The sequence below is a fragment of the Staurois parvus genome, unplaced genomic scaffold (assembly GCF_062004578.1).
Source record: "Staurois parvus isolate SC_StPar_1 unplaced genomic scaffold, SC_StPar_1.0 ptg000078l, whole genome shotgun sequence".
NCBI lineage: Eukaryota > Metazoa > Chordata > Amphibia > Anura > Ranidae > Staurois > Staurois parvus.
The window spans coordinates 11,011,451-11,083,539 of NW_028317874.1; positions in this window are offsets into that span (position 1 = coordinate 11,011,451).

The following is a 72,089-nucleotide window of genomic DNA, read 5'->3' on the forward strand; positions in this document are numbered from 1 at the left end:
AAACCATTTCACATACATTTTGTCCCTAGTGCTTTGTCCTGTGCCCTGCCTTCATTTTTACTGTTCTCTCTACCTGGAAACTGAGAAATGTCCATGGCGTCCAAAAAGCATCCCTTTAGGTCAAAAGCAGTTTTAGACCAGCTAGAGAATAGCAATAGTAAATTAGAACTACTTGCAGAATTGAGTGATAATGATTCGTGGGGAAATTCACCATCAGACACTGAAAACGATTTTGCGACTTTGCTCAGTGATGTGCGGACTTGGCACTATATTTCAAATTTCAGTGTTTTTGGTTTGATTACATTATTGAATTAAATTTATTATTATTATATTATTATTTTTTATGATTATTTATTAAATTATAATTTAGGATTTCGTGTTTCAAGTTTTATCTTACCCGGGATGTTTACTAGACTCTTGTTCGGACAGATTTCAGTGAGTTATTCCTAAGAATTACAGGCCTACAATATAAAACGCCAAATTTCCATGCAAAATTTTAATGGGGCCTAGCTAGGTTATCGCCTTGAAAAGCATACTGCGCTCTGGTGATCTTTGACCTCTTTCATGTTGTTCAGGTTGATCTCCACCTTTCCAGGTTGCCTACCCATTTCAAAGTACACAAACTGGGACAGAATTCTCAGGTGTGGCTCTTCTTCTTTCTTTTCCAGTCTCATATAGAGCACCAGAATACTGGAAATTATTTTTCCATTCCTATCTTCCAGTTTACTGGCAGAGCAATGAGTCAGGCTACAAAGAAGGTAGTGACATAGGGGTCTGTGAGAGGGGCCATGCAGCAGGGGACCAGGAGATCGACACTGCAAGATGTGGCAGTTTCTCAACAGACTTCAGAGGCAGACTATTCTTTAACCTAAAGACATTTGGCTGTGCCAGCAATATGAAAGGTGAATATTTACGCTCTTTTCTTGCAGGGAGAATAATTTAGCTAATTGTAGTTTCCTAACATTCTCACATTTCTTCACTTTTCCAACATATTTGTACATTCATATTGCCACAGTATTTACAAATCCACAGAGCCAATGAGGTTCCACTCTTACTACTTAATCCCTTTATTTTTTTTTTCAGTGCTCCCAAACAGGAGTGGAGGTAAAAGTATTTTTTGTATCATAAGACTGTTTTAAGTGGCTTCCACAACCTTTCTCATAGCAGTATCTAAAAATGGGAATTAATGAGAATTTCAGTTAAGGGCAGGGGCGGACTGACCATTTGGAAACTCGGGCACTGCCCGAGGGCCAGGGTCAGTAGGGTGCCCCATGAGATGCCCCTGGTACCTTTTTTCATAGGCTTTTTTGAGTTTGGGCAAAGACACAGGGGCCCCATGATCCCCTATTGCCCGGGGGCCCCATGAGTTGTCAGTTCGCCCCTGGTTAAGGGTAAACATAACAATTACATCAGGCTCTCCTCACCTTGTGAAGTGACTGTTTGTACACATGCTGTATGTGCTAAACAACTAACAAGCTTGACATCTACAGTATAGGCTGACTCTTTCCAGGGTACTCTAATACAGCTTTCCTTGTGTAGCTTGTTTGTGCAAAGGGTGCTTTGAGATACATGGCTACTGATCTATATAATGTTTAAAGTGATATGAAACTGCCAGGAATGGACTTGCCAATAGTGGTGGGACTCACCTGCCTTGTGGGCTGCAGTACCAGGGCTGGCCAGCGGGTGCTCTCAACAACCAGAGGATCACTTCGGCAATTAGCCACCACCTGGGGCTGATTGCAGGTGGTGTATTTAAGGGATGGCCAGACCTGCAGTCTGTGCCTTGGTGTCTGTTTTTCCATGGGCCCCTGTACCTTGTAACCTGCATTCCTGTTCCTGTTCCTGTCCCTGCCTGACTTGTTGCTGACCCTGCCTGATCCTGACCTCTGCTGACTTCTCCTGTTTGATCCCTGGCTTGTGACCCTGACCATTCTCTCTGCCTGCTCCTCCTGTACCTACCTGCCCGATAGTTATCGACCCTGCCTGCCTGACTACGTTGTGCTCTATATGTGTATGTACCTGTGTATCTTTATCAGTTTAGGTTTGGGTTTGTTTCACCTTGTTGTATGTATTTGTGTTAGCTTGGGGTTTGGTGCACTGCGTTTATGTTTGTATTGTTAGTCTTAATAAATTGTCTTATTTATAACATATCTGAGGCCTGCATTTCCCTGTGTCAGTCCACACACTTCTGGTCACACCCGCATCCCTGACAGAAACCCTTTTATTTATTTTTTTTTTTTTGGGGGGGGGGTCCACACTTACATTATATGATGTTTTTACTTCTTTATTGTTGCTTTTTTTGATCATCTCCAGCCCCTCCTTCAGTTTGCTGGTCTCTCCCTAGCTAAGTGTAGTTCACTCAAGCACTCCCAGCCAGTGCTATGTACATCAATAGACAAACACACTGCTTATGTTTCATTTTTCAGACCAGCACGTCTTTTGTGTCAGTTGTGTCTTTATTTTCATTCCAGATCCAATTGCTGCTTTTTTTCTGCTGAAATAAAAAAGATTTTGATTGTTTGTTGATGTTTGTGACCCCTGTACTACCATCTTCTTCAGATGGATATTAGTACATAGAGCTACAACCCCCTAGATTCCCACTTCTACAGGCAAAATCTTGATCCTCAAAACATTTTATCAGCTTTAGTTGGCAGTTTTGAGTATTTTGTCATTTTTCTCTCATAAGCTTCTTCAAAACCACATAGAAGAGTTTTTGCCCAAAAAAAATATTTTAAGCAATAGACAGCATGGATACACTAAAGTAGTCAAAAACTCAGACAAAGGAGTGGCTGTCGATATAGTATACTTGGATTCTGCAAAGGCATTCCCACAGTTCCCCCAACAATGGCTAAGGTGTAGGTTAAAGTCTACAGGCTTAAAAAAATCAGTTTGTAAATGGATAGATGTGGCAAATGAGGTTTAATGTTGATAAAAGTTATGTACTTGAAGATTAAAAACATACATGCATTATACATTCTAGCAGGGGAACAGCTGGGGAAGTCAAGGATATGGTTGTTCTGGTATTAGTAAGACCTAACCTGGAAAATGCAGTTCAGTTTTGGCATTAGTTCCCACAAAAAAGATACTGGAGAACTGTATAAAGTGCAGAGAAGGGAAAACAAACTGATAAGAGGCATGGAGGAGCTCAGCTACAAGGAAAGATTAGGTGATCTGAATGTATTCTCTCATTCCAAGAGTTAATTAAGGGGCAATGTTATCACCATGTATAATACAAAAGAGCTGTAAATATGTGGAATAGACTCCCTGTAAAACTAGTTCTGGACAGCTAAGTTAATTGTTTTAAAAAAAAGAGCTGTAAGCATTGCTAAATGCACACAATATAACAGGATGTTATCATGCATAGGTAATAACACCAGGGATTGTTGATCTAGTGACTATCTTATTGACTCCTGGAAGATCAGAAAGGATTTCCCTTGCTGGAGCAAATTGGATCATGGCTTTTTTTTCTACTGGTTGAACTAGATGGGCTTGTAACTTTTTTCAGCCTATGTAACTATGTAACACCATCTGTACATGGTATTGTCAATTCCACAATATATGCCAGTTTAGTTACTGTAGACCACAGTCTACCATGTCTGTCCAAAGTTGTAACCACAATATCTGGGGGAAACACATCCATCCATTTTCCAGTCCTAAGCAATCTGCATAATGCTTTGATGTTACAGTATTTGGTGCACTGCAGGTTGGCTTGCCATTACAATTAATTTAATAGAGATATTATGTAACAATGTTTATGGAAGAGCATTTATAATAGTTTTTTTATGTTCCAAGATAGATACCAGCTGTTTGAGAACCTAGTTGTGCTGCAATGTTTAATGCCCTTGAGTAAGGCTCATAGATCATCCTCTTAGAATGTGTGTGGCTTTGATGACATAACTTAGCCAAGATCCTTTCATCTTTCAGATAACTTGCCATCTGGATTTCCTCTTTTCCAGGCTCTTCTAGTTAGTCCATTGGCCCTGCCTGGCTATTGACTAACTAATTTTACCTCCTTTTGTTTTCTTACTTCCTCCACCAAGGGTCGTCTCTTCTGCACTGATGTTTCCTTATGCCACTAAGGAGCTATTGGGACAAGCCAGAGTACAGCTCTTCCACATTGATCATGGCCAATCATATTCCCAAAATAAAGAGACTTAGCACTCTGATATGCTTCAGATGAAGACAGCATCCTCCCTGTTACCATATTAGAGAGTGCTATTCAAAAAATTACAGTATCTTCAGATTTAGAGAGGGTCATGACTAACCATTCTTTAGTGCATTTGAATTCTTATGCAAGACTTCTCCAATCTGCCAGTCCTGTACAATCCAAAAAAAACACTGTTTAACTCTTTCCAGCTTTTCAACTCATGGAAATTTCATACACTGTTAGAGGCCACATGAATCTTGTGAGTATGTCAAACTAAAGCACCACAGAGTGAGTTTTCCTTGCAGCAAGGTCTTATTGATGCAAACTATATACAGGCTGGTTTCCCTTTTCTAAAATAGTTTAGACAGGTGTTTTGTCATAATCAAATATTTGCTCTATAACTTGACCTGTCAAGTACAGAAGCATCTCCATTGCCACAATGGAGATGCTTCTCAACTTACAGGGTTTGATCTGCATTCTCACCCCTTTGAATATTTTGATGAAGCTTTTCTAAATGTCTAGGTGCAGGCGACAGTTGTCCTCAGTATTGTTATACCATTTATTTAACCACTGACCTACTTGTAGTCTATCCCCTCTTAACAACTGATAATAATTCCATTGCCATAGTGAAGGACTACAGGGATATGGTTCACTCTGCCATAATGTCTATCTACAGCAGTTGCTAAACTGTAATAAAGTCTAATCTTGCAAAATAAGACTTTTATGTGCTCAAAGAGTTTTTCACCAGAATTACTACAGGCTTCTGAAAGAATTTAAAGCACCTGGGGGCATCTGGGGTGTCCACAAATGCTAATAAGAAACTGATCCATAGGCACTGGCAAAGTTGAGGACTTTCTTAGCAGTCTGGATTTAATGCCCTATATTTATGGTATGTTCAAGACATCCCAAGAAGCCAGTCTTCTGAGTTGATGAAATTATTTTCTTTCACCTAGTTTTTATGTCTTTGTTCCAACACACTAAAAATATATTGTCTTGTGTTTTCAAAAGGTTTATTTGGTGAAAAGGTTTAATCACAACCAAGTTGTTTCTTATGCAATAAGTACTCCCCCTGCTCTTTGCTAGGCTTTAGGCTTGCTTTTGCCACAAAATCCTCATGTTTTGCCACAGGATGTTAGAGGATAATTTTATGTATTACCTTGAAAATGTAATAGGGCTATAAATAGCTTTTTAATGCTATAAACATCTAAACTAATATCTCTTTATATTTGAGGTGGTTGTATGCAGCGCTATGGTTTTCTTCTTTCCAGGGAATATGCACAACCTGTTGTGGGCTAATAAATGACGGTTATAAGACTGATGAAAATAGCTTTTATGTTGAGGGGATACTCTGAAACACCTCTGGTGGTATGTAAGTACATCAGGGTACACTGGGTCCCCCCACAAAAAAAAAAAAAATATATATATATTTCCTATTGACTAATTTGTTCTCCTCTTAACTTGCTATGATGGTGATCCCCAGGTTCCTGTTTCTATGGGCTTTAAAACTAAACAGATCTATGTCATATATATAGTAAAATATATGAATTGTTATAATATAAGTTATTTATTGTATGTAGACTCATAGTGGTTTTATTTATGCTGTTTCACAGAGCTTGAGGAAGTGAGACATTTGGATCCCACGAAACGAGTTGTATAAGGATCGTAGAGATCCCCCCTACAATTGGCATTCAAAACTTTGGAAGTCTTCTGGCATGAGTACAGTGGAAATAAGTATGTCATAGTAGGGTGGGAAAGTCAATGACTCACTGTGAAACAATGTATATTTTATTGCTAAATATATTGTGAACTTATGATTAAGCCATGCTTGGCTAGAATGTGATGCAATTTTAATGTTTTTAAAAACCTTTTTTAAACACATTTATTAATATATCAATATATACTGTATAGTGGATTCCTTTGATGCTTCTCCAGAGGAATTTTACGGGGGGCATCTGGGGTGTTCTTGTATACACAAAATACAGAACAGTATTAGGGGCCGGTGCTGATATTGATCTTGTTTTCTTCACTACCTTTTCTCTTCACTTAACTTGGGAGGACTGCTATTAAATTGACATTGTGGTGGTGAAATAGGTGTGATGTCAGCTGGAATAAGTATTGGTTCTTCTTTTATGTACAGCACTGTGACTGGTTCTGAGGTGTTTTTTTTAACTTCCTCTTTTGACACTTTCAAAGATCCACTTTTCTCTTTTGTGAAAATGTTTTTCACAAATATAAAGGGATTGTTGTGGCTTTTTCCTTTTTGCCATTGTTTCCTTACATTCTCTGTTATTTGCAAAGTTATCTGTTTTAGGTCCGTTTAAAGCAGGTTGATGCCCTCCCTTTCCTCAGCTGTAGTTTTTTCCCATAACTTCCATGGGCCTTTTATTTCTATAGTGAGTATTTCCTGCTGACAATGGGATCTAAAAGGAGAAGTTGTTTTGCCTGAAAACTTGCTCCTTTAATCCAAATATCTCATGTCTGTAGTTGTAGACTAAATCACCCATCTCCAACTTCTTTTTTGCTGATCCCTAATGCCACTTCAGACCAAACTCACTTCTGTTTTGACAGGTTAGCTACTCCTTGCTGTTAGTCTTTGGCAACTAAGTCTATGCATGCTCTCCTCTCTATGATGAATCTGGTTGTTTCTTGGACCTTTGCTTGTGCCTGAAACTTCTTTCACATCCCATAGGGTGCTGATACTTTGTAGACCATAAATTTCTTCCTGCTGCTGAGTTTCAACCTGGTTCATAACAGACAATCAAACAACAAAATCTTTGGCTATTTTGTGACAGGCTTCCTTTAAGAGAACAGAAATGAAAAGTAATGACCATTATAAGATTTAAGTTGATCAATAGTTAACATGATGTCAGAGTAAAGCTAATATCCCATTTTTATCTTACAGTAAATACACTATACAGAAATTGCATAAAATGTAAGTCTGTTAAATTCTACAATGTACAGTAAACTTTTGTATGTTAAAAAGTGAGCTAATTCCCCATTTTTATCTCACAGTAAATAAACTATACAGAAATTGCAAAAAGTATATGTCTGTTAAATTCTACAATGTAAGCTTTCGTATGTTCATAATTAATGTGTCTGAGACATGTGAAAATAATATACAGTGGTGTGTCTGTATAACATAATCGCCATGAAAGTCTTCACTGTTCTATTTTGCAGTTTTTTTCCTCCTGAAAATGCGCCTTATTGTTGATATAAAAGTTTTTAGTGCATGCTGTAATTTCACAATATGCCCTAAGAATAAAATTATGTTTCAGACCTTAGGGATCTACCTAAAACATAGAAAGACTAGCAAGACTTATAAAACTTCCACAGTAAGTTCATTTAGCACAGCTGGCAGTCTATGAAGACATCATCTAGTTTGTGGGCACTTAACTGTGTAATTCTCTTCTCAAAAACTGTGCCCCTGATTGAAGAATCTGTACTATAAATTATAAGTAAAATGTTTCTCCTTGTTATACAATATTACAAGAAAGCTCTGCTCAGGATAAAAACTACCAAATCTCATATTTATTCAGGTTGTGTTTATCTGGATTTTCATTTCTAAAATTGAGCTACCAATTGCTGATTTCAGCAGCCTTCACATGAATTACTTGGATAGAAGGGTCACCACACTTCAGCAACTGCCAGTTAAAAAATATAATATACGTGTGTGCCCTTGCGTTTGGCACTTCAATATTGAAATTTGAAAACAACTGCAAAAATAGATATTATACCATTAATGAAGAAGCAGCACACTACAAAGTGTCCAAATACATCAAACACCAAAATGTCTACAAATACAAAATTAAGGTTCACTATCCCTTTAAAAGGTTACTAAAAATATCCAAATTACTTCATGATTGTACAAAAAATGATTATATAAATATCAACCTCAAGTGCATATATATATATATATATATATATATATATATATATATATATATATATATATATATATAAAATTTTCCATCACAAAGTGCCTTAATAAAATTTTACTTTCAGCTATTTGCATCCACTCCCGTGCAAACAGCAGCTAAGTGCAAGAAACATAAAGTGCACATGCAATAAATATAGTTAAGAGTCTGAGACTTACATTTTGTGTAAGTTCAAAAAAAATGTGCTGACATGAACTTGTATGGATCCACTGTGAAACACATGACCTGCTTACCAAATTTTCATTATATATAGACTTCTAATCTTTATGAGGTCATGTGCACTTGTTTGACTTGAAGTGGCTGTCAATATCAGGCAGACAACAACTGTTTTGTAACAGTTAAAATATAGGTAGTGCCCCCTTTCATTTCAGTGTGTTATCACATGCATGTTAACGTGTTTTTTGTTAATGTGCATTCTGCTAAGGTGGTATATTCATTTTGAATGGACTGCCAAGGAAGAGCAATAGAATGAAAAATTGACCCACACTTTCTTTTAATGCAGTGCTTAACAATGCATTGAATACTGTATGTGTTAAAGCGTGTTGCAGTGTGGGTCCATTGACACCTACTGTACTGTCCACTGGGGTGTTAGTGTTAATGAATGGCACCATACAGAAGGTTGTGCATTACCATGCAATGCGGTAACCCAAAGTAAAATGTGTGCTTTACCATACATTACCACAATGCATAAGAGGGCCTTCAAGAAAGGACCACAACTGAAAGTCAGCTGAGCATTTTTCCAGTTCAGTACTTTAAGAATGTACCCGTTATGTAGAGTGTCATTGCTGGTGTCTCCTTTTGAAGTTTTTAGTTACTTGGCTTATACTGACCAATACGTTTTGGATCAGTGATCCTAAATAAGTATGCAGGTCAGCTGTTCTAACTTTCTCAATTCTCTAGCTTTAAGCTTGTTTCAGGTCTGTAAGTCAAAAAAGTTTTGTGGCCATAAACAGCAAAGTACTAGACAGTTAAAGAAGTAGATCAACAACGGCAGACTCTATATTTCTCATAATCAGAGATTCCCTGACTTTAGTTCTTTGTTATATTTAACTTCTTAATAAATAATATGCATCCAGGCTTTAATTGGTTTTAACCTATGTGCCTTCACGTTCATGCCTAGTATTGTAATCAGTTCTCAGTAGGTATTCAGATTTCCAGTCAAACCATTGGTTAGACTTAGAGATGAGCGAATTATTCAAAAATTCGATTCGGCTGATTCGCCGAATTTGCGGGAGAAATTTGATTCGATGCGAATTTATTCGCCGCGAATTTAACTTATTTAAAGGGTTTCTAGGCTTCAGAGAGCCTTTATATTAGTGCAGAACACTGTACCTTTAATTTAAATGCCCTTGAAGTCTGCTGGGGAAGAGAAATAATACTGTCAGTCAGTATGACATGCAGATGAGTGCCGTCGATCTTAGAATCACCGCACACTTCACTCATTTGGGCAGTCACGGGGCACGACGAAGAAGAAGAAGAAGAATGAAAAGAAGAAGAAGAAGAATGAAAAGAAGAAGAAGAAGAATGAAAAGAAGAATGAAAAGAAGAAGAAGAAGAATGAAAAGAAGAAGAAGAATGAAAAGAAGAAGAAGAAGAATGAAAAGAAGAAGAATGAAAAGAAGAATGAAAAGAAGAATGAGAAGAATGAAAAGAAGAAGAAGAATGAAAAGAAGAATGAAAAGAAGAAGAAGAAGAATGAAAAGAAGAATGAAAAGAAGAATGAGAAGAATGAAAAGAAGAATGAAAAGAAGAAGAAGAATGAAAAGAAGAATGAGAAGAAGAATGAAAAGAAGAATGAGAAGAATGAAAAGAAGAATGAAAAGAAGAATGAAAAGAAGAAGAAGAAGAATGAAAAGAAGAAGAAGAATGAAAAGAAGAAGAAGAAGAATGAAAAGAAGAAGAAGAATGAAAAGAAGAATGAAAAGAAGAAGAAGAAGAATGAAAAGAAGAATGAAAAGAAGAATGAACTATATTACTATATCAGTCTCTAATGGATGCTGGAGAGTTAAACCCCCTAACACCTGCTGTGCCCATTATGAGGGGTTCCCACCATCCCTGTGCTGAGGTTCTGGGTATGCACACCTGCTGTGCCCATTATGAGGGGTTCCCACCATCCCTGTGCTGAGGTTCCAGGTCTGCACACCCGCTGCGCCCATTATGAGAAGTTCCCACCATCCCTGTGCTGAGTTCCTGGGTCTGTACACCTGCTCTGCCCATTAGGAGGAGTTCCCACCATCCCTGTGCTAAATTCCTGGGTCTGTACACCTGCTGTTCCCATTATGAGGGGTTTCTACCATCCCTGTGCTGAGGTCCCAGGTCTGCACACCTGCTGCGCCCATTACTAGGGGTTCCCACCATCCCTGTGCTGAGGTTCTGGGTATGCACACCTGCTGTGCCCATTATGAGGGGTTCCCACCATCCCTGTGCTGAATTCCTGGGTCTGTATATACACCTGCTGTGTCCATTGTGAGGGATTCCCACCATTCCTGCACTGAGTACCTGAGTCTGTACACCTGCCAAAAGAAAGTTTCAGGATTTTGAAGGAGCAAAATACAGTAATACTGGAACAAAAATGAGCTGCGTGGTGGAGTTGCCAGAAGAAGAAGAAGAAGAAGAAAAAAAGAAGAAAAAGAAGAAGAAGAAAAAAAGAAGAAGAAGAAGAAAAAAAGAAGAAGAAGAAGAAGAAGAATGAAAAGAAGAAGAAGAAGAAGAAGAAGAATGAAAAGAAGAAGAAGAAGAAGAAGAATGAAAAGAAGAAGAAGAAGAAGAATGAAAAGAAGAAGAAGAAGAAGAATGAAAAGAAGAAGAAGAATGAAAAGAAGAAGAAGAAGAAGAATAAGAATGAAAAGAAGAAGAAGAAGAAGAAGAATGAAAAGAAGAAGAAGAAGAAGAATGAAAAGAAGAAGAAGAAGAAGAAGAAGAATGAAAAGAAGAAGAAGAAGAAGAAGAATGAAAAGAAGAATGAAAAGAAGAAGAAGAAGAAGAAGAATGAAAAGAAGAATGAAAAGAAGAAGAAGAAGAAGAATGAAAAGAAGAAGAAGAAGAAGAAGAAGAATGAAAAGAAGAATGAAAAGAAGAAGAAGAAGAAGAAGAAGAATGAAAAGAAGAAGAAGAAGAATGAAAAGAAGAAGAAGAAGAAGAAGAAGAAGAATGAAAAGAAGAAGAAGAAGAATGAAAAGAAGAAGAAGAAGAAGAAGAAGAATGAAAAGAAGAAGAAGAATGAAAAGAAGAAGAAGAAGAATGAAAAGAAGAAGAAGAATGAAAAGAAGAAGAAGAAGAATGAAAAGAAGAAGAAGAAGAAGAAGAATGAAAAGAAGAAGAAGAAGAATGAAAAGAAGAATGAAAAGAAGAAGAAGAATGAAAAGAAGAAGAAGAAGGAGAAGAATGAAAAGAAGTAAAATAAGAATGAAAAGAAGAAGAAGAAGAATGAAAAGAAGAAGAAGAAGAATGAAAAGAAGAAGAATGAAAAGAAGAAGAAGAAGAATGAAAAGAAGAAGAAGAATGAAAAGAAGAATGAAAAGAAGAAGAAGAAGAATGAAAAGAAGAAGAAGAAGAAGAAGAAGAAGAATGAAAAGAAGAAGAAGAAGAAGAATGAAAAGAAGAAGAAGAATGAAAAGAAGAAGAAGAAGAAGAAGAATGAAAAGAAGTAAAAGAAGAATGAAAAGAAGAAGAAGAAGAAGAATGAAAAGAAGAAGAAGAAGAAGAATGAAAAGAAGAAGAATGAAAAGAAGAAGAAGAAGAAGAATGAAAAGAAGAAGAAGAATGAAAAGAAGAATGAAAAGAAGAAGAAGAATGAAAAGAAGAAGAAGAAGAATGAAAAGAAGAAGAAGAAGAATGAAAAGAAGAAGAAGAAGAATGAAAAGAAGAATGAAAAGAAGAAGAAGAAGAAGAAGAATGAAAAGAAGAAGAAGAAGAATGAAAAGAAGAAGAAGAAGAATGAAAAGAAGAAGAAGAATGAAAAGAAGAATGAAAAGAAGAAGAAGAAGAATGAAAAGAAGAAAAAGAAGAAGAAGAATGAAAAGAAGAAGAAGAAGAAGAATGAAAAGAAGAATGAAAAGAAGAAGAAGAAGAAGAAGAATGAAAAGAAGAAGAATGAAAAGAAGAAGAAGAATGAAAAGAAGAAGAAGAATGAAAAGAAGAATGAAAAGAAGAAGAATGAAAAGAAGAAGAAGAAGAAGAATGAAAAGAAGAATGAAAAGAAGAATGAAGAAGAAGAATGAAAAGAAGAATGAAAAGAAGAAGAAGAAGAATGAAAAGAAGAAGAAGAATGAAAAGAAGAAGAAGAATGAAAAGAAGAATGAAAAGAAGAAGAAGAATGAAAAGAAGAAGAAGAAGAATGAAAAGAAGAAGAAGAAGAATGAAAAGAAGAAGAAGAAGAATGAAAAGAAAAATGAAAAGAAGAAAAAGAAGAATGAAAAGAAGAATGAAAAGAAGAAGAAGAAGAAGAATGAAAAGAAGAAGAAGAAGAATGAAAAGAAGAAGAAGAAGAATGAAAAGAAGAAGAAGAATGAAAAGAAGAATGAAAAGAAGAAGAAGAAGAATGAAAAGAAGAAGAAGAAGAATGAAAAGAAGAATGAAAAGAAGAAGAAAAAGAATGAAAAGAAGAATGAAAAGAAGAAGAAGAAGAAGAATGAAAAGAAGAAGAAGAAGAATGAAAAGAAGAAGAAGAATGAAAAGAAGAAGCAGAAGAATGAAAAGAAGAATGAAAAGAAGAATGAAAAGAAGAAGAAGAAGAAGAAGAAGAATGAAAAGAAGAAAAAGAAGAATGAAAAGAAGAAGAAGAAGAATGAAAAGAAGAAGAAGAAGAAGAATGAAAAGAAGAAGAAGAAGAATGAAAAGAAGAATGAAAAGAAGAAGAAGAAGAAGAAGAATGAAAAGAAGAAGAAGAAGAATGAAAAGAAGAAGAAGAAGAAGAATGAAAAGAAGAAAAAGAAGAATGAAAAGAAGAATGAAAAGAAGAAGAAGAAGAAGAATGAAAAGAAGAAGAATGAAAAGAAGAAGAAGAAGAAGAATGAAAAGAAGAAGAAGAAGAAGAATGAAAAGAAGAATGAAAAGAAGAAGAAGAAGAATGAAAAGAAGAAGAAGAAGAAGAAGAAGAATGAAAAGAAGAAGAAGAAGAATGAAAAGAAGAATGAAAAGAAGAAGAAGAAGAATGAAAAGAAGAATGAAAAGAAGAAGAAGAATGAAAAGAAGAAGAAGAATGAAAAGAAGAAGAAGAAGAATGAAAAGAAGAATGAAAAGAAGAAGAAGAAGAAGAATGAAAAGAAGAATGAAAAGAAGAATGAAAAGAAGAAGAAGAATGAAAAGAAGAAGAAGAAGAATGAAAAGAAGAAGAAGAATGAAAAGAAGAATGAAAAGAAGAAGAAGAATGAAAAGAGGAATGAAAAGAAGAAGAAGAAGAATGAAAAGAAGAAGAAGAAGAATGAAAAGAAAAATGAAAAGAAGAAAAAGAAGAATGAAAAGAAGAATGAAAAGAAGAAGAAGAAGAAGAATGAAAAGAAGAAGAAGAAGAATGAAAAGAAGAAGAAGAAGAAGAATGAAAAGAAGAAGAAGAAGAAGAATGAAAAGAAGAAGAAGAAGAATGAAAAGAAGAAGAAGAATGAAAAGAAGAAGAAGAAGAATGAAAAGAAGAAGAAGAAGAAGAATGAAAAGAAGAAAAAGAAGAATGAAAAGAAGAAGAAGAAGAATGAAAAGAAGAATGAAAAGAAGAAGAAGAATGAAAAGAAGAAGAATGAAAAGAAGAAGAAGAAGAATGAAAAGAAGAAGAAGAATGAAAAGAAGAAGAAGAAGAGTGAAAAGAAGAAGAATAATGAAAAGAAGAATGAAAAGAAGAAGAAGAAGAATAATGAAAAGAAGAATGAAAAGAAGAAGAAGAAGAATAATGAAAAGAAGAATGAAAAGAAGAAGAAGAATGAAAAGAAGAATGAAAAGAAGAAGAAGAAGAATGAAAAGAAGAAGAAGAATGAAAAGAAGAATGAAAAGAAGAAGAATGAAAAGAAGAAGAAGAAGAAGAAGAATGAAAAGAAGAAGAAGAAGAAGAAGAAGAATGAAAAGAAGAAGAAGAAGAAGAAGAATGAAAAGAAGAATGAAAAGAAGAAGAAGAAGAATGAAAAGAAGAAGAATGAAAAGAAGAAGAAGAATGAAAAGAAGAATGAAAAGAAGAAGAAGAAGAATGAAAAGAAGAATGAAAAGAAGAAGAAGAATGAAAAGAAGAATGAAAAGAAGAAGAAGAAGAAGAAGAATGAAAAGAAGAAGAAGAAGAAGAATGAAAAGAAAAATGAAAAGAAGAAAAAGAAGAATGAAAAGAAGAATGAAAAGAAGAAGAAGAAGAATGAAAAGAAGAAGAAGAAGAAGAATGAAAAGAAGAATGAAAAGAAGAATGAAAAGAAGAAGAAGAAGAATGAAAAGAAGAAGAAGAAGAATGAAAAGAAGAATGAAAAGAAGAAGAATGAAAAGAAGAAGAAGAAGAAGAATGAAAAGAAGAATGAAAAGAAGAAGAAGAAGAATGAAAAGAAGAATGAAAAGAAGAAGAAGAAGAATGAAAAGAAGAAGAAGAAGAATGAAAAGAAGTAGAAGAAGAATGAAAAGAAGAAGAAGAAGAATGAAAAGAAGAATGAAAAGAAGAAGAATGAAAAGAAGAAGAATGAAAAGAAGAAGAAGAAGAATGAAAAGAAGAAGAAGAAGAAGAATGAAAAGAAGAAGAAGAAGAATGAAAAGAAGAAGAAGAAGAATGAAAAGAAGAAGAAGAATGAAAAGAAGAATGAAAAGAAGAAGAAGAAGAATGAAAAGAAGAAGAAGAATGAAAAGAAGAAGAAGAAGAATGAAAAGAAGAAGAAGAATGAAAAGAAGAAGAAGAATGAAAAGAAGAGGTATTCCAGTACAGCAAAAAGTGTATCTGCAGAGAGCTCCGCTATTTCTGACAGTTCTCTGACAGTTCCTTCACATTTACAGCGGTTGAAACATTGTATCTATTTATTTCCGAATAAAAACATCTGTATCCTAAATGGAAACAAATAGATACAATGTTTCAACCGCTGTAAATGAACTGTCAGAACTGTCAGAAATAGCGGAGCTCTCTGCAGTGACACTTTTGCCGGCTGATCGGGAAAAATTCGATTCGTGCACCCGAAGTTGGCTAAAATTCGGATTCGATGCGAATCGAATTTTTCCCGATATTCGAAACGAATTCCACTTCGCCTGGTTCGATTCGCTCATCTCTAGTTAGACTACAAGATAAATCTAGGTTGTTTTTAAAACACAGAAACAGCACAATCCTGAAGATAGGCGTATTTGCTTGTGTATACATAAACTCAAAGCTTTATTAATTATGATAGACATATTGTAGGTACATGTTGCATTTCTGAATTGTGTTTTGTTTGAACATTCTTAGTCTGTACTATAATAACTATCTCCAAAAATATAAGTGGTTTCTGAGTGCTATTTATATGATGTTGCTGTTCGATGCTTTAAGGGTTATGTGCATGGTTAGTGCATTCATTGTCCTTAGTTGCATATCAGTTCCTGTTCTGCACATATTTCTAATAGATGCTTCCCTATACCACATCTCTGTGGAGCTATTTTCTGTTCTGAGCATATTTCTGATAAGTTACACTTCTCTAAACCACATCTCCAAGGAGATTGTTGCTGGTCTGACCATATTTACAAAACCATACCTCTGTGGAAATCCCCCCTATACTGTCGGTTTGGCTCCATTCAGTCTTGCTTGAAAATATTTCCAGCACTTCACTGTGGCCTTTCTTGCATGAATTAACTGCACTTGTGCTTCATAAGAATGTCTACACCATTGATGAACTTGCGTTAAAATTTGTGGAGTCTGGACCGTGAACTTTAGGACAGAGAGACAGGGCGCAGAATGCAGGAGTGCAAAGATTTTGAAGAAAAAAAAAAACAAATTCCAGACCAGCTGCACAGTAAAGGTCCCCACAGAGCAGCAGTTACCTAAAGAGGAATTTCACCATTCTGTGATTATTTTTTTTATCTCCTATTAGCTGGTTTTCTGAATTATCCTCAGTTCACACACTCACATGCCCAGAAAATCCAGCGGTGCCCTACTGTAAGCCACCTTTCTGCTACTGCTGCTATTTTCCTCTCTTGTAGTCCCATGCTGCTATACTCTGAGTTCTTGCAGCCAACCCTGATGATGCAGCATTATGTACACCCTCCAGCACTTGCTCCTCCATATCCTTGCTCCTGCAGTCTCCTGGGAAATGTGACGTGCATAGGCCAGGAGGTTCCAGGTGCAGGGACAAGTCATTCTTACTCGCAGAGGAATAGGGTAGCTAAAGAGAGCGCAAAAAAAGTACACTTATTTTTTAAAAACATTTACAGTTGCTAGTTTATCTATTATGTATTATTATAATATCTTTATAATATCAGTATTATTGGCCTAAAGATATCCTACAATATATGTATTCTGTATTTCAGCTTCACATGCTAAAAACGACAAAGAGGCTCAGAGCCTGAATGTGCGCTGTCTTTGGGTGGGAGTACTGGTTTATTAAAATCTATGTAATGCCTTATACAGCTAGTAGATGAGACAATCCATTAGAGGCCTGCCATTTAAAAATGCCATTTATCTAGTCCGTTCTTCTGGAGATGATTATTTGCATATTTTTCTTCTTTGAGGTGCATTTTTAATTATTAATGTCATCTAGCTTTCTCATTCTAATTTTTCCTGCCCACTCCTTAGTATCGCAGGGAAAAAAAATTCTCTTAACTCTGCATCCCCTGATGTTTCCATTTTCCCCTTGATGTTTACACTGACTCAAGCTGAATTCCAGACAAATAGAAAATGAATAGACAATTGCATTTCCATTAAAAGATAAAATTTGTTTTTTAAATGCAACCAGTCCAAGTACCTGAATCAAATTACCCGTAGAGCAGAATGGAAGAGGAAGGGCCAGCCCTAGAAGCTCTTAAGGTTATGCTGTATACACATCTTTGAAATATAAACAGGCTAGAAAATAGAGAGAGCAGAGTGATGTCTTATCACTATGCTGCTGCTCTTTCATTGACCAATCAGTTGAACAGTTCCTATATGCTGTATATTTACTTGTGTATTTAGCTGCTTGTCTAGGTCACTGATTGCAAGAAAAGAAGCAACAAGATATTTTCCCAGGTACTGAAAGTGAACTATAATAGAAATTCAATTAAAGGTTGCCTCCTTCAGTCTATGGCTCATTTTTCTACAGTCAAACTGGTGAGGATTTTTTTGCCTAAAAAGAAACACAGCTATGGTGTTTGAGAAATAACCTTTCTGACAACTTATGAGCTAATTTTCACTGGGATATGCAGTTTTATGAAATAATGCTTTAATACCTATCAACTTTTGGAGGTGTGAAAGAGGGACACATTATAACACAAAGTGTGTAGTCAAAGGACACATGCCTGCCATGGCCCTATTTATGCAAACTACGAAAAATTTAAAAAAATATTTATTAAATTGACAGACAGCATAAAATATATAAATGTCCATATAGAAAAAAGTACAAAAATATCATTTAGATATCTCAGTCTCCAAGAAAGTCCCAAAACCCAAGAATCCATGCAGCACCAATAGTGAAAGAGCCAAACTGCTTACCAGACAGTGTTGACCCTCGAATTATAGAGCTGTCAACCGTGCTTTAAGATGATTCACTGGGGCTCCCACACTCTCCAGCCTTGGCACACACAGGCACACAGTTTGACTTTCTAAGACTCCTTTGATAAATCTGGAAGGAGGAAGATGCCTAGGTACCGTTTGGCTAGGAAGTGCTTGAGATCCGATTATTTTCACAATGCAAGACTATTTTTAGTTGTTTTGGAGCCACACATGGGACTGTCTATTGTTTTTTTTAGAATTCATGTGTGCTGTAAAGCTATGTTGTGAATAAGAAGGCATGAAAGACTTTAGATATCACTTGTAGCAATGCTTACTTATTACAATTTATTATTATACATTACAATCTTTTACACATCATATGTTTTTTTCACACTGAGCACATTTGAAACATACAGTATATTAATTATTCATCTCCATTTTCTACTTTTTATTTGCATAAAAGTCCTAATCAATATAACTTTAATAACTTGATTGTCGTTATCTATTTCCATGTGAAATTCAAACACATATGTTAAGGCACAGCTTGTGGCACGTTTGCTACCCCAATAAAGAAAATGAATTGTTTTTTGTATATATTATTTGCACCAGGAAACCACTTATGCCGTGTCAAATGCTGTCACCAGTCATCAGTCACCACTGATGAGGCATAACCTCTCTACCTTTGGCTAACACATTTTGATGACAAAATCACAAGCACAGCATGGGATCCCAAGTAAACATATCTTGTTGTCTCTGCTTACACTGATGACACCTGAAGTTAGTGATTGGTCGTTCTCATTTGAAGCAATAAGGAAGTATATGGAAAAGCAAATAGAGTTCGACATGAGTTCAGAACATTACACATAATGCATGCATACATTGAAGTTTGTCTCAAAGTCAATGCTAGAACAAGTCAAAAGGCCTGACATTCTACCACAACACAATAACCTCTTGTATTCTTAAATGTTTTCTTCTCTAAAAGATGAAGCTTATAAAACATTGCTAATACATGCCGTACAGTGCCTTTCCCTCAGGCTTTCTGTATTATTCTAGTCAGCCACAGCAAAACAAGTACAATTACAGCTAAATGGGACAAAATTATTTATCGGTTTCAATACTATAGAATGTAATAAACCTTTAATCATGAAGTAATTTTACAATTTCTTTATAGTTTACAAGAGGTTTATTATTTTCCAGCTTAGGAGACAATAAGACATAAAATACGTATAATTTTCCTGCCACATCCTTCGGTAGAGTAAAAAACACAAGAATGCAGAAGTGAGATCAATAAGCAAAGAAATCTCTTTATTATGTGTGGCAGGATTTGAAGAAAAGAAATAGTAAATTGTCAACAGATTAAACACTAAATTTGTCTCTGAAGCTGTATATAATCTACTACAAAGTGTTCTTAAGCTGCCTACTCACACACAGAGAGTTTATGAATATTAACCATTCTCATTTATAAATAATTTGTACTCACACAGAATCTAAATTATGAAGATTTTTGGAAGCCTGGTTCATTTTTGTTGCTTTTTTTCTGTTTTAGCTTTCAGTACAAAAGTTACCAGGAGGCTTCATCTCCTTTATATTTATTTTGGACCCTTTGAAGACATTACCATTTGGTTGCTGCTGCATCACAAAAACAGGGTTTAATATTTTTAGATTTATTGTAAAGATTCTATAATAATTTCTTACTGCACTGGCTATAAATCCAACTTTTTGAGAAATGTATTTTTGTTATCGATGAAATGTTATCATTATTTCTATTAAAGAAATATGGTGCATGATTTTTGTTGTAAATCCCCTAGTTTTGGCAAAAGAAATGCTCAATTGGCTGCCTATGGCAGGAAGCATCTGCTATCCAACATGAACAGTTGATTTCTGTATATGAAATCAAACTGCTTCTGCTGGTAATTCTTCTATGATGCAGTTTCACATACCCAAGGTTAAAGCAGACCTTGCATGGAAATTCAAGGTCTTCTTTGAAGACATCCCTCAATCCCCCCCCCCAAAAAAAACGACAATTAATAAAAGCTGCTGAAACAAAGCATGTTTTAAAAAAATTTAAATATTTACCCTGGACTAGGCATGAGCAAATCCTGTTTGAAATTTAGTGAACCCAAATTCAGCCTATTAGTTGATTCTGGACATTTTTAGGGGTAATAGGCAAGCTATTGTGATGTACCAATGCCTTTCATAGGGTAAATATTTACCAAAGAAATTTGGGTGATTGTTGGGTGAAATGACAATTGAAACATTGATAAATATAACCCCATATGTATGCCTGTTTAATAGTATATAATAAAATGCAGTAAAAGCTTTTACATGACCTGGACTTGTTGGCTTCAATTCCAACACACAGCGGAACATATTGCTGTTATGACTCCTGGCATGATCACTTGACCCTCTTCTTACTTTCCTTTAAAGTATTTGTATGTATGTATGGCATTGCTAAATCTTTCCCCTTTCCATGGCATTCCAAGTCAGTGAGCTATGCTTACTGAAGAACTGCAATACGAGTATCAGGGTGTTCAGGTTCACCATTATATTTTTCTTCATTTACTTTCCCCTCCCTTTTTCTTACCTCACCTCCCTCCTCCCCTATCTACCCCCTACCCCTCCCCTTTTTTTGTCCTTCTTTTCTTCCCTTTTCTTTTCTGTATCTAAGACTTAGGGCCTACATTTCTTTATGTTGCTGATTCACTCCCACTCATGGGATGCTTGCTGGGGAATTGCATGCTTGTTGTTCAGGGAAGCCATCTTCCCCCTTTTAATGTATAGTCATCGCTTCTTCACACCGTAACCATTAGCAATTACTTTCAAACATGATCCTATTTCTGTTTCTTTACCCACAGTCTTTTCTGCCTAATATTGCGATACTTGCTGGTCTTCATAGGCTTATACCTCATGCGTTACTGGCTCGTTGTGCAGAACCCAGTAAAGGACCTCAATATGAGTTTAGGTACTGAAAATGGCTGTATTATGAGTTAGAATTAGGAAAGCAGCTAATGCTTTGTAGCTATTGAGTGAACATTTAATGTTATTAGGATGAATTGCTCCTTTGGACATCCTTGTGCACTTGGTCCTTGGAGCTAAGTTCTAGTGCAATAAATATCTATATACTTGATTTTGTGCATTAGACAATAGGCTTGAGACTCCCTCCACTTACTTGAAGATCCCATATGCTTTATATCCTGTTTTTTAAAAAAAAGAATTACAAAATGCATCATAATAGTTGTAATGATTAATTTTGTCAAAGCGAGTTGTGTAGCTATCATTCCATATGATTTTGTGACTATGTCTTCATATTTTCCTGTCACAATACTTTGTGACTTTGTCATTTTCATTCATATACTCAATAAAAAAAATTATAGGAAAAAAATGCAGTAAAAGCACATCAACTAAAACATTTTAAAAGCATTACCTCTGAATTAGCCTGCCCCGATTCAATAATAGCGGAGTAAAAAAATATTATCCTTGAATATTTATTTGGTTGTTCAGTGGTGTTGAGATGTCATAGTTCACATAATCTTTGTATGCAGTGCTTGGGCATTGAAATGTTTATAACAATATGAAAGTAAAGATTAGCAAACACATATACACTATTTTAAAATATTTTCATTGCAAAAAAATATTGTTAGGATAAACAGTCACTTTGTTGTACTAGAAATTCCCTTTAGATCTTTTGAAGCTATTATAGAAATGGTCAAAGGAGAATAGAGAGAATATTAAATTATAAATCGCTCCTCTTGGAATTGCTCTAAATCTAGAAAAGTACATGAACATGCCCCCAGGTAGTAAGGTAAGAACAATTAGCGTGTAGAAACAGTTGTAACTAATATGTTTCATATGTAACAACAAAGAGCTTTTATCATGTTTTCCACCTGATCTGCTGTCAGTGGCTTTTCAACAAGCCTTTATAAGTTGAGGGAATCAAAATTCATGTCATAGCCCGGCCAGCGAAAAGTAAAATCAGATGTTTTGTTCTGACTAACTTGCTGTTCAGCAATACATTTGAACTTGTATTTATTCTACTTTAACAAGGGGAGTCTGTGCATTTCATGGTATGGTAGATCAAGCATAAAATAACTTATTGCACACTAAAATGCTCTGTAAGTGCTTTAGATCAGTCTTGTAGACAAGATGAACCTTGTAAGTTCAATGTGTTACATGTTCCATAGATGTATTACTTTTAAAATCAATATTTGGAAGATAAAGTAAGATATTGATGCACTTGATTCGTGTGTCTTTATATAATTATATATTTTCCCCTGATTTAGGATTACTTAGAAGTCAATTTATTACAGAGGAAGTGTTACCCTGGACAGAGTGAACAGGTGCTCACCTCAAGCATCCAATAAGCTTTGAAGAAAATGTCCATTTCTCATAGTTTCTCTTATCAAATGGAATATAAGATACCAACACTTATCTCTGTGTTATTAAATTAGAAAAACTTTAATGTGAATGTATGATCAATAATCAAAAAGAGGTGTAAAGCGTGTTTAAATGTCCATGCATTCTAACTTAGTTGATGAAATATAATACCCAGCAAATCTTTAAACAGACCAGTTGATACTGTTCAATTTGCACTTAGGCTCCACTTCCTGAAAACAGGACTGTGCGATGCCTTTTAAATTAGCAAGATGCATTGTCAGACTTTGCACATTCAAAGGAACTATATCTGTACATACGAATGCCATAGCTTTGCCTTACAAACAGCCCAGTAGCAACAGTCAGAGGAAATCTCAACCTCCCCTACCCAAAGTGTGACAGCAAAAGGATACTTAGGAATTGACCGTTCTGGTTCCTCAACAGCCCTGAAAAATACCAAAACATATTTGGCCAGTTTCTTCACCTAATCCTTTGGCTCATGTTTTGCAAAAAACATCAGCCAAAAGTTTGCCATTTTACAGCTGTAGCAATGACATCACTCAGGATCCTCACTGCTGAGTTTACATTCCAGTAGTGCTGGGGAGCTGTCTTTTGCAATAGGAATAGTGGCAGGGCAACATGGTTGTGGCAGTGGGCTGCCATCGTTGCAGATAAATGATTAATGTGTAATGTGCTGGACTCTGAATGATGTTGAATATTTCTAATAAAGAATGTTTAATGGTGTGGGTGTTTTTATTTTTGCTTATATCCCTTTAGGGGAACATGATGTCATCAACATAGGGACAAGGTGCCTTGAAAAGGGGAATGCTTGGTTGCACCCCCCCCCCCCCCCATTACTGATGCACATAGAGGGCTGAATATCTGGGGTCCCTTATTCTAAAGACAAGTTCCTTCCACATGGTGGCAATGTGTTAGGTACCATCCCAATTATAAAGGCATGTTTTCTGTTATGGTTCAGATGGTGTCCTAGCTACATGCCTAGATCAGAGATTTTTTTGCATTTTTAGGAGGATCCCACACCTTTTTTTATTTTATTAAAGGGGTATTACACATTGCTAGCAAAGATGTTTACTGTTCCTTCAAAGATAAAGCAAATAAACTATATTGGGTTCCCCTAACATTTCAAGCCAGACTCTTATCCAGATATACAGGGGCAGCAGCATGAAGTCCCTCTTCTTCAACCATACCAGACCACATGACCTCATGGGAAGCATTGGGAAGCTACCAAGTTCATGGGTACAAGGGCAGCAATGTAGATCCATATCAGTCCAAGTAAGCAACAATTGATGATGGTACCCCACAGACAAGATGAACTTTCCTGACATTTCATACATCACAAATGAAAGTCTCATGGATAATGGAATGTAAACAAAACAGCATGGATCCCGGGTGATCAAATTTTCCAAATATGGGCATGGTCATATACAGTCATAGACTTCACACAGGATCCCTGGCCCATTTGTTTCTAGGCAGGCTCTGAATACTATTACAGGAACAACCCATACCTCTTTCAAAAGTGTATGAACTTGCTTTGGTTTCAACCCCCCCCTAATTTCTGCACAGCAGAGCGGACTCACAATAGAAAAGGTAGTTCCAGCATTAGGAACCAATATTGCTCTTATACACCATACATTTGCTAAAAGTGAACACATTGGCAAGAGGAGAGAGAAGCGAGCAGACTGATGAAAGCTCATCAGTGTACTTCTGCTACTTCAGTTGGCAGGTTGTGGGTGTCTTTTGAGTTGTACTACTACTGCAGTATAGGTCACATATGGCTATTCTGTTTGCCAGGTGTGAAAAATCAAAAGCTAAATAAGACTTTCACTATAACTGAAGAATGCAAAATCTGGTGCAACTCTGCATAGTAATCAATAAGCTTCCAGGTTTTATTGCCCAAACTTATTTGAACAAGCTGAACTTAGAAGCTGATTGGCTACCAGGCACAGCTGCACCAGTTTTAGTAGATCTACCCCCATATCATCAATTCATTGGCAAGTGAAATTTTCAATTGTGTAGTTCAGTGTAGTTGAAAACAGTAATAATAGCAATCTAGGAACTCACCAATATATTTAGTCCTATACAGTATGCAAAGGAAATCAATCAGTTGCAGATGTTGCTTGCGATTATTTATGAGCAGATTAGATTTAAAATCTAAATCCCAATATTGAGGCTACATAAGGAAACTGAAGTTTCTGAATATTTTCCTTAAGTGATACTAAAGGATATTCTTTTTAAATTATTAAAATAAGAAAGAGATTATACCTAACTGCTTTGTACATGATATTGCACAGTTCAGTCCCTTACCTTTTATTTTTTTTGGTCCCCCACTGGCGCTGACTGCTCCTTCTTCCCGTGGGTGCCCCCAAAGCAAACCATGTGCTATGGGGGCATATGTGCAAGGCATGATCCCGAGCCAGGTTGTGTGAGTCCATAGACACACACAGTGTGGATAAGTTATGTCCCTGCTCCCTTCTCACAGATGTCTGACAGCAACAAAAGCCTATGGCTCCTACTGCTGCCTGTGTCCCCTGTGAGACCAGGAAGTCAATAGAGCTGCGTATAGGACAGGGGGAGGACAGAGGGGAGACAAGTAAATGTTTAGGGATGGGGGGGCGGGGGTATAAAGGGTAGTGGGATTTTTTTTTTTACCAAAAATGCATGCAGGGAATACATTAGGGTAAAACACATTTTAACTTTAGAACCACTATAAGCTACCTATAAATGTTACCGTGAAATTACATCACCAAAACAAATTCTTTGGATTAAGATTTTCCTTTTATTTAGCATCATAGTGTGTACTAATGAACCAAGATTTAGATATTTCTTAACCCAGTATTTTTTTTTTTAAATAACCAAGACAGGAATCAAGCTTTTTACCTGCTATGTGGTCTTGTCCTTTATCCTGCAACATGGTACCTTTCATTCCATTTTCTGAATTATCAGCAGTGTAACAATTTCAATTTGTTCAATTAAGTCAACCAACTGTTGTGAGCATATGAATAATATTTATAACAAAGCACATATGTAAAACCTTTTATTCATAACATAATAAACAGGTATGGATTTTTCCTCTGTTCACAGTGTGTTCCTGAAACCATAGCTTTTAGTTTAAGTGGCATAAAGGTGCAGATGTAATAAACCTATTAATTGTTAAAAGACACAATAAAACACTTTTGGCTCTCTGACTTAGTATCTATAAATGCACAAAAGATGGCATATAACTCTAAGGTTACTCTGGATCGCAGATCAATGTAGTAGTTGACCTTTTCAATGTACTCACATTTTACTTATTATGGTTTCTTGCAATTTATCCATTGAGCCCTAAAATACTTTGAGCGGACTGGTTACATTTAACCCAGTGTTCCTGCTGTGTGCATGAAAAAGGACAGCAATAAAGTTCATCTACAAATAGATGTGCTGCGACATGGCAACATTGATTTTCTAAGAAAGTGTGTAATATTTTTCATTAAAAGAAGAAGCTGCATTAGCAGAAAGGGATGAAGAGAAATCTAAATTGAACCAATAAACAAGATCTAGTATAAGACATTGCAGGAAAAATACAGAAATGTAGGTCTTAGAATGTTTATCAGCTTCAGTAACATTGATGTTTTCTCTAGGAATTCTGTTTACTTTAATTAAATCATTTATTTAAACTCAGTTTAATCTTTCCTTCCATGTTGTCTCTTTTCAGAGAACTAATAAAATTATTTATACAAATACAAGTAATATTCATATGTTTTATATATATATATATATATATATATATATATATATATATATATATATACATATACACTGTATATATGTTGTTCGGAGAAAGCGTTAGACTGAAGGCCGTTCAACTGTTATTCTTTTGATCTGTTTTAGTATATGTATATCCTACTGCTTTAAAAAAAAAACAAAGAATTTCATTATTAAAGCAGATGTAAACTCTATGACATGTAACTTGCTAAAGCTCAGTGTGCCATACACAACTGCCATTTTTTTTAGTAAATAGTCTATTTCCAACTTTTTCATATTTGTTTACACCGCAGTGCTGCTGACCTCCTTCAGCATCTTTACAGGCACTTTGGGTCTACAAGCATGTATTCTAGTGTTGACTGTTTGGAATTTCACTGGGTCAGCTTCCTGACCATAACAATTGTGTACCATGCCTCCATAATGTATGTTGGCACAGCCATTTGTAGTCTCTACCAGGAGCATGTGTGACACTGAAGTGCCATAATCGAGAGACAGGGAAAGAACATAACAGGAAATGCCTAGAACATTCATGGAAGGATTACCAGGTATTATTTTAATGAAAGCTGAAGATACGAAAATATTAAACATTGCCTTCAAAATTCCATTAACACCCAAGAGCTTATATGAGATTTTAGTGTTTGAGTTTATCTAAATGTTAAACAGAGATTTAGCATTGTGAAATTAGGAACAGACCCTAAATTTAGATGTCTGTTTATAATATAGGGTGTAATGATCACTAAATGCAAAAAGGCTTAATGTATGTTTCAAACCATACATGTTTACATTTTAACAATATACATTAATGTTTCTACCAAAAAACAAAACAAAAAATTAATAAATCTCTTCTATGAGTTGTATAAAAGAAGACATGCATACCCTGAAGCTGTTGATGCCTGAATTCCACTCACTGGTTTACTTAGATGGCTGAAGTATACCTTCATGGAATGCAGCTACTGACCAGTGTACCCACATAAATACTCACTATGAAATCCATTTGTGAAAAATGGTACTTGGGGTTCAAAAGATTCATGTCCCAAAGGGTTAATTTCCTAAATTGGATGCCATTCTGTATAGAAATTAGCTTGCACATTATAGATATCAAATGATAAACAAATCTGGATAATGTACATAAAATTCTGTGAATTATAATTATTTCAGCTCAACTGCCCAAGGATGTGGATTGTCACAGATCAGTGCAGATACTTTATATTAAAGTGTTACTAAACTCACAACAGTAAAATCAGTCTGTATATGTAGTAAAGCATGCTTGTTATAGTCACTGCACAACTGGAATTGGTTAATCCTCTGCACTGTGTAAAAAGGCTGTTTGATCCTGTCTTCTCTGATCCCCCCATCTTTTAGTGTCTCCAATTCATCTGCTGGCAGTACAGAACCCTAGGAGGCACTCTGCATATGCTGAGTTTGGTGTGTATTGCTAGAGAGTTTTGTTGATTTTTTTTGGGGGGGAGGGTGCATGTGATATTCACAGGGCCAATCAGCACTGTCTAGACAGACGGTCAGGGGCCATATAGCCTCATAGGACAGTCAGAGGAGAATGAAAGCTCCTCCTACAAGCTTTAACTGGTACTCATCTGGACACTGATAGAAGTCACAAGACTGCTATATATTGCTAATGAGAAAAGGTATTTAGCAGTTTATATTTACTAATTGCATTTTCATGTACTGTGTACTGTGGGAGATCAGATATAGTGAATTCAGGGTCCCGGGTTTAGTAACACTTTAAGTTAATTAAAGATAAAGACTCACACTGAAAAATGATGCCTTAACCTTTGAATCCTTTAAGAAGAATTACATGCAGCTGAGTGTCAGTTATCTGCCTGCAACCCTGAATTCATTCTGCTAATGATGTTAGACCACAGACAGGTATGATGTAAGACAGAGACATACTGTGGCCAAACTAAAAACCCAGACAGGTAGGAGACTACCAAAAGTGAAAAGTCAGGAGAAAAGCTGAGTTACACTCTGGGGCAAGTAGAAATCAGAGACCTGCTATTTTATGTGTCCAATTGACATATAACTGAAAGAAACCAGGAAGCAAGATCCAGGTGTCCAGCTGACTAGCAGCTTAAAAAAAACAAAAAAACAAGCAAGCCAGATCAAGATTCCCAGCTGACTTATAATTGAAAGCAGCCAGGAAGCAGGATGCAGGATTCTGGCTGACCAAAAATGGAGAGCAACCAGGAAGCAGGATCCAGAAGTTTGGCTTACTGAAAATAGAGAGCGACCAGGAAGCAGGCTCCAGTAGTTCAGCTCAATTATATAAGTGGGCAACAAGGAAGCAGGATACAAGGGTTCAGTTGGCCTAATACTGAGAACAATCAGGAAGCAAGACCCAGGATTTCAGCTGACTTATAACTGAAAGCAACCCGAAAACACGATCTAGGAGTTTGGCTGACCTAAAACTGAGAGCAACCAAGAAGTAAGATCCAGAAGTTCAGCTGACCTAAAATTGAGAGTAACCAGGAATCAGGATCCAGGAGTTCAGCTAACTTATAACTGAAAGCTATCACAAAATAGATTCCAGGGGTTTGGCTGACCTAAAACCGAGAGCAACCAGTAAGCAGGATTTACAAGTTCAGATGACCTAAAACTGAAAGCAACCAGGAAGTAGGATCCAGAAGCTCAGCTGACATATATTAGTGGGCTATCAGGAAGCAAGATCCAGAGGTTCAGCTGATCTAAAACTGGAAACATACAGGAGTCTAGCTGACTTATAACTGAGAGAATATGAACGCAAGAACCAAGTACCATGAAAAATTGTTACTAGAAGCAGAACTGAATGCAGGAGCACTTAGGGGAAATAGAAGAGCATGAGTAGGTAGTTAAATAGGGACCTTTGCTTAGACACTGTCGTAGTATTCTTGGCACAATTTATATCTGCCCTCAGATGACATCCAATGCAGTATTGCATATAGACTGACAGGTGGCACAGCTATAAAGCTAAGCAAATGCCTGTTGTCGGGTCCTGGTAAATGGAAATAAAATATTAGTACCATCATTAATCTGCTTTCATCTTAGGTTTTCTACCAGAATCAAACCCATTAGGGCATATCTGCTCTTTTTTCTGCTTTGCCGTTTTCAAGATCATCTTAATTTACATTTTACATATACATTTTAGTAAAAGAACAGTAGAGGTCAAGAACAAAAAGTGATTTAAAAAGTGCTTAGTGATTGCTTTAGCAGAATGCTTAAAGGTTTGGTACAACCAAAACTAACATTTCAGTTCTTGATTTTTGGTATATGTGGGAGTGTTAAACCACCCTCAGTTTCCTCTAGGAAAAAAGAGATCTGTTGGTGAGATGTGTGTGTTTACATTCCTGTATCATCACATCCTGCTGTGGCCATTATGAGGGGTCCCACTCACTCTCTTGGTGAAAAGAAACATGGAAACCCCTCAGGTAGACAGGAACAGAGTGAGAATTATGGAAGGAAGATTGAGTTGCTGCAGTATCTATGATTTATAATTGACTGAGCCTCCAAATTATACCCATAACTAAAATATAACTTTTCCGTAAAAGTGAAACTTTAATGAACTGAAGGAGCTTAAGTGTTAGACAACCTTCATATCACTCAAAAGCTTGAAGTCCCAGTCTAGCTAGCATCACATCCCTCTAATAAAAGACATTTTTTCCCTTTTAATTAAAAAGAATGACCTGCTCCCTTGATGTGTCATATGGTGGCTTCTGAATTTGCTTCTGACATTATGTGTGATAATCACTCAGTCCATGAGTACTTGGAGCCCGGGATACATTGAGATTCGCCCCTGGAGGGTGTGTCATTAACAACATCAGTTCACAGGATACTGCTGCCTGTCCTTCAACCCAGAAGCAGTATGGTGGCCAGGACTAGGAATGGTGAGTCTGCAAGGGACATGGTTAGAAAGGGGGGTGATTATTGAAGTGAAAGCGACTTTTTGCTTTTTCAACCATTTTAAACAACTGGTAGACAATACATTTTCTTTTAGGAATGGTATTCATCAGAATTGTTCCTTTTATCCCCATGCATTTCACCCTGCACATAGAACTGTTAGCATCGCTGTTTAGTCAGTGATCTCCACACTTTTCAGTATGAGGGTTGCAACAAAAACAGTTTTATAAATCCTTGATTTATTATATGAATAAATAAGATTAACTTTTATCTTTTTTTCAAAACAACATGATCTGATTTAGAACAAAAGACAAAAAACTTTAGAAAACAAAGAAAAGTACCCTCTTACATCAGGTACCCCATCAGAACCCCCGCTTACATCACAGTCCATATGAGTGGTACTATTTTTACATCAGAGTCCCCTTTATATCAGGGTCCCAATCAAATAGCCCCTTTACATCAGAGTCACCATCAGAGCCCCCTTTATATCAAAGTCCACCTTATGAGTCCCCACTTACATCAGAGTTCCCCCTTACATCAGGGTCCTCATCAGAGCCCCATTACATTAGAGTTCACTTTAAGAGTTCCCCTTACATCAGAATTTGCATCAGAACACCCTTCTCCCCCTCCACTACATCAGGGACCTCATCAGAGTCTGCCTTAGGAGTCCTCTTTACAACAAATAAAATGCATGTCACCAGAACATCATGGATATGCAGAACAGGTCCAAAGCTTTATTCAGCAATCACTTTTGTAGCACCCTCTAGTGTGCCACTAGAATAGTGTAGTGAATGATAGGTAAAATCATTGTGTGACTAGTTGTGTGCAGGTCAGCAGATGACTCTACAGGTTGTGGCTCTAGCACCTCCTCCTTACTCTGGGGGACCATAGAACCTTCCAGAGGTCAGTTAGAAGCAGGGGTGGAGGCTTAAATCTGCATATTCATGGTGGGTCTGGCCAATCCCAGGTTTGAAGGCCCTTTTAGATTGGTGGACTGGCTTATAAGTATGGGAGAGTCAGACTGACAGAGGAGTCTGGTTGAAGATGGAGTCCTGAGGAGACTGTCTGAGTCTAGATGGGGTTTCCTAGGTCTGGGGGGGCTGGCTTCTAGGCTGGGCTCAGGAGGATATATTCTGCGGAGAGGCGTGGATGGGATCAGGTTGGAAGCAGCAAGGAGAACAGTGTGAGTACAACAGCACACTTTGGGATCTGACAGCGGAAAGGCTGCCACACGTAGCAAGCTTTCAAGGATAGCATTAAACTAAATCCTTTTATCCTTGATCCAGGAGATCTTCTCAGAAGCCAGGAGGGCTGGTAGTGTCTGCAGGCCAGGCAGCTGGGAGCAGCTCCATATTGGGTGAAAAGACATCTCTGTATGTTGCTACAGAAAGAAAAGTGATTTTTGAGGGCTGCAAGTTCCTCACCCATAAGGGGCAGCTGCTACTAATCAGCAATGACTGACAGCTTTCAGGAAAAGAATAGTCCAGGATCTGCTTTGTACATAGGAGGGAAGTGTCCCCCTTCCATTATTCAAGTCAAGTTGGGCATCCCATAATCCCTAATTGCCTATCCAAGTTGAATCCCCCCAAATAAAACAACAAAATCAAGTTCATGGAATGGTCACTGTCTCTGGATGCAAGTCTGTGTGGAAATACCAGTTGCCTGGCTGTGTGGAGGGAATCTTAGGGATACCCATAACATACCGCCCCCCAAGGGTAGCGCTACACTTTATAATATCTGAAGCACCGTCAGATACCTGATGAAAGGTCCTGGCTCTGAAACATTGCTTTAGATGTTACAATGTGATCACTAAATAAAGTCTTAAACCTGTTTTGGATATCCATGGTGTGCTGCTGACATACTTTCACTCTGATTATCTTTAGTTTCCAGCCAATGGTCACTGCAGCACCGATCTAAATGTACAGCCATTTTGCAGGAATGTGTGCACTGGGAATAGTGTGGTTTTACTCTTTACATCGAAGCCCCCTTTACATCAGGGTGCCTATCAGAGCCCCCCTTACATTAGAGTCCACCTTGGGAATCCTCCCTTGCAACAGGGTCCCATCAGAGTCCCCCTTACATCAGAGTCTGCCCAAGGAGCACCCCTTATATCAGGGCCCTTACATCAGTCTCCCTATCAGATTCCATCTTACATCAGAGTCCTCATCAAAGTTTCCCTTAACATGAAAGTCCTCATCAAAGTTTCCCCTTACATCAGGGCCCCACCTTACAATAGCGTCCCCATCAGCAGGCTACTTACATTATTGACCCCACCAGAGTCTCCCCTTACATCAGTTTCTCCGTCAGAGTCCCCCCTGTACATTAAGGGCCCTCTCAAATTTACCCCTATTACTATAATAAGGCTTACAACATCTCTGTAGTAACAGGACAGGAGCTAGAAGATGGAGCAGGTATGAACAGAGGAAATCCCAGCTTCTTGTGAATGCTGGGGCAAGCATGTCATTAGTTACTAGGATGTCTGAAGTCCTAGCAGCCAACCACACATTGCCGTGGGGGAGCAAACCAGCGGGGAGATTAACTGATCTGAATCCTCAGTCTGTGTGCATCAGCTGCAGATGGATTGTTATTTGGAATTGCATTACTTTAACTGGTAATTGCATGGTCATGCAACATTGTACCCACATGAAATTTATATATTTGTTTTTTCATACAAATAAAGCTTTCTTTTGGTGGTATTTGATCACCACTGGGTTATTTATTTTTTATTATATAAATAAAAAAAGACCAACATTTTGAAAAAAACCCCTCAATATTATTTACTTTCTGCTATAAAATATATCCAATAAAAAAAAGAAAAAAATATCTTAATAAATTTAGGCCCAAATGTATTTTGCTACATGTCTTTGGAAAACAAATCCCAGTATGTGTATTTTCATTGGTTTGTGTGAAAGTTATAGCATCTACAAACTATGATATATATACTGGAATTTTTATTTATTTATTTATTTATACTAGTAATGGCAGTGATCAACGACTTATAGTTGGTCTGTGATAGTGCGGCATTCTGACATTAACTGAAGCTTAGTGGGAACTGGGTGGGAACTGACTAAATGACACTGACATCTCCAGTGACACTAATACAGTGACTAATAATTAGAGATGAGCGAATCGAACTTGGCGAAGTGGAATTCGTTTCGAATATTAGGAAAAATTCGATTCGCGCCGAATCCGAAAATTAGCAAACTTCGGATGCACGAATCGAATTTTCCCCGATCGGCCGATTTTCATCCCTTCTACAGCCGGCAAAAAGTGTCCCTGCAGAGAGCTCCGCTATTTCTGACAGTTCTCTGACAGTTCCTTCACATTTACAGCGGTTGAAACATTGTATCTATTTGTTTCCATTTAGGATACAGATGTTTTTATTCGGAAACAAATAGATACAATGTTTCAACCGCTGTAAATGTGAAGGAACTGTCAGAGAACTGTCAGAAATAGCGGAGCTCTTTGCAGATACACTTTTTGCTGGACTGGAATTCTTCTCCTCCTCCTCCTCCTCCTCCTCCTCCTCCTCCTCCTCCTCCTCCTTCTTCTTCATCCTCATCCTCTTCTTCTTCTTCTTCATCCTCATCCTCTTCTTCTTCTTCATCCTCATCCTCTTCTTCTTCTTCATCCTCATCCTCTTCTTCTTCTTCATCCTCATCCTCTTCTTCTTCTTCTTCTTCATCCTCATCCTCTTCTTCTTCTTCTTCTTCTTCTTCTTCTTCTTCATCCTCTTCTTCCTCTTCTTCTTCTTCATCCTCTTCCTCTTCTTCTTTTTGTCTTCCTCTTGCAGGTCACTGCTCATGCGCAGATTTTTTATCGGCAAAAAATCGTCCGATTTGCCCACTATTGCCGCGAAAATCGGCCGATTTTTTTCAAACTTTACAGAAAAAAAAACCGGCCAAAATACCGAAGAACGGCCGACCAAATAGCCCACTAACGATCCGAAAATCGGCCGATTTTATTTTCGGCCGAAAAATCGGCCGATTTTCGACCCATCTATGGCCTGCATTAGGGCCACAGAGACTTTAGGGCCACAGAATCGTTACTCAGGGACACAGAATCGTTACTCAGGGACACAGAATCGTTACTCAGGGACACAGAATCGTTACTCAGGGACACAGAATCGTTTCTTAGGACCACAGCTATCAAAGAATCGAAAATTTAAAGTGACATACACCCTTTTTTTTTTTGGTGGCTGTCGTGCACAGTTGGTGCTGCAGTTTGCCGATTGTGCAAAATAAACTGACTTTCTGCTTCACAACCACTATTGTACGTTCAAAGAGTTAAATCCATTTACACGCCGGCTGGCGGTAATATTTTTTGGGTGGTTAGTGCATTCCAGTGACACAAACGTACAGTTTCCAGCCAACGGCAAGCTGCAATTGACCGATTGTGTACAATAAACTGACTTTCTGCTTCACAACCACTATTGGCCTTCAATTGAAGCTGCTTCCGCTCCGCCACTCTGCCATTGGACTCTTGATAGTCGTCTCCCCACACTGCTGCTGGGGGGACTTTTTAACCTAGGCCTGTGTATGGCCTTCAATTGAAGCTGCTTCTGCTCCGCCACTCTGCCATTGGACTCTTGATAGTCGTCTCCCCACACTGCTGCTGGGGGGACTTTTTAACATAGGCCTCTGTATGGCCTTCAATTTAAGCTGCTTACGCTTCGCCACTCTGCCATGGGCCCCTGTACCGCCTCCTCATGCTGCTGCCAGACCCGTAATCTGTCATGGGCCCCTGTAGCGCCTCCTCATGCTGCTGCCAGGTCCAGAGTGTGTCATGGGTCCCTGTACGGCCTCCCATTGCTGCTGTCTCCATCGCCACACTCTGCCATGTGCCACTTTCAGGTCTCCTCACACTGCTGGTGGGTTCCATTTTGTCATAGGGTGCTGTATGGCCTCCCATTGCTGCTGCCTCCACCGCCACACTGTGGCTCCACACTCTGGTTTTGGCCCCGTGACTGCCCAAATGAGTGAAGTGTGCGGTGATTCTAAGATCGACGGCACTCATCTGAATGTCATACTGACTGACAGTATTATTTCTCTTCCCCAGCAGACTCCAAGGGCATTTAAATTAAAGGTACAGTGTTCTGCACTAATATAAAGGCTCTCTGAAGCCTAGAAACCCTTTTAATAAGTTAAATTCGCAGCGAATAAATTCGCATCGAATCGAATTTCTTCCGCAAATTCGGCGAATCAGCCGAATCGAATTTTTGAATAATTCGCTCATCTCTACTAATAATATACACTGTTAGTCTACTAACTGACTGGTAAGGGGTTTAGGGGCAATCAGAGGGTTGTCTGTGTGCCTACCAATGTTTACTGTGTGTAAAGTGTGCTGTTCTTACTAAGCACTTCTCCTGCTTTGTAGGGAGAAATAAAGGCATATCCCTGCTGTATGGTAAACAACACAGGGCTTTCTTCTGTCATTCCCTTAGCTGATCAGCAGGTTCCAGCATTAAATCATTAAATCATTAATGCCCAAGCAGGCACAAGCATACGCGTCTCCTACCCTGAAGAGCCAGATCATGTACATGTACGTGATCTTCACACAGCAGGGCTGCTCTGCCACAGTATATCTGCGGTAGGCAGTAGGGAACTGGTTAAGAGTTAAGATACTAGACTGATTTCTTGAAATGTCAAATGGAAAAAATTATTTGATTAAATATAATTATAAAAAGTGAGGGTTATAAGGTATTTTTGAATGGTAATGGTTACTTACAGTGTTTTTAAGAACGTAAAACAGTGGATTAATTTTATTTTCTTTTATTTAGTCATTTAATTTTTGCATTAAATCATACTAAAGCATTGGATAAAATATTTTTTGCAATAAAGTCTGTTTCTTAAATCAGCATTTCAAAAAGTCAGAATTTAAAAGCCCCCTCTATCCCGTTATTTTATAATATTTATATTTATTTCTTTATAATCCAAGAAAACAACTTTACACTGCTATTCAAGCTCCATACTTTCTAATAGAGGCCCCCATAAATAAACAAGTAAACCTAATGTACATGTTTCCTCATAGAGATGCTCAGCATATATTTTGATTTGTATAATTTGGATTTGGTCCATTATTTGGTCAATCATTTCATTTATATATGACTAAACACAAAGAAAAATCACGTATGTCTAGTATGGTCATTCCATTTTTACTCGTTTGAGTTGCCAAACTATTATCCTTTACTGACCTGTAGTGTGTTGGGCTATGTGTTCGAGTCAAACAATCACAGTGCATAATGACGTCCCAAGGGGGCAGGGGTGACCCCACTCCCTTGTGACATCATCACAGTATTTAAGAACTGTCATCCCCGTGCAGCTGTCAGACGTTGAGACATTTTTAAATTTTTGTTTTTAATAAGGAACTTGTCAAAGACAGTCTACTGTACTTTTTTTACACTACACTTTTTTTTGTGATTAAATAGCGGTACCATGTACCCCATACTCAGTCACATGGGGGGCGGGATCTGGGGGCCCCTTGTTAAAGGGGGCTTCAAGATTCTGATAAGCCCCCCACCCAGAGACCCCTACAACCACCAGCCACGGTTGTGGGGAATAGGCCCTTGTTCCCATCATCATGGGGACAAGGTGCTTTGGGGGGGAGCCTCCCCTGTCCCAAAGCACCCCAAAAGTGTTGAGGGTATGTGTCCTGGTATGGTTCAGGAGGTAAAGCGCTTGCTCACCCCCCCCCCCCTTTCCTGACCTGCATGCTCGGATAAGGGTCTGGTATGGATTTTGGGGGGACCTCCATGCCATTTTTAAAACAATTTTGGTGTGGGGGTTTCCCCTCAAAAACCATACCAGACTGGAAGGGCTTAGTATGGATGGGGGGACCCCACATGATTTTTAAAAAAAAATTTAATTGCCAGACAATGCCAGTGATTATATTCACCTGTCAGCAGGGAACTCCACTGACAGCTGAAACATTAAAGAATGTTTTTAGTAGGTGTGCGGTATCTTACCACATACTCAGAAGCGGTAAGGTACCGCTTAGTGAATTGTCCCCTCTGTTTGAAGTTCACGGTCGAACTTTCATTGTGTTCGAATGTTCGACCGCCAACTGAACAAGGGGGTGTTCGGCCCATCACTAATTACCAGTGATCAATAAAACCTTGATGTTTAGACCAATTCAGTGCATCAGTATGCTTCAGCAAACATGGTTTTAAAGTAATTGTAAAGTCTATTTTTATTTTATTAAAATAACAAACAGATTTTTTACATACCTGCTCTGTACAATGCCAAAAACATGGCAGGATGGGAATCATTGGGGATTATTTCCTTTCTTAAAAAGCCCGCTCCTGCTAAGAAAACAATGTAACTATAATGTTTTCTTTTGCACAAATGATAGGATGGGAACTGGACTGTGAAATCTCAAAGAAACTTATAGTGTGAGACAGGTGTTGTGACAGACAGAACTAGGAACTCAGGGTAGTAAAACATAGATAACTAGTCCCTCAGCACAGGGCATTTAATAGCACAATGCATTATTACCATAAATATCTATTATATTTAGAATTGAGCTTGTATACACTATTGCCACACTACACACCTGGAAGAACCAATAAATTTGTATTACCCATTTAGTTAAGTGTGAATGAATTGGCTAATGATGGTACTATATAGTAAACAATGTGAGGGAAACAAGCATTCCACTTGTTGTTACCAGAAACCCTGAAGTAATAGTTTTGATACAACTGCTTATGTATGAAATCCTGTTAATAACAATTAATGTGGTAGAAGAGCATATCCTGAAATATTCTTCCTAGACCAGCATCCCCGACTACGTCCCAGGGCACTAGTGAGGCACCAATGCTTAGTATCCATCTGTACAGATCACAGTAAAGTTCATTCTTGAACAACCTGCACAGGGCTAGTGGGTCATTCCCAAAGTCCCTACAGCTAAACAGATACAAACCCATAAGCCATATGCAAAGATTTATGTACTTATTTTTTTACCACATGCCTTTTAAATTATAACAAAAATGTTTTTAAAAAGCTGTAGTGTTAAATTAAATTAAATATTACATATAAATGTAATTCTATCTGCCAACAAACCCAATAAGGCAACTAGGCAAGAGGTGCTGCAACTTTCTACAGCCAACTCTCAGAGATGACAACTGGAGTACTGCTTGGACCTTGAAGAAGGGGACACTCTCCGGAAGCTTGTCCTCAAAATTGCATGTTAGTGCAAATAAAAAATGTATCACGGACAGTACTCAATTGTTTCTGCCTATGATAGCAGACTGGGCCAACTAAAAAGCCAATCCAAAGTGTCTGGTGAGTCAGACATGCCCTCAGTTCTTGTGAGCACATTCTCATTTTGTTTCTTCTTACAAATCATTATAAATACAACCCTTAACAATTATGGTTTTGCTTTTTTTCTTTGTCCATCTGAAACTGAGAAGAGGTTGATTGCAGTATCCTTTAATGTCTACCCATCTGCCATCCATCACAGTGAATGACAAAAGTGAGGCTTTCCACCTGTTAGCTAGGTGTCTGAAGCAAAAAAATGATACATCACTTCTTTCAATGTGTAACATGTCATCACTTTCACACATGCACCTGCACCTAAAATTCATTTAGTGCTTCCATTTTTTGTCTAAACTGTGTATATATCCTTGGATGGGAAGGGTGATAACTCAGTTATCTCTGCGGTTACCACTATGATTGCAATATCAATTTTTATCCCCGGCGAAGTAAAAGTGATCAGAGTAGTTGTTCATGAAGGGGTTAAGTAAAAAAAGTAGTTGCACCTTTATTAGTGTGAACACAACAGGAAGCAAGGACTATAGTCTAATGTTTGTTTTCAGTTTACCATGTACATGTGACATTGACAAGTATGCTGAATTTCAGCAAGCAACATATTGAAATATTCATCAGTTAAGAATTTGTAGGAAGATATTTCTTGAGATAGCAAAGGTTTAGCAATCCAACTCGGCACGGCCAATTTCTAACTTAGGTGTGCTATATCTCAATTGCTTAGGAACCATCAAAAAATAAATTCTCAAATGTATGTTAAATTGAGCTAAGGCAGCATATATCTACTACTACACATTAATTCGCCAACTATGTGTGCAAACCTTACAGCTTTTATTGTACAGCATGTGAAAAAGAACCATATGCTTGTTCGATTTATGAGAAAGGTCCTTGGTGTCAGGGGAGCCATTTTAGAAAAGCACACAACTTGCTATTTCATAGGATGTGCTAATGTTAAATTTAATGACATTCAGCACATTTTACCTGCATGCAAATAAATTGCTTAAAAAAACCAAACAACAGGATCACCCAGTATGAGGCAAAACGTTGACTCAGAGCTGGCTGGCTGGAATATCTATAAGTACATTGTGAAGACTGTGCAGTTTCTTAGAAACCACTGAAGATTCCTATTGAGATTAATGCAAGTACTACTGGTTTTTAAACACTTGTTATAAATGTTCAAATACCATAGTAAAACAATGTTACTACTTAAGGATAGATCTTTACTGGTAAATTGATAGATTTAACAAATTCAATACCTCAGTATGATAATGTATAAAGAAAATAACAGCAGATTGGAAGCCTGATTTAGGAAAAAAAATGAAGGATATGGACTGAATCATATAATCAGTCCTAGAATTCACAGGGATATAACATGAAAATGCAATCAATGGTCATAAATAATCTTCTATTAAGCATCATGGGGAAAGGTAAGTGGGTAGGGGGTGAAGGGTGTTGCCAACAGGACAGGACAGACAGCAATAAAATATTGTAAGAAATGTTTACTTTTTATCTAGTTCTGCAGTAACAAGCAATTGCTGAACAGGTAGCTAGTTTGAAGTCACTAAAAGTGTTGATAGTGTTTTTTTTTCAATATTGTCTCTTTTAATGTGGAAGTTCCCACAACATTTTATTTAGTCTCATGGGTGCCTCTGTTTAACCTATAGCTCTTTGGGGCTATCATCAGATGATTTCATTATCAAGGGTTTCAACTCTTCTTTACACTACTAAAATTTTCTTTTGTTCTTGTCTGTGTCACTTTTGGAAAGATTTTCTATTGCTTCCTGTTAAGTCCCAATACGCATACAAATGGCAATACAAGTATGACAAAGGCTTCTCTTCTCTATCCAAAAAAACTAAAACTTGACTGAATTTGGGCTTAAATCCTTTCACTGCTAGGCCTTGCGCTCCACCTTTAAACTCAGCTGACTGGACCATTTTTGCAAATTTGTTATTGCTTTTTTTATTCTTTCCTTACAGCTTTCAGAGTTTGTAAAAGACCCCCTAAACCATATATTTTGTGCAAGCACATGGCCAGTAGAATGAAAAAGAAGGTGCTACTGATTTTTAAGCCCCCATGATATTTGCAAAAATGTTTATCAAAGCAATATTTTTGCTGAAAACACACTAAAATCATTATTAGCAGATAAAAACACAGAACATTTTCACAAAATTCCTGCTATATATAAAAGTGTAACCTGTATTGAGTTAGTAAATGGCAAATATTTCTAAATTTTAAATCCCCCCTTTTTTGTGAAATGGTGAAAATTGAACATATACAAAAATGTAAATATCCAAATTTCTCTAAATTCTGGAGGTTTTCAATTTTCACTTAAGTATTTCAGAGTTTGTAAAAGCCCTTGTAAAATAGCACTTGTAAAGTGCTACTGATTCTTAAGGCCCCGCGATATTTGTGTGAATGCTTATCAAAACAATATTTTTGCTAAAAATACACTAAAATCATTATTAGCAGATAAAAACAGCGTACATTTCACAACATTTCTGCTAGATTTCTACTAAATATAAAAACTTAACCTGTGTTGAGTTAATAAATAACAAATATTTATAATTTTTAATTGCGCCTTTTTTGTGAAATGGTGAAAATCAAATGTACGAAAAAATGTAAATATCCAAATTTCTCTAAAAATCTGAAGGTTTTCATTTTTCACTTACAGCTTTCAGAGTTTGGAAAAGGCCCCCCAAACCATATATTTTCTGAAAGTACATGACCAGTAGAATACAAATAAGATGCTACTGATTCTTAAGACCCTGCAATATTTGCTTTCAATCTTTTTTTATTGGTTTAACAATTACAAAAGTAGAAAGAAGATCATTTAGTGAGACCAGAAAATAGTATAATGATAATGGTGACAGTAGTGCAGGGCCAGAGTCCTGTCATGCCTGCAGGAGTAGGAAAAGCCACAACAATGCAAACAGTCTTAAACAGCAAAATCAAACAGACGGTACATTACCGTGTCAGGGACCCCTGTTTTATGTGCAAAGAGAACCTGTTTAGACAGCCTGTGCCCCTTACCATTTCAGACGAAGCGAATAAGTTTGGCCTGAAATTTAACTAATTCCAAAGGGATTATAGCAATCGGTAGTAGGCGGAAATAATATAAGATGCGCGGCAGTAGAGTCATTTTAACCAAATGGATCCTGCCTAACCAAGGTAGATCATGAGTCACCCAAACCCGTAAATCTTCTTCTAGCTTTTCAAATAATGGGGCATAGGTAGATTAATATTCATGGCTACTGATTTATTTTCATTGACCTGCAGACCCAAGACCTGTCCAAAGGCCTGAAAGAGCTTAGTAAGATTAGGGAGCGAGATCAAGGGTGAAGTTATAAATAGCAACAAGTCATCTGCAAACAGCGTACATTTGTAAGGGTGCCCACCCCACTCCACCCCGTGAATATTTGGGTCAGATCTAATTGCACTCGCCAAAGTTTCAATTCCAATAGCAAATATGAGGGGGAGAGAGGGCACCCTTGTTTAGTGCCCCTCCTAATCCGAATGGGATCAGAATGATAACCCTGTAAGCAGACCCTAGCTGTAGGGGGTTTGTATAGGGCACAGAGGATAGCAAGGAAGCAATTCTCAAATCCCCAAGCCTTCCAACAGCTGGAAAAGATAGTCCCAAGACACAGAGTCAAACGCCTTTTGGAGGTCAATAGAGAGCAACATATCCCCCCCCCCCATCCCAGCCTGAATGCAGCAGAGAGATCAGATTGATAGCCCGTCGAACCTGGTCAGGACCCTGTCTACCAGGAATAAAGCCCACCTGATCCTTATGGACATAAGTATTAATCAAAGAAGCCAGTCTGCTGGCTTATATCTTTGTCAGCAATTTCAGATCATTATTGATCAGGGAAATTGGTCTATGATTTTCAATGGTTCCAAGGTCTTTACCCGGCTTAGGGATCGCCGAAATAAACACTGTGTTCAAGTCCGGATCTGAGGCATGCCCTTCCCTCAAGAGTTGAAGAAACTCTCCAGATGGGGAGCTAGAACAGCCACAAATGTTTGGTAGTAGAGATTGGTAAACCCATCCAGACCCAGTGCAGAGGAACGTTGGCTTTGTTTGTTGGTCTGCAAGATCTCTTGGACTGTAATGGGACCATTCATTATCTCCCTGTGTGCCACCACCAGTTTTGGGATTTTAACCGAATGGAGAAAGGCAGAGGATTTCTGAGGATCTGAGTTGGCATGGGCGTAATATAAGTTTTTATAAAACCCGTGGAACCCGGACAAGAGTTTCTCAGGGCCTTGAGTATAATCACCCAAGTAGCATCTAATTTTAGGGGGTGCAAATTGTCTAGACCTGGGGGTGAGTTTTGCCACCAACATAGAGCCAATACGATCTCTCTGCATATAAAATTTGGTTGCCGACCAAAGCAGGCTTTTTTCAGCGTGAGTGATCATCAGTAAGTTTAAGGATACCCTGTTCACATCTATATGCATGGAAAGCGGCAACATTTGTGGGCAGCAGTAAGAGCCTGGCGTTGTCTAAGCATTCAATATAAATATGTTCTTTCTTAATCTGTGAAGCCATTTGGATGAGTTTACCACATAGAGTTGCCTTATGTGCTGTCCACACTATATCAGGAAAGATAGTATCAGATTGGTTAAGATGGAAATACTCTTTAATACTCGATTCTAGTTCCATACAATGATTCGGATCACTAAGAAGTGATTCATTAAGTCGCCAATTGCTTGGCTTATCCCCAGCAATACCCCCCACAAATGCCATCATCACTATCACAAGATCAGACCAGGCTGCCACCCTAATACAGACTTTCTGAACCAGGGAAATGAGTGAGGACCGAGTGAAGATATGATCTATCTTGGAGTGCAGGTTTTGGGCATAAAAATAATGCATTTAATCCCACGTAGTAGATTTTTTTTCCACTAAACATCTATAAGGCCTACCGAGTGGAGCAGCCTGGCCAGGCGCAAACTGACTCTAGGTGGGTGGGGGAGCCTCTAGCCCATAGGCTGTGTTTTATCCAGACTCAGATCTAGGGCCAGGTTCAAATCACCCCCACAAATTACCCTGTCCTTAAAATGCTGGGTAAGAGTGCGTAACATAGAAGTAAAGAAGGTTGCTGGTCCTGTGTTCGGGACATAATATGAAAGGAACATATAAAGGGAGGGTCCAATGTGTCCCTTTATGAGGAGATACCGACCCTCAGTATCTTTAATTTGCAGAACCAGAGAAAAGGCAACATGTTTAGCAAAAAGTATGGCAACCCCCTTCGTCTTGGTCTCTGCATTGGCTGTATAGAAAATGGGAAAGTGTTTATGCAAAAATGGAGGTTTGTAAGTATCAAGGAAGTAAGTTTCCTGTAGAAAAAAAAAATATACCCTCTGAGAATGGTAGTACTGTAGAGCTTTGCGCCTCTTGATTTGGGAGTTAAGGCCTTGCACGTTATGTGAAAAGAGTCTAAAAAGGGGGGGTTTAGATAACTCCATGATGAACATTAAAGGGGGACATGCCGATAAACAAAGCCAGGCTGTTGCTTACCAACCCTTGAGTCCAGTGGGGTCTTGAGCTCCAGACATTTAGGCGAGGAACCAAGTACTGAGACAGCATCAGGAGTTGTCCACAGGGATTCCACAAAGGCAAAAAATAGGAAGAAAGGAGAAACAAAATAACAAATGATAGCAAACAATACATCCTCACCTCTAAAGAGGTGAATTCCAAAAAGGAAAACCAAGGCCCGCAGGCACAGCAGAGCAATACAAATCAGCTTGTCTCCCTAGTAAATCACACACAGCACACTATGTAAAAGACACACAGCACACTGTTAACCCTTTGATCGTCCCAGATGTTAACCCCTTCCTGCCCAGTGTCATTAGTACAGTGTCAGTGCTTTTTATTAGCACTGATCACTGTATTAGTGTCACTGGGGATGTCAGTTGCAGTTAGTCAGTTCCCCCCCAGTGTCAGAATGCCTGCCACAGTCCCGCAATAAGTCGCTAATCACCGCCATTCAGGGGCGGACTGACCATTTGGAAACTCGGGCACTGCCCGAGAGCCTGGGGTCAGTAGGGGGCCCCATGAGATGCCCCTGGTACCTTCTTCATAGGCTTTTTTGAGTTTGGGCAAGGACACAGGGGCCCCATGATCCCCTATTGCCTGGGGGCCCCATGAGTTGTCAGTATGCCCCTGCCGCCATTACTAGTAAAAAAAAATAAAAATTCCTGTATATAAACCACCATTTGTAGATGCTATAACTTTCACGTAAACCAATTAATTTACACGTATTGGTATTTTTTCTTAGCATGTAGCAGAATACATTTTGTCCTAAATTTATGAAGATATTTTATTTAAAAATTTTTTTACTGGATATGTTTTATAGCAAAAGGTCAAAAATATTGTTTTTTTTTTCAAAATTATCAGTCTTTTTTTGTTTATAATGCAAAAAATAAAAACGACCAGGTAATGAAATACCAGTGAAAGAAAGCTCTATTTTTGGAAAAAAATTTCATTTATGTACAACATTGCATGACCGCACAATTGTCAGTTAAAGTAATACAGTTCCATATCACAAAAAATGGCCTGGTCAAAAAAGGGGGTTAAATCCTCTGGAGGGCAAGTGGTTAACAGTGCTGCCTATCCCTGCCACCTCATCAGTGCTGCCTATCGGTGCCCATCAGTGCCACCTATCTGTACCCATCAGTGCTGCCTCATTAGTGCCCATTATTGCAACCTATCAGTGGCCATCAGTGCAGCCTCAGCAGCGCACATCATTGAAAGAGAAAAATTACTTATTTGCTACATTTTATAACAAAAACTAAACAAATAGGTTTTTGGAATTTTTTCATTTGTTTAGCAAAAAATAAAAACCCCAGTGGTGATTAATTACCACCAAAAGAAATCTCTATTTGTGTGAAAAAAAATATAAAAAATTCATATGAGTACAGTGTTGCATGACCGCGCAATTGTCATTCAAAGTACGACAGCGCTGAAAGCTGAAAATTGGCCTGAGCAGAAAGAGAGTGAAAGTGTCCAGGATTTAAGTGGTTAAGTAAATTATAAGATAAGTTCAGGTTATACATAATGCCAACTAGCCCAACTTCCCCAGCCCCCTAAACTTCTCTAAATTAGAATTCCCCATAACCCAGATGCTTTTTTACCTCTCCATTACAGTGGTAGTCTCCTCTGATCTGGCCTGAAACCTTCTCCATTGCAGGGCAACTCCCCCCCCCCCACACACACACACTCAATTTGGTAGACTTTAATGTGTTTGTGCTCGATCTCTAGAAATGGTAGGAGTATGGTCCTGTTCAAGTCTACTGCACAGGCGCAAACATCGCGTTCCTGCGAGGTAAGAAGACATCTATGTGGTTCTTGATTAAAATAGGTATCCTGGGCAAGACATGCTACTAGATTTTAGATTAAATGTGAACTTGTCCTGCAAGCTTTTTCAATATATGACCTATAAAGTTAAATAGCTAGATCTACTAGGTAGCCTGTTTATCTAGTTTGTTATTTAAAAACAAAATGTCTTGTCCTCTAAACAACACCAGCCTACACATGGGGCTTACAGGCTGGCATCCCACATTTGGAACCCACTGTTTAAAATAAGTAGGCAATGGCACATATGATTAAAATAAATCTGTCAGAAATTCTGGCTATTCATACTAAGCACAAGATTACCCTAACTGAAGCCCACATGTCAAAATGAGTGGCAGTAGTAGAGATATAGGGGTTTATATACTAAAACTGGCTGCACACGGCTAATTTGTTTTTTTTTTTGCTTGTTAAGTCAGATTCCTCCATCCACACTAACGACATTGATGGTGGGATTCCCCATCTTGGGACATTGTATTCGGATAGCAACTTCCACTGCTACAGCTGTTGATCAAGAAAGGTTTTCCAATTTGTTCATTCATGTTGATTAGGGAGAATCACACACTAATGAAAATGTGATTGTGATCTATGTATGGCCAGCCTAAAGCAAATGGGCTTTTCATTTTGCAAGAGAACTTGCAGTTTGCAAGGGGATTTTTCTTTAGAGAATGCGGTCAAGAATATCCAGTCATGTTCAAGGATATAAAAACAGTATTTTAAATATAGTACATATTTAGCAGTGGTTTGTACACATTGTAAAAGGAAAACGTTTGCTTAAAAACACTTTACAGTAAAAAAAAAATAAAATATATGTGAGGTATCATATGCAGGCATCTACAGCAACCTCCAAAAATCTGCAGATATGATCAAATGTGAGGCCTATTTGACAGGCAAAGCTTTTAAATGCATTAGGAGTAGGGATGGGTCTCGAGTTCAGACCAAACCCATGTTTGGTTTAAATTTTGGTTGATTGGAGTTTCCTTAAATGGCCAAACTAATGGTGTGTTTGGCTGTTTGCCAAGCCCTTAACCAGCTGTGCGGGAAAATCATATTTAGTAGTGGTATTGATACCTCTACTACAGTAAGCATTACTACAGTAAGCACAACAGCTTCTGCAGGGCATCTGGTTGTATAGATAGCCGACATCACTCACCGAATATGGACATGGTTATATTTGGTCAGTGACACCAGAACCCCCCCTACCTTTTTGTTGGCATCTGAGCTGTCAAATGGGAAACTTTCTAAAGGTAAGTGTAGCGACAGAAGTGAGCATGTTGTGTGGGTCTTGGAAATTATTAAATATATATTTATTTAAACATTTGGCACCCAAACTTCAATAATGTCCAGCAAACCCACTCCAAATTGAACCTAGGTAGGTTCAGCTCATGGAGTGCCAAAGCTTGCATGCTCTTTCTTACCTCCTATTGGTCAGTGAACCCGACTATCCTAGTCATGGGCCAATTGGATTGTGAGGACATGAATGGCTGTACATTGATTATCTACAAAGCAAGTATTATCTAAAACATTGGTGTAGTTTGTATGTATGTATTTATTTATTTTTTAGCTATGCAAGCTACTACAGTGTCTATAGGATACTGCAATGTTTTAGCAATTATTAACACTCACTGTTAACACCACATCAAACATCAAAAAAGGTTTCCTTGTAATATGGGTTTCATCACTGGCTATAAAGGGTGAAGCCACCCAAGTGCGATATCTTGATTTTAGGTGGAGCTTAGTGGGCTAAGTCAACCCCTATCTTTTTAAATGATATGATATTCCAATAGAGAGATCTCACTTGCTTAATTCCTGACTCCTGTCCACTCAGAAGCTGTGAGTGTTCCTGTCTATCTTTGCTTGTTCATACCACTGCCGTTGCATTCTCCATATTATGAATTGTATTAAAAATCCAGTTCTGAGAGTGGGACAAACCACATAATAGTCACAGCAGGTGTGCGGACTGGGGAATTCAAAAGCAAATATTTCACAAATAAAGTCATCAAAAGATATACTAAACTGTCAGGTGGGTTAACTGTAAAAAACCTAAATATCTGTTGCAGGTGGAATGACCCTTTAAAATAAGCCAACTTAATAGCATAATTATGGTTTAATTATTATTAATAGTAACAACTGTAATTTGTAGTAAGTCAGAGTTGTTTCACAAAATCTTTGCGCTTTAAAGCCACAAATTTCTAATTATTATTTTATCTGTGTGCAGAGTACTGCACTTCAAGACAATCTTGTTGTGAGGACCTAAGTAACACAGCAGCCTGTTGTGACAATTACTACCATCAAGATCACAGATAACGCACATATTTATTATTTAACAGCACTTGTAATATACAGTAGCATTTAGTTTGGCATGCGGTAAAGCCACTTTGAGTACTCTGGGAATATAAAGTATTATAGGAAAACTTTCCATTCCTATATAAATGTAGTGTATATGGGACGCATTTTTAGACAGTCTGTTATACTATGTAGTTTGGTCTCTGTTGTTCCAACCCCAGTGCTTGCCAGTCTTTAAATGAATGTTTCCTTTACCCTTTTTTTTTACACTACCCCTGTATAGTGCACTATACAATATATAATCCTAACCCCTGATCTCTTTACTCTAGACTGTATATTAAACATGCATGATCACTGCACTCTGTCAGCTGTGCTGTACATTATATACTCTTCACTGCTAAACTCTGTATGCTGGGGAATATTTTGCACACACCTGACTGCTGCATTCCCATCATACAGTGGTCAGGATTATGTAACCTACAGCCCTGTTTACAGAGTACATTGGTTAGAAAGATGCAATTTACTGTATAGCATACAGATTGCAGTGATAGAATATTTATTATGCAGTACAGCATAGAGAGTACAGGACTCATTCATTATAGAACATTAAACCAATCATGCAGCATTCAGTACAGTCCAGCAGCCATTATTATGTATCATGCAACAGTAAGAGTTATGTAACATACAGCACAACATACAGAGTATAGTGATTCAGAATGTAAGGTATGTCACAGTATATATTCCTTGCCAAACATTATACACCTTTGACCACTGAACTACGTGTGCTTTGCTGTCCTCCAGTAAATATCCCTCCTCACCAAGAAAAAATCCCCACTATCTCGTGTAACCACCTCCCTCCCCCCCCCAAAAAAAAGAAAACAATCCACCATTCTGAGCTCCTTTTCTACTGTTTAACTCTGTGTTCCCTGTCCTCAACTCACGTCTGCACCTTCCATAAAAAGCTCAGCTCTGCACCCCCCTCCTACAGCTCACCTCTGAACCCCTGTCCCAAAGCTTATTGCTGCACCCCTTTCACATTTCACATCTCCACCCCCATCTATGCTCACCCAATCTACAGTCCTCTATTTCCCATCTCTGCACCCCTCCCCCCCTCCATACCTCTCTCACCTCTGTACCCAGCCACCCTCATCCACAGTCCTCACCTCTGCACATCCCCATCCACAACTTTCACCTCTGCACATCCCCATCCACAACTTTCACCTCTGCACCCAGCTTCCCTCTACATCTCTATCATCTGTATCCCACCTTCCATACACAATGTTCACCTCTGTACCCAGCCCCCCTACACATCTCCCTCCTCAGTACCCCACATTCTATCCACAATTTTCATCACTGCACCCAGCCTTCCTTCACATCTCTTTCCTCTGTACTTCTTCTTCCTTCCACAACTTTCAGCTCAGTACCCAGCCCCCCTACAAATCTCTCTCCTCTGTACCCCACCCTCTATCCACAACTTTCACCTCTGGACCCAGCCCCCTCCACATCTCTCTCCTGTATACCAGTGGTGTATTTTGGTTTTGTGCTGCCCTAGGCAAGATTAAAATTAGGCACCCCCATCTAAATGTGTCCCTCCCTTTGCTGTTCAAGATTCACTTCTTCAGGACAGGAGCATGATGGAGGGCAGTGTGACATGGGGGGGGTCGCAGGACAGGAGGGAGGCAGCGTGATGGGGGGCTGCAGGAAGGGGAAAGTGGGATAGGAGGGGGACAGCATGACGGGGGATATCAGGACAGGAGTAGGCCATTGGGACAGGTGGGGGGGTAGCAGGACAAGAGGGAGGCAGCGTGACAGGGGGAAGGCAGCATGATGGGGGGCAGCGCGATGGGTGGGGAGGCAGAGGGACAGGTGGGGGGCAGAGGAACAGGTAGGGGGCAGCGTGACGGGGGCACGGGACAGGAATGGGGCAGCGGGACAGGAGGAGCGCAGTGGGACAGGAGGAGGAGTGCAGTGGGACAGGAGGAGGAGCGAGAGGGACAGGAGGAGTGCAGAGGGACAGGTGAAGGCAGCGTGACAGGGGGGCATGGGACAGGATCTGAGCAGCAGGACAGGAGGAGTGCAGAGGGACAGGTGAGGGGTAGTGGGACAGGAGGAGTGCAGAGCTACAGGTGAGGAGCAGAGGGACAGGTGAGGAGTGCAGAAGGACAGGTGGGGGGCAGTGTGATGGGGGGCATGGGACAGGATAGGGGCAGCGGGACAGGTGGAGCACAGAGGGACAGGAGGAGCGCAGAGGGACAGGAAGAGTACAGAGGGACAGATGGGGGCAGCGTGATGGGGGCATGGGACAGCATAAGGGCAGCGGGACAGGAGGAGTGCAGAAGGACAGGTGAGGGGCAGTGGGACAGGAGGAGCGCAGAGGGACAGGTGGTACGCAGCATGACGGGGGGCATGGGACAAGATCAAGGCAGCGGGACAGGAGGAGCGCAGAGGGACAGGTGAGGGGCAGTGGAACAGGAGGAGCACAGAGGGACAGGTAAGGGGCAGTGGGACAGGAGGAGTGTAGAGGGACAGTTGGGGGGTAGTGTGACAGGGGGCATGGGACAGATTGAGGCAGTGGGGCAGGAGGAGCGCAGAGGGACAGGTGAGGGGCAGTGGGACAGGAGGAGCACAGAGGGACAGGTAAGGGGCAGTGGGACAGGAGGAGCGTAGAGGGACAGTTGCGGGGTAGTGTGACAGGGGATATGGGACAAGATCGAGGCAGCAGGACAGGAGGAGTGCAGAGGGACAGGTGAAGGGAAGTGTGACGGGGGGCATGGGACAGGATTGAGGCAGTGGGGCAGGAGGAAAGCAGAGGGACAGGTGGGGGGCAGCATGACAGGGGGCATGGGACAGGATAGGGGCCGTGGGACAAGAGGAATGCAGAGGGACAGGTGGGGGGCAGCATGACAGGGGGCATGGGACAGGTTCAAGGCAGCAAGACAGGAAGAGTGCAGAGGGACAGGTGGGGGGCAGTGGGGAGAGATGGGGGGGGGGTAGTGGGACAATGTTCGGGAGAGGAGGGGGAAGTGGAACAGGTGTGGGGCATGGTGACAGTTGTGCTCAGTGTGACAGGAGGCAGTGTGACAAATGGGGGGCAATGGGACAGGGGAGGGAAGTAGAACTGGTGGGGGCAGTGTGTTGGGGGGACAGCACTTACCTGTCCAGCAGGGGCTCCTCCAGATGGTGTCAGCATCACTCCAGGAGGGGCGCCTGTGTTCCATCTTCCCCAGGATCTCCAGTGGTGGCTGCAAAAGAGCGGGGGGATCCTCCACCCTGACCTCGTCCTCTTCTTCTTCCTCCTCCGCGACACCTTCTATCCATCCTGCACATCCCGCCACACTGACAGCGGGCCCCGGCCCTCATGCGTTCCGAGCACACAAGCGGGATCCACCCACCACTCCGCTCTCCTCTGCTGCCGGTCCCTTGGCCCTGGCGGCCCTGCACACACAGTGTCCCTTCTGCCTGGGGGGGGCGTGCCGCACCCCCTTTAAACTGCCGCCCTAGGCAAACGCCTTGTTTGCCTCGTGGCAGATACTCTGTACCCCACCTTCTATCCGCAACTTTCACATCTGCACCCAGCCCCTTTCCACATCTCTCTCCTCTGTACCCCACCTTCCATTCACAGCTTTCACCTCTGCACCCAGTCCCCTACACATCTCTCTCCTCTGTACCCCATCTTCCATTCACAACTTTTACCTCTGCACCCAGTCCCCTACACATCTCTCTTCTCTGTACCCCACCTTCTATCTATAACTTTCACCTCTGCACCCAGCCTCGCTTCACATTTCTCTCCTCTGTACCCCACTTTCCACCTACAACATTCGCCTCTGTTTCCAGCTCCCCTACACATCTCTCTTCTCTGTACACCACCTTCCATTCACAACTTTTACCTCTGCACCCAGTCCCCCTCTACATCTCACTCCTCTGTACCCCACCATTCATTCACAATGTTCACCTCTGCACCTAGTCCCCTCCACATCTCTCTCCTCTGTACCCCACCTTCTGTCTACAGCTTTCACCTCTGTACCCAGCTCAATTATGCACACTCTCCCTTCACCTCTGTCCACAGACCTCACCTCTGCACACTCCTTTATCCACAGCTCTCACGTGTACAATCATCCTCCCATCCACAGAACTCAGCTGTGCATCCATCCCCTCTCCATAGCTCACACACCTACACAACCAGCACCCCACCATCTACAGCTGTTCCCTCTACCCACCCCAACACCCCCCACATCCAAGGATCCCCACATAGTTTCCATTGTAAGGTCCTGACAGTAACTGCAGCCAGCAGAACTCTATTAGGTTGATGTGCAGGGTTTTTGTTTTTCAAAGCAGTGAAGTGTGCACTGATTTACCAAAATCTGTGCACTCAGAATCTGGTGCTGCTGTGCATGGTAGCCAATCAGCTTCTAACATCAGCTTGTTCAATTAAGATTTGACAATAATACCAGGAAGCTGATTGGTTTCTCTGCACAGCTGCACCAGATTTTTCACTCTCCAGGTTTAGTAAATAACCCCCCCCCCCTCCACTGTCATGCTGCTTTACATCTCTTACAGAGAAGCTCTGCCTGTCAGACCTGTAGCACAGAGCCACGGAGGATGTTTGGAATACTTCCTTCAGATCTGTAACATACATCTGATAGGCAGTGGGTGGGCTGGCAGGTGGCCACAGAAGCTGACAGCTGCCAAAGCTGTACATAACTAAAATGAAAAATTATAGGCGGTTATAGCATCAGGATCTGGGTCACTCATCAACAGATGTGAGGCAAGTGCCCTAGCAACATCCCTGGTTATGTGCACAGTTTTTCACAAATATGCCTCCAATGCTATTTTTGTAAGATTACTAAGAGGTTTATTTTTAACCGGGAGCAGTATCTGGTCTCCGTTATATTCTAAGGATCACAATCTAAACATACACACAATCTTTGTGCAGTGAGGATGGATCCTTAAGCCTTGTTCACACTTGTGTGTCTGTCCTGCATGTAAAGGTAAAATATAGTATTGGTTGATGCCAAGGGTGGGGGCGTGTTGTCATAATGAACTGAAATGCATATTGCATGCATTTTTCAACTTGTCCCATGGAAGTTTATGGGGTCAAAACTGCAATTTACATCACCAAAACAAGCTCATGCACCTTTTTTTAAGTTGCACTGCATCAAGAAGAATAGATGTAAATGGGCCTCATTTAAAACAATGAGATTCCTCTTGTTGTACATTGTTACACTGGTGTGAAGAGGACCTAAAGGGGTTTGAAATGTATTAGCACTATTTTTTACACACCTGTCACATTATATACACACTATCACACACCTGACCGGAGGCTGGAATGGAGAGAGGGCTCCCCTTACGGCTAAGTGCAGTGCACCCCTGAAGGTGGTAATAGAAGGTGCAATGCCCAAAGAAGCACGGGTTGCCAATGGTATGGACGCTTGGCGATGCCTGGTGAGATGGTACCCATGGGTGGAACAGATGCAGGAGGAGGTCCTCCAGAGGACACGTGGATTCAGGTGGATGGGTAGAGCAGGAAACAAAGTCAGTAGCCAATACTAGGGTCAACACGGAGCATCAGGTAGGAGCAAGGTCAGGATCAAGCCAGGGTCATACACAGAGCAGCAGACAGAAGCAAGGTCAGGATCAAGCCAGGATCATACACGGAGCATCATACAGGAGCAAGGTCAGGATCAAGCCGAGATCGTACACAGAGCAACAGACAGGAGCAAGGTCAGGATCAAGCCAGGGTGGAGAGCCAGGAAGAGAGCCAAAGCAGGTCTGGGTCAAGCCGGGTGGGTCGATAACGGATAATCAGCAGTAGGGTAACACACAGGAACAGGGGGCTGACAATAATCCAACAGTTATTGTAAGGAGCTGCAGTCCTTATAAAGGCCACTGAGTGTCAGCAATTATCGCGCCCTGCGTGTGCAGGTGCACTTTCGCGCACAGGGATGCTTGATTACGTGCCGTGCATGCTCACACTTTTGTGCGAATTAGTGCGACCATATTGGGCATTGGAGCATTTGCCCGGGCTTCCTTGTCTTTTCCCCTGACACACACTTGTTTAATTTTCACCACATAAGCAAACATTTGCATAGCTCTGCACTGCACCACAAACATACACACAGTCTGCACATTATGCGCAAGAAAACATAGGCACACACAAAATCTGAATATTACACACAAGAAAACACACACACAATCTGAACATTACACACAATCTGCTTGTTACACACAGGGGGAAATTTACTAAAGCTGGTTCACTCAAAATCTTGTGCACCTGTGTACGCTAGCCAATCAGCTTCTAACTTCTATCAGCTTGTTTACTTAAGCTTTGGAAATAAAACCTGGAAGCTGATTGGTTTCTATGAAGAAGTGCACAACATTTTGCACTCTCCAGCTTTAGTAAATGAACACCACTGTCTGCACAGTACACAAAATCTGCACATAACACACAAGCATGCATACAATCATACACACAATCAGCACATACGGAAAAAATAAAAATGCTCAACTTTAAGAGAGCAAATTTTCCAAGGCTGAGAGCTACTCTCCAAGATTTAGACTGGGAGGGAATATTTGCACCGATGAACACAACACAGAAATGGGAGTTCTTCAAAAAGACTGTATGTGAACACATTGCAAAATATGGGCAACAAATTTAAAAGGCTAAAAATCAAACCTATGTGACTGACAGCCAAAGTTAAAAAAGCTATGGATAATAAGAAAAGGGTTTTTATTAAATATAAAAAATAACTAATGCTATCATCATTTAAACATTACAAAGAATATAACAGAATATACAAAAAGGAAATAAAAGCACCAAAAATTGAAAATGACTGACAGATTGCAAAAGATAGCAGGACCAACCCCAAAAAGTTCTTCAAATATATTAATAGTAAAAAGGTCAGGTCTGAGCATGTAGGCCCTTTACAAAATAATCTAGAGTGGGTGACTGGGGACAAAGAGAAGGCAAATCTATTAAATATCTTCTTCAGCTCTGTGTATACAAAAGAGCATAGCGGAGCTCTTTTCCACAATGGGCATGGTATTGACACAGCTCCAGATGAATCACATTGGCTCACAATTGATATAATACAGAAATATTTAGACAGAATAAAGGTAAATAAAGCACCTGGCCCGGAAGGCATACACCCATGGTCCTCAAAGAATTGAGCTCTGTCATTTCAAAGCCATTGTTTCTAATTTTTAGGGACTCTTTAATGACTGGCATAGTACCACTGGATTGTCGTAAGGCCAATGTGGTGCCAATATTTAAAAAGGGGTCAAAATATTTACCAAGTAATTATAGACCTGTTCGTTTAACTTCTATAGTTGGGAAGATACTGGAGAGTTTAATAAAAGACCACATAGATGAGTTCTTGCTAGAAAAAAAATATTTTAAGCAACAGACAGCATGGATTCATGAAAGACAGTTGTCAAACAAATCTGATTTCTTTTTATGAGGAGGTAAGCAAAACCTTGGACAGAGGGGTGGCGGTGGATGTGGTATACTTGGATTTTGCAAAAGCTTTCGACACAGTTCCCACACACGGCTACTGTGTAAGGTAAAGTCTACAGGCTTGGAAAAATCTGTATGTAAATGAATAGAAAACTGGCTAAAAAATCATATTCATAGAGTAGTTAATGATTCAAACTCTGAATGGTCTTGGGTTGTCAGTGGTGTACCCCAAGGTTCAGTGTTGGGACCCTTACTTTTTAATATATTTATAAATGATATAGGGTCTGGGATTAAAAATACCATTTCTTTGCAGATGACACCATGCTATGCAGTGGAATAACGGCCTTACAGGATGTCTCCAACTTACAAGCTGACCTCAATGCACTGTTTAATTGGGCAACTGTGTGGCAAATGAGGTTTAATGTTGATAAATGTAAGGTTATGCACTTGGGGGCTACGAATATGCATGCATCATACATACTAGGGGGAGTACAACTGGGAGAATCAATGGTGGAGAAGGATCTGGGAGTTCTGGTACATCACAAGCTTAATAATGGCATGCAATGCCAAGCTGCAGTTTCTAAAGTCAGCAAAATCCTCTCTTGTATTAAAAGAGGTATAGACTCCAGAGAGAGAGATATATCATTTTACCCCTGTACAAATCATTAGTAAGACCTCATCTGGAATGTGCAGTTCATTTTTGGGCACCAATTAACAAAAAGAACATTGGGGAACTGGAGAAAGTACAGAGAAGGGCAACCAAACCGAGAGACATGGAGGAGCTCAGCTATGAGAAAAGATTAGAGGAATTGAATTTATTCTTTCTTCAGAAGAGGAGATTGAGGGGGATATGATCAAGATGTATAAATATATCAGTGCTTCATATAGTGAACTCTGTGTAGAGTTATTCACCCTGAGGTCATCACAGAGGACAAGGGGGCACTCTTTACGTCTGGAGGAAAATACATTTAATCTCCAGATATGGAAAGGATTCTTCACAGTGAGAGCTGTGAGAATATGCAATAGACTCCCTCAAGATTTGGTTCTGGCCTGCTCAGTGGATTGTTTTAAAAAAGGCCTGGATTCTTTCTTGGATGCAGAGAATATAACTGGTTACTAACATTTATAGGTAAAGTTGATCCAGGGAATATCCGATTGCCGCTCGGGGGATCAGGAAGGAATTTTTTCCCCTCTAGGAGCACATTGGATCATGCTTTTCTGGGGTTTTTACCTTCCTCTGGATCAACTGTGGGTGTAAGATTAGAACTTTTTTTTTTTGCGGTTGAACTGGATGGACTTTTGTCTTTTTTCAGCCAGACTAACTATGTAACTAATTGATAGATTGGGTAGGAAGTTCCAGAGGATGGGAGAGGCCTGTGAGAAGTCCTGGAGGTGATCATAAGAGGAGGGATGAACAGAACGATTAGGTTAATATTTTGAGATTAAGTTAGTGATATAGCTGGGGGCAGAGTTATGGATGGCTTTGTAAGTTGTTGTTGTTCATTGAGTGAGTGGAGCTAATGGAAGGATTGGCAGAGAGGGGTAGCGGACACTGAGTGGTTAGTAAATTGGATGAGTCTGGCAGCAGCATTCATGATGGAATGAAGGGGGAATAGCATATGTAATGGTAAGCCATTGCAGTAGTTAAGGCAAAAGATGACCAGGGAGTGGACTAGGAGCTTTGTGGTGTCATTGATTAGGAAGGGGTGTATTTTAATGATGCAGTTGAGGAGGCAGTCTTCAGACATTGATTGGATGTGGGGCTGAAAGGAGAGTTCAGAGTCCAGAAATACACCTAGCACCTTGGCATATGGGGATGGGTTGATAGTTGATCCATAGATCTTGACAAGAGAAGTCAGAGAAAGGGGCAGTGGGGGAGGAAATATTATGAGCTTGTTTTGGAGTAGATTGAGTTTGAGGAAGTAGTGTGCTGGTGGAAAAACAAAGGTGTAATCTTGGATTCTGACCTCTTCTGTCAGTCCCACATCCAATCTCCCTTCAAATCTTTCCACCCTAACTTCTGCAACATTTCCAAAATTGTGGTCTACTGCAACAGTTATCTCCACCCACAGCACAAGTAAAGCCCTGGCCTGAGGACAGATAGCAGCATGGGAGCGTATAATGGGTAAGTGATCAACAATATGGAGGGGGTTAACACTTTCACTACCATGGCCTCCAGCACAAGGGGGATGGGGTTAACACTTTAACATTTTTTTTACCATTTGGGGTTAACTTTCATACCATAACAACCAATACATAGGGGGAGGTGCTAACTATTGCCATACACTGCCATGACCACCAATACGGGGCTGAATGGGGTCTAACACTTTCACTTCCATGACCACCAATCACAGAGTGGGAGTGGATTAATTTGTATTGCCATGACCACAATACAGAGGGTAAGGGAGGGTTAACTTTCCATGACCAATGTAGGAAAGGGGGGAATAGGGGGATAAATGTCACTGTCAATGACTATTAATGCAGGGTGAGTGGGCTAAATTTCACTGCCACTGACTACCAGTGCAGGCTAGGTGGGGTTAAAGTTCATTGCCACTGACCACCAATGTGTGTTAATTTCAATAGTACTAACATCAATGCTGAGGGTTATGATTGCACTCACTGGCACCAACACTGAGGGCTATTATTGCAACCACTGACACCAATTCCGGGGGCTATTATTGCAGCCACTGACACCAATGCTGGGGGCCACTATTGCAGTCACTGACACCAAGACCGGGGTTTATTGTACTCTAACTTCTTCAGTATGCATTGCCATACACTGCAAAATATGCAGCAGAACCAAAATTACATGTATTAGATGTTAAATGCAAAGCTATACAGATACCAAGATTGTGAAGAGGTTAATCTTTGACAAAAGATATGAAAACCTGCCTTTTCTGCCTATATATACTGTATTTCTAGATAAGTTAGGGTTTAAGCAGTCTATGAAATTGTTGTAAAAGACAAATTGGCATGCCGGCTGTCAGGCAAAGGACACTGAACACCCAGAAAAACAAATGAATTCAATCCCATCAAATGTAATGGGGTGGTAAATCTTACAATACCATCTGCTCAACAACATTGATACACTATTGGAATTCCTTATGTTATTTACATAATGGATACAAATGTGTCGCTTGATTTATGTTGAGAATGAATCATTGTATATAAACATACGTATACATTGTTAGCATACGAGATGATCCGTAAACTTTTTATTAAAATGTGAGTGTTCTCATCTGATAGCAATGTAATACATATAAATAAAAGCATTTTCCCATTTCTTTTAATATAGTATTTAATTTGTGGGATATGTATTGTGTCTATAAACTTATATGGTAAAATAAATATTTGAAATGTAATTTGCAATCCTTTCAAAGTTTCTTAAAGTGACCATATCAGTAAGAAGAAAAAGGTAAAAGTGTATGTAAAGGTACTTTTTTTTTTGTAGGTTTGGAAGTTAAGGAAGGGTTATACCTGTCAAATGTGTTATTACCAGAGCAAGAGGTGATGAAAAATCTTCCAACTGGGACACAAAATACAAGCTTTGGCTATACATACACTTTAAACCAAGCTCAGTCTGTAAAAGTAGAAGGAAAATACTGTACCTTTCTGGTTAGGGCAGATATCAGAAATTTTGGGGCCCCGTACACAGCTTTAGGCCTGGGCCCCCCGGGTCTGACAACCAACATTCACCAGGGCCCGCCCATTGGCTGTCACAGCTGTTATTGTCACCTGTGAGTAGCTAACTGTAGCCACCAAGCCCTGTACACTTCAATACAGGTCAGCGGTGGCTGCAGCTATCTGTGGCTATCTCTCCAGCCAGTAATTATCTGCAGATTACATCCAATGTGCATCCAGCAGGAATCCTCACAGATAATCGCTGGCTGGGCAGGTAGCCACAAATAGCTACAGCCACCATTGACCTGTTACTGAAGTGTACAGGGCTTGGCAGCCACAGCTAGCCTCCCACAGATGGCAAAAACAGCTGCAGGAATCAGCAGATTCCTGCCATTTTATTTGCACTGAAGCCAGTCACCCATACGAATGTAGTGCAAGATGGACTGTGATTGGTCAGTATTAAATCAACACATAGTAGGGAGTGCAATAACCCATAGCAACCAATAAAAATGGATCACCTATGTGACCAACCACTGGTTACATGACGAACAATGCCCTGCCCACCCGCCAGCCAGGCAAAGAAAGCTCTAAGTGAGAGGAACCTGTCCGTGGAGCTGAGTTCTCCCCTCTTACAAACTTTATTACTGAAAAGAAAGCACAACAGAGTTGGAAGAGCAATTGCACAGGACCAGTGCAAGGATTTTTGTCTTCTATGCACAGGCGAAGATACATTTTACTGCACCCCCATCCTGGTGCCCTAACATACTTCCCAACTTTTGAGTTAAGTTTAACCATTTGCCTCCCAGCCTATGGCCGAATGGCAGCCGGCAAAATGCTTTAGATTTCCGGGTGGACGTCATTTGTTGTCCTCCCGCACATGCGCAGTTTGTGCTCCTGCAGTGCCGCGCAGCGGCGCGATCTGTCACCGGCCGTGTACCTCGGACACGGCCGATGACAGATCTAAGTATCGGCCCCGTTGCTGGTACCAATCATAGCAGGTCACATGACAGTTGTATACAATGGATGGCTTCATTCATGCCATCCATTGTATACTAGTGTCTAGCTGTGAATGGTCACAGCGATCACATGCACATGTCATGTAATTAGCTGTGGCCAAATCACAGCTAAGCACAAAAAAAAAAAAACAACACTTAATGAATCGATGTCATTCAGGTAAATGCTTGCTTATAGCAAAGTAATTCTTTGCTATAAGCAAATTGTGTAAAAAAAAAAAAAAAAAAATACTGATCACTTCCCCAAAGTAGTACAATGTTACTATGGTAACATTGTACTACTTTGGACGTAGTGAAATATGAAAAAAAAATCTTAAAAAAAATAAAAAAAAATCATAAATTAAAAATAATAAAAAAAATATATATATATATATATTTTTTTTTTTCATACTGTCACCAGTCAGTGTCCCTGATCACCACCATGCTAGTTATATAATGACGCTGTACTGCACTGGTGACAGTATGTAAAAAAAAAAATAGTGAAAATAATTTTTTTAATTTTTTCATTTTCCGAAAAATTATGACAAAAAAAATACAAATTCAAAAAACTCGCCATGCCTCTTATGAAGTACGTCGGACTGTCTACTTTGCAAAAAGGGGTCATTTGGGGGATATCTGTACTGTTCTGACATTCTTGGACCTCAAAAAATTAGATTGGCCTCAGTACTTCAGGATTGATCAATTTTCAGATCTATACCATAGTTTGTGAACTCTATAACTTTCCTACAAACTAAAAAATACATCCTAATTTGGGTTATTTTCACCAAAGACATGTAGCAGAATACATCTTGGCCTAAATTTATGAAGAACAATTATTTATTTGCAAACTTTTATAACAGAAACAAAGAAAAACGTGTTTTTTAAAAGAAAAATTTCAGTCTTTTTTTGTTAATTTAGTAAAAAAGAAAAACCCTGATGGTGATTAAATACCACCAAAAGAAAGCTCTAGTTGTGTGAAGAAAATGATAAACTTTTTAGTTTGGGTACAATGTTGTATGACCGTGCAATTGTCATTCAAAGTGTAAGAGCGCTGAAACCTGAAAAATGGTCTGGGCAGGAAGGGGGTAAAAGTGCCCGGTATGGAAGTGGTTAATGTTGCAGCTGAAATCGGACTCATCAGATCAGGCATTGTTTTTCCAAACTTCTATTGTCCAGTTTTGGTGAGCCTGGTAAAATTGGCTGGTATTGAATTGGTTAAGCTTACATTACATGTGCACACACTGAAAATATACAGAGCTATTAGTTTGTCTGAGCCTATCTTAACCTCTTCATGCTGACAGCACGCAAATATATGGCCTCTTGGCGGCTGGGCCTTGATGCCGAGTGGCCGCATATTTGCAAACCATTTGTAAAAAAACATGTGCTGAGAGCATGCACCCTGCGCACTCCCATGCACATGTGTCAGCATCCCACAGAAAAAAGGTCCCGATCTCTCCTTGCGATCGGGACCGTTCCGATCATGTGACTGCCATGACAGTCAACCACGTCAGTCACATGACCCTAAACCCTGCCCCTCCTCCCGCATAAAGGGGTTAAAGAATAACTTCATGAAAATATTCAGGGACTTCATAGCAACACCAGCAACTGTTCAGACAATGAACACTCTGGTGAAAAGTATATAATGTACAGTATTGTGTATATAGTGCAGGAGTTTGTAGAGTTGACTGCAGGGATTGGGGTGTGCAATGGAAGGATCAAGAGTATGTAACACACAGAGTGTATTCTGCACTGGGTTTAGGAATGCATGATACACAGCAAACACGGTCAAGGAGTATGCAATGCATAGTAAGAGTCAGGAGAGCAGGATTCAGGGATGTGTGGAGTACAGTGTAGGGGTAAAAAGAGTGCATATCCCCCCCCCCCACCCCAGCACAAGCAATACTCTCCCCCACCGTAAACTTTCTGCAAACATTTCCACTTCCTCCTCAGCAAAAAAAAATAATCCAGCACTAATCTCCATATTTACTCCCTCAGCACAAATTCCCCACCCCCAAATCCTCCCTTCCAGCTCAAATCTTCTTCCACCCTCTAAACCCCCCCCCCCAGCACAAATCATCATCCTGGCACAAAACCCCTACCCCTAAAACTTCCCTCCCAGCACAAATCCTCTCCTCCAAATTCCCCCTACCCACACACCCCCATCTCAAAACAAATCCTCTCCCACCCAATCCTCGCTGGGAAAACTCCTCTTAACCCCCCAAATCCCCCACACCAGCACAAATCCTATCTCCAGTTCTATCACAAATCCTCCCACCCAATTCTCCCCCCAAACACAAATCCTCTCCCCTCTTCTGTTATAAATTCATAGCTCCCAACCATTGCAGTTTTTGAGGGCCTTCCCAGGGGCCAGTGCCAGAACAAGTCCTAGCACTGGGCTTCACTAGCTCACCTGGAAAGGGTGCAAGCATGAGTATGCAGGCAATTTCCCTGCATCTCTTGTGGGGTGCCTGGGGTCCCTACAATTGCCCCCTCTGTTGCAGCTGGCATCCCCTTGATTTGGGGTAGGTGGGGAAATAACAGAATATGTGCTGGGGCAATTCGGGAGAGAAAAGGAGTTATTCTAAAAGATGGGGGGGTCAGATTTCAAAGTCCTTCCCTCCAAAATTCCCCAGCACATATCCTTTTATCCCTCCCTCCCCCAAATAATTCCTCTAAGTATACATTCTTGTTACCAATGGCTCCTCTTTCCCAGTCACTGTGTCCCCCTCCTCTGCAAGCTCCCCTCAAAAAGTGCAGTGTTCATACTGTCTCACTTAAATAGCGGTTAGCTCCCAGCCAATCATAACTACAGTTGGGTCACCAGAAAGTTTCAGACCTCAGATCAGTGCAGCTGCAGTAGAGCAGTGTCCCTCCACCTGGCTCCTCCTCCTGACCTTTGTACATGAAACATCAGAGCCAAGGAGGAGGGGCCAGGGAGGAGAAGCCAACACTCTGCTCTGTTGTGAGTAAATGTGCTGGCAGGCAGCAGGGAGCGATTCCAGCTGCTATAGGGAGATGAGATCATGGCAGGAACCCTGGGCAAGAGATGTGGGCAGGTGTCATTTGCACCCACACTAGCGCATCCCTATTAGAACAGTTACTGGAGCCAAGTTCTGGAATTTGTTCTGGCTCCAGGACTAAGCCTTGATCCACTGTGATTTAAATCAAATCTCAGGATGCTTGGGAGGTATGCCGCTGCCTTATGTTGGTGCCAGCCCTGAGCCCAGGCCCCTCAGGACACCCGGACTCTCTATATGAGTATGGCTGTCCCCCTTGATGGTGACCCTGTATCTGGAGGTCTGTTTCTTAAAACCCCTCCGCAATGCTGATCATGCTGTAGTTTCCCCTGCTGGTCTCTATGTTATTAAAGAATATATGAGCTGAGTTGAAGAAGCACAGCACAAAACAAGGAAGCAGCTATTCTACACACCAAAAAGTCAGCTATCTGCAGCCAGAGATTCACAGTGATGGAATTTTAAGACCTAGCCACAGAAATGGTAATTCCTCACCTTCTTTTACAGGCTCAGCTTAGTTGAACTTTCTCCATTTACTGATAGGGTTGCTTTAAGGCCTCATGCACACAGGCACCAGGGGCCACATTATTATTATTATTATTATACAGGATTTATATAGCGCCAACAGTTTATGCAGTGCTTTACAAAATGAAGGTAGACATTACAGTTACAATACAATTTGGTACAAGAGGAAACAGAGGGACCTGCTCATTAGAGCTTGCAATCTTGGAGGAAGGACTGAGTGATACAAAAGGAAATAGCTGTGGGGGATGAGCTGATGGAGGAAATAAAAGGCACTTTACTAGTTAGAAGCAGGATAGGCTTCTTTAAAGAGAAACATTTTCAGGGATCATCTAAAGATAGATAGATTAGGAGATAGCTGGACAGATTGGGGTAGGGAGTTCAATAGGATAGGAGAAGCTCGGGAGAAGTCTTGGAGGTGAGCTTGGGAGGAGGTGACATGGGAACTAGAGAGCAGAAGGTCTTGGGAGGATTAAAGAGAGTGGTTTGGTTGATATTTTGAGACCAGGTTGGTGATGTAGCTGGGGGCAGAGTTGTGGATGGCTTTGTAAGTTGTTATTAGTATTTTGAATTTTATTTGTTGGGCGAGTGGAAGCCAGTGGAGGGATTGGCAGAGAGGGGTAGCAGACACTGAACGGTTTATAAGGTGGATGAGCTGACAGCAGTATTCATGATGGACTGGAGGGGGGATAGCTTATGTAAAGGTAAGCCAATGAGGAGGGAGTTGCAGTAGCCGAGGCGAGAGATAACCAGGGAATGAATTAGGAGCTTTGTAGTATCATTGGTTAAAAAGTATTCTGGAGATGTTGCGGAGGTTGAGGCAGCATGATTTGGACAGGGATTGGATGTGGGCCTGAAAGGATAGTTCAGAATCCAGGGTTACCCCTAGCACTCTGGCATTGATCCTGACCGAGAAATCAGGGGAAGAGGCACGTGGGGGCGGAAATATTATGAGCTCAGTTTTGGATAGATTGAGTTTTATGAAGCGATGTGACATCAAGTCTGATATGTGATGAAATGACTGACATGATTAAATACCCCCCCCCCCAACAAAAGTGGAGTTTCAAAGTCATTGCTACCAGCTGCACTTTATAAATTGGAATTCTAGAGGTTAACATAAATAATTTTATCAAATTGTGCTATCTGAAAACCCTTCTACCTTTAGCCTTTCAACAAATACTGTATGTATAATATGATCAGGACCAGAAGTCTGCACACCACACTGCTGCAGGGCTGCTCGGGATGTGTACACACATCATGCTGCTGTTAGTAGCACAATCCTGCATATGTATAATCCTATATCCCATACCCCAATATCTTATGATTTGTCACTTATTTTTGCTTTGAAATTGAATAAAGCACATTCTTTTCACAGTGAAAATGTTGCTCCCTGCTCTCGCATTCTGGTACTCTGTGCTGGAATAGCACACCAGTAAAGGCCACATCACCTTAGCTCAGGGGTCTCCAAACTGTGGCCATCCAGGTGTTGAGGAACTGCAAGTCCCTTGAGGCCTTGCAAGACTCTGACAGCCACAGGCAAGACTCCCAAAGGAAAAGGCATGATGGGACTTTCCTCACACAGAAAAGAGTGGGGAAGTGGGTGTTATTAAGTGCTGATTATTGAAAGCAATGGCTCTAACTCTGGGACCTATTGGACTGCACAGTCATATATAGTGGTAATGTTGCTCATCAGAGATGAGTGCCCCATAATTAATGGCAGTCAGTGATGTTTGTTCACTTAACAATGGTGACTAGTGTTTCTCTATTACGTAAAAACAAAACTGCAGCCCCTAAGTGATCAAAAATGAATATAACAATCTTGTAATCAAAAACCAAAGTGCAAATAATATACTTATAACAAAAAATAACAAACAAAAATGTGACTTTCAAAAATGTGCATATAAGGTCCCACAAACATGTGACTCTTCTTCATGGTAAATAATAACGCCAACAGTTCTCCATGTGTAGTTTTCAGACAACAGTCCAAATATATCACCACATGTTTCTTGAAACCACCACCTTTGCACACTTACCAGATATTAAGCTGCATAGGAAAGGCAGCAGACAGTGTTGCCAGCATAGACAGGGCATCATCTTTGCTTTTATTAAATCCAAACATTAAACTTTACAGGTATAGCAGAGTGTACAGTATATCTACCATGTGGGGACATTCACTTGCTAAGAGAGCTGCAGATCCCAGAAGCGGAAACAGCACCGGCATGACATCAGCACTTAGCTCCTCCCTTTTATGGTCAATATGCCCAGCGTATCTCCTTGTTGTTAACTGCACCCTTTTACTGCTCAGTGTGCCCCCTTTGTAGTTAGTGTGCACCCCTTACATTGGTGGTTGTTGGAAACAGCGTTACATACAGAAGCAATCAGTTGCAGAGGCAGAAGGGTATGACTGTGTTGACATTTTTTTGTTTACATTTGTGATCATTGTGATTGATTTACAGAATTCACAAGCCATAGACCATAGTTAGTGTGCACTTCTTACGTTGGCGGCCAGTGGGAGCAGTGTTACTTACAGAAACAATCAGTGGCACAGACAGAATGAGAGGTCTGTGAATACCTTTTTTGTTTATAATTGTGATGGCTGTGATTGATTGTCAATCCAGCACAATGCCTAGGGGTAAAATCATGCATTCTGTAGCTTCTGATCTTGGTACACAGCATTATATAAGAGTGTTCTGCATCATAGCTTTTGTGTTGTGGCTATACAGGCAATCCCAGTGACGTTGAAACAGGGCGCACTCTCTTCGTGCATCACCGTGGTGAAACACGAGTTTATTAAAATGCTAAAAGAACATACTCACAAACCAAGAAGATATAAAAACAGAGACAAAGAGTCAGTGGGATTGGTCCCAAATTCCAGGTGACCCTGGATGTGGTCAATAGATGTGTTTTGGGAGAGCTACTCCCTTCTTCAGTCTTCTTTGTCTGAAGAAGGGAGCATATCTCCCAAAACAAGTCAGCTAACCACATCCAGGGTCGCCTGGAATTTGGGACCAATCCCACTGGCTCTTTGTCTCTGTTTTAATATCTCCTTGCTTTGTGAGTATGCAATTTTAGCATTGTAATAAACTCGTGTTTCACCAAGGTAATTCACGAAGGGAGTGCGCCCTGTTTTTTGTTTCTTCACCAGCACCAATGTTTCCCAATCTTCCAAGGGCTGCACCTCAGAGAATGACAGTTACAGTACCTCCGGCATGAAGATTTGAGCACTGGTTTGTGACATTATCTTTGGAATCACCAGGACTCCCTGTAAGGTTCATAGTCATCTTTAAGCAGGGCACAACTACAGCAGATACAGTATGTCCCACCTCTACCTGCAGCAACTTATCTTTGCAATAGTGATCTATGTGTTCCATATATGAGGAAGCAAAAGGTTGCAACTCTAAGTTATTTGCTGTTGCAAAGGCGAATTTGGTCCCTGGGTCTTCTTAAAAAAAAATAAAATAAAAATTCACTTACATTTCCATGGTTAAGAAACATTTCATCTCCACAGGTGCATTATGGGTGTTAAAACATGATACTTACAAAAACAGTCAAGTAATACAATATAAAATATTTTACATTGGTATCTCTTCTGAGTCCTAACCTGAAGAGTTTTTTTTTAATCATCAATTAAATTTTTTAGGAGCACAGGAAACAGTGCTTATATCACTGTGTCCCATACAATAATGGCCTAATATCTATTATGAGGACTGGTGTAACATCAATCTGAGTGGACCCTTCCTAATTACTGGACCAAAGGCTAATGGTATTTAAAGAAGGGGGAGTGCACCTCTGACCTGACATGTTTATCTGGTACTTTTCATCTCAGTAAACCACTAGGGTTTGCCTTTTCACAATTGCAAGTTGACCTCACTAACTTGTTAGAAGTGTAGTTATGGCCCATTGATGGTGCATTTTTGGTAAAAATGTGTGTGTGTGTTGTGTTTCCACAATATCATACCTTGCATATATTGAAAATATGTAGAATGGAAACCTCTAAACTGTGTGAGCCATTGAATCTCTATTACATTACATTGTGCAATCAAACAAACCCTTTTCCAGGCACTAGGAACTTGAGGGGAAAAGAAAGCTGAAGGATAACTTTATTTTTGTGTTGGTGTTCCTTAAAGTGTTACCAAAAGCAATCTCTGGAGGGATTTCCTTTCATTTCCTGTTTTGACTATGGGACAGGAAGTGAAGGGAAATCTTCCCAATGGGGACTAGATGACAAAGAAAAAAAATTACATGGATTATAACCCTCATTTCCTCTATTCAAAATGAAAAGAAGATTTGCCTATAGTTATACTTTAACAATTTAGAAAAGTAACAGGTGGGTAACACAGGAAGTTGCGCTGCTGTGACATGTAGCCGCTGCTGGATTGTACAACATTTGTGGACCATTATGTATGTACTACAACACTTAGAGTATGTTAATCCGTGTCACCACAAGGCCTGTCTAATCACTTGCCTACCAGACACTGTTACTCCCTTTTAGCCCCATTTTTTTCACACCAATTTCTTTTGGTGGTATTTGATCACCACTGGATTTTTTATTTTTTGTGCTATAAATGAAAAAAGACCGAAAATGTTGAAAAAAATGTGTTTTTCTTCATTGCTGTTATAACATATTGCAAATAAATAATCTTTCTACCGAAATTTAGACCAAAATGTATTATGCTACATTTCTTTGGTGAAAATAACCCAAATCAATATTTAATATTTAGTTGGTAGGAAAGTTATAGAGTCCACAAACTATGGTATATATCTAAAAATGGATAAATACTGATGTGCTGATGGCCTCATCTCATCTCATCTCATTGTTTTTTTAATTGCATAAAAAGTTTATTGATGGAAAAAAGTATAATCATACAAAACAGCAAACATACAGACTCGGTTTACAAGTTTCATAACATAAAGATACTTATTATACATATAGTGTAAAGAAAAGAGAGAAAAGGTTGATGCATAATCTCAAAAAGCAACTAGTAAACAGGTGGTCAAAAGGTAGCCACAATGAACATCCTATTTCGGTCAATCAAATTCAAACAAAAAATAGTATTCCGTCAGAAACTCACATGTATAGGGCACAAGTGGAGAATGCGACATGGAGGAGGTGAAAGAAAGGAAAAACAGGAATGATGGGGGGAGGGGGGAAAGGGGGGTATGGGAATGAAGAACGAGGATTAGGGTCGAAGGTAGGGACTTAGGATAAGGGATACAGGCTCAACCATTCTCCTACCCCCTGCAGTCAAGTAGCAGGTAAGTCCAGTTGAGTTGCATAGACCCAGAAAGGACTTCAAAGAGTACAGGTAGTAAAAGACCATGTGGGACCATGATCACAACATGTGCCCTACTTTTGGGGGCATAAATCTTTGTAGGCAGCAGTTGTTTTAAAGTGAGTCCAACAATACCAGGTGGAAGTGAATTTAGAGAGTCGTTCTAGTGAAATCACGATAAGTTTCTCTATCTCTTCCATTTTGTATGTTCTCTGGAACTATTCCTCTATTGTCAGAGTTTAAGTGGAGAGCCAGTGGCAGGGGATACAATGTCTCGCTGTTGTGATCATGTACATTGCTAAGGATTTACTGTATACTTTCCTAGGAATAGAGGTGTGATGCAGGTATTGTGCTGGAGAGAATTCCAGTGCTGTTACTGTGACAGTGGAAGGGCTGTAATTTGGAGCACGACCACCAGATGTGGAATAACGTCCCTTCCTCTTGCCTGCATCTCCAGCAGAGATTAGTGGGGTAGTGGAGGAGAGAGGGAGTCCTGTACCAACGTGTGTAAATCTTATAGCTGCATTCTTACGTAGCCACGTTCAGGGAGCCCTTGTGGATGAAAGTACACACTGAGTCTCAGTAATCTGAAGAGGGGAAGACACCCAGGTTTTTTCCAAAGCCATGCTAGATCTGCTCTGGTGCGCTGACAGATCACAGAATAGGGAAGAGTAGAGGGTAGAGATTACATGTCTCTGTGGTTGTTTTCTGTTACAGAGTTACCTCAGAGGCGTCAAGGGCCTAGTCCAGGTAGTAGAAGTGTCATGAGATAGTAGAAAATGTTTTATTTGCACGTATGTCCAAAACGACAGGACATGGGGGGTAAGGGAAGTATTTAATACTTCAAGGGAAAAAAGCAAACCCCAACAGAAGAACTGCAACACCCAAATTTCATAGTCTGGCCAAGAGGACTGCAGATAGGTCAAAGACATACCCGGGGCAAAGGCCGGATTGAGGCGCAGAGGAGTCGTAGGGCCAAAGTTTGGGGTGGTAGAGCGAGCAAGTGGGTTTTATAGCAGGCATTGAGTGTGAAGCCTATAAATGGATGCAGTTTAGACTCAACAGACAGGTGTTGTTGCAGGAGCCATGGGATGTTGCAATGAGGCTGTTGAGTTTAGACTTGCTCGAGGAGGTCCCAGCATTTAACTTTGTCATGGACATGCCAGTCTACAACACGAGAGAGTATACATGCCTGGTGATAGCGATGGATATCAGGGAGACCAATGCCACCTCTGTGTTTAGTTAAGGTGAGGCAAGAGTATTTAATTCTTGGGGGTTTACCTTGCCAGATAAAGGTGGAACTTATGTGCTTGAAGGTTCCGAAGAAGGTAGGAGGAAGGCAAATCGGAATCGTTTACATAAGATAGAGGAATCAGGGAAGATTGATCATTTTGATGAGGGCAGTTCTGCCAAACCAGGACAATCGCAGAGTCGCCCATGACTACAGGTCCCGATGCATGTGCTCCAAAGCCATGAAGACGTTTTGGGAGTATAGTTCGGATAGGTACACAGGGATTTGAATATCCATATTATTATTTTTATTATACAGGATTTACATAGCGCCAACAGTTTGCATAGCACTTTACAATATAAAAGGGAGACAATACAGCGACAGTACAGTTCAATACAAAAGGGTTAGGAGGGCCCTGCTCCTTGGAGCTTCCAATCTAAGATATGTGTTTGCTTCTGCTGCCCAAATGAAAGGGAAGTTAGATTTGCAAAGAGAAACTAAGGTCTCTGGAAGTGATACATTAAGTGCAAAATATTTCGTATAATTTAACTTCAGGTTAGAGATTTGGTGGAACAGGTCCAGATCTCAGAGTAAATTAGAAATGGATATAAGGGGTTCAAACAGGTACAGAAGAATATAATCCGCAAGCACTGAGAGCTTATAGGTTCTGTCTTTAACAGCAACTTCCTTTATGTTGGAATTCTGGCAGAGTCTATACAGAAAGGATTCTAATGTTAATACAAAGATCAGGGGGAGAGGGTACAACCCTGTCTTGTGCCATTACTGATCTGGAAGGCATTCTACAGGTGGCCATTGACTCGAACACGTGCCATAGGGCTACAGTATACAGCTTGAATGTAGGCACACATGCAAGGTTGGAGCCCGATAGAATGGAGCACCACTGCCATATAGTCCCAAGCCAGTCTATCGAATGCCTTCTCGGCATCTAGGGAGAGAAAGAATCCTTGTTGGGAGTAGGAGGTCAGCAAATGGTGGAGGTTCAAGGCTTTAATTGTGTTGCCCTTCCTACCTGGGATGAAACCAACTTAATCTGTTGAGATCAGGAAGGGGAGCAGAGGGATCAATCTGGAAGCTAGGCTATGCAGAGAACACAGAAAGTTAGGTATAATCTTTCCGTTGTGGGTGCAGCACCATGTGTCATGCAATTGTAGGCCAATAAGCTGTAATTTAATTTGTCGGAGAGCTCTGAAAGGTAATATCAATGAACACGAAACAGTATCTAGAAAAGGGCTGAGGGGGACATTAGAGTCCCCTCCTAGGATAAGAAGGCCGAAGGTGAAAGCAGTTAGAAGGTCTTCAATGTGGCAGAAAAATGCCACTTGTTTAGTACTCTGGGCATAAACATTTGCTATCATTACTGGTCTTGCTCCAAGTACGCCTCTGAGGAACAAGTAACGGCCATCTGGGTCTACCAATTTGTCTAGTAGTTGAAAAGGCATCTGCTTAGAGAACAAGATAGAGATGCCCTTCATTTTGGAATCTGCAGTAAAGGCATGGTAGGCTAAGGAAAATAAATTGTCCGAAAGCTTAGGAATGGAACCAGTCTTAAAATGCTCATCTTGCAGTAGGACAATATGTGCTTTTGAATGGCAGAGCTCTCATAGAAATTGGGTTCTCTTTTCTGGGATATTTAAACCCTTAGCATTCAGGGATAGTAGTTTCACAGAAAATGAGAAGGAATGTGTTCCATGAGAAGGTATATTTAGAGGAGACAGATGGTAACCTGAAATAGTAAATATAATATACCCCAAACGGGGATTTAGCCTGCTGGACAAGGAGGGATGATTTCCAATGGGAGCTGTATTATTTGGGACAGAATGAAGCAGGCATGAAGAGGGTGGAGCTCGACCCACAGTGGGAGTCGAGTAGCACCATGATCTTAGATAAGTATCTGGCCCTGGCCAATACAATGTAGGGTGTAGGGGAGGTAAGAGAATGCATGAAGGGAGAGGGAAGAAGAAAAGTAAGGGTAACAGGGAAGAGGGAATCGGTTCAGGGGAAGGGGACACATAGCGCTACAGAGGTCCTAGGTCTGCAAGTAACTGAGTATATACAACAAGCCCAGGTCCTAACACTAAGAGGATAGAGCTTGTCCTAGAGAATCTGTGCAGCCATACATATCCAGTTTAGGATGGAGCTTTTGTAATCCTGATATGGGTAATGAGTAGAGTTTGATATACTAAACAGGATGGACACAAATATAAAACAAGATGGCAATAAAATCATATAGTAGAGAGAGCAAAGTTGTATTACAAAGGAATTTCAGAACACAGACATTTTAGGTAGGAGGACATGTTTACGGGTCCATAGGGAAGGCTCATCTAGGAGAGATATAAGAGGGTAGAATTAGAGG